Source organism: Lactuca serriola, chromosome 5 (genome assembly GCF_051521515.1).
Source record: "Lactuca serriola cultivar US96UC23 chromosome 5, Lser_US96UC23_V15, whole genome shotgun sequence".
NCBI classification, from domain to species: Eukaryota; Viridiplantae; Streptophyta; class Magnoliopsida; order Asterales; family Asteraceae; genus Lactuca; species Lactuca serriola.
In genome coordinates this window covers 75,473,985-75,546,073 of record NC_136412.1, presented here as the reverse complement: position 1 = coordinate 75,546,073, position 72,089 = coordinate 75,473,985, and the positions used below count along the sequence as shown (strand labels likewise).

Below are 72,089 nucleotides of genomic sequence, written 5' to 3'. Positions count from 1 at the left end.
GTGGGGGGGGTGGGAGGATCGGCTATGTTGGTCGAAGGATTATTATTATGTTTGGTTTTATGATTTCAGAAGAATAACTCTTGGGGATTTGAGGTTCGGGTATGCGAAACTTTGTTTTAGGATTTGGTCAGGACGAAGGTGCAGAGGAAGTTATCATCAGATGTAGATATTCGGGAATACAATATTCGTCTTCACGATAAGAATGTTGAATAAGGAAGCTTGTTGTAGACAGTGGTTCCTTTCAAAATGTCGCTGGATAGATCAAGATGGCGTTTGGGGCACACAAACTGAGTATCAAGTGTTGTAGGATTGTTCAACTTGTTATATAGATTTTTATACCTATTCTAGGATGTAGTGCAGTATTGATCGGTAAATCATCTTTAGAGTTTGGTGTGTGAGTCTCTCAGAGTTTTGTGAAAGTAGTGTGTTAGGTTATTAGATTAGTTGTCAATGCATTCTCGATCGTTGGTTGTTTCTTTCATCATCGATAGTTGAGGTTCTTCGGATGTTTCGAGCGGTATCCGTGGAAATCCAATGGATGAGTCAACATATCGTTAAATTCTATACGTTGTATATTTTAGCTTCTGGGTGGGTATCCTCAATGGTTGGTTATGGAATTATTGTTCATATCGGGCTCGAGTTTGGCAGTTGTCCTTGGTTTTGAGAGTTCGAATATCACAGCGATGTGGTTTAGTTTATCACGTGTAACTTTAGGTCTATGTAGGATTCAATTTTGGTAGGTCATGTCGGCAGGGTTGGTATTTGGATTGATCTGACCAGGGTTTTAGTAGCACTTCTGGATAACTTTGAAAGTTTTATCGAACTAGTTACGTATTGGTGTAATTTGTTCGGTTTTAGTCAAAGGGTAAGATCTTGTTTCAGCCACTAGGAGGATGCTTCGGTTAACGATTGAGGTTCACTATCTGGTACTTCACACTTTAGGTAAGGTTGTGAGAAAAAAATGTAGCAGATCTATGGTTGGTTATGGGTTCCCCTGAGGGTGGGAATGGTGATAAGTTCATCAAATATTGTTATGAAGGGTGTATTTAGACTGAATAATTTAGCAAGAGAACACTTGATACAAATTTATTGGTATGGTTCTTCTTTGGTTCATAACCTTTGAATTCGAACAATAGTACAACCGCCTATCTCATTCTACGGGGGTGTGCGACCATGTATTCGTCTGATTTTGTGTTGGTAGCAGCCTGTACTATGGAAGGAATTATGCGTTATAGGAAAGAAGCTTGTGTCGTGTTTGGATAGTATTGAGAGGATGTTGATTGGGTCCCTGCAAGTCAATGGGTTGATGGTTAAGTACCTTTAGGTCCCTATTTCTGTTGGTCGTGAGTCTTCAGGCCGGTGATGGAATGAAGGCAAGATCGACGTAGTACCGTGATCTTATTGTTCTAGTGGTTAGAGGGTGTCATGATGTATTGAGAACCAGTAATTGTATGATTCACATGGGTAGGACCCGGTACTCATTTTATTGAGACTCTTAGGTCTCAGATTGTTAGTCTATTTGATATGCTTTTCATGTTTGGGTGTTAGTGCAATGGTGGTGGTCGGGAGACTCAATGACTAGCAAGTTTGGATCATGTGGGCAGTAAAAGTTTGTTGGGAGTATTAATTGTGCATCAGAAGTCTCTCGTTGAATGTTTGCATTATAAACCCCTATTGCTGGCATATTGTTTATTTGGAGTTTGGTTTTTTGGTATTAGTTTTGAAATCTTAAGTCATGAAGTTTTCCGTAAATGTATCGAGTGTTTTGTTAGGTGGAGGTACACCTAAGATGATAATGGACTTGGAAGAAGCGTGAGATTCTTGGATTGATCGTCATTATACTTGTGGGAGCCTTACGTTGGTGATGACTTATTAGGAAGTCAAGTGTGTATTTAAGGTTTTTGGGCACATTTTACAGATTAAGGATTGGGTGAAATTCTTGATCAGGATGTTTTAAGTATTCTTTTTGCATGGTTGGGTAATGTTCCTAGTCAGGGAACTAGGGGTAGGTATTGCGATTGGATGACTATCAACCCTAGATATGATCTCTGAAGTTTAGACTGATGGGTTCCCGATTTCGGAAGAGTATATTGAAGCAGTGGTTGCGGTTGTAGCTTCGAGGTGGATTTTGAGGACGAAATCTGATTTAAGTGGGGAAGAGTTGTAACGCTCTGTTTGCTATCTAGCTATTTTGAAATAGGTTTATTAATATTTCAAATAATGATTTCATTCAAGGAAACTTTTATGGTGAAATAAGTGGAATTAATGAGTAAAAGACATTTTTATAATCGAAAAGAGATTAATTAGATTAACTAAATTGAGATTTACTAAATCCGTTGAAGAAGTCCACAAGCAAGATTTGAAGCAGCATTAAAGTTGCAAAAGCAATGTAATACAAATCAAATCTATTTGACCTTTCTTTTCCTTTTCTTTTTGGAGCATACCTAAAGAGTAAAGCCATGCATTTGTGTGATGCTTGAATGCAAAGATAATGAAAGAAAACATGTAGCTTTACTTAGATATAAAGTTTTATTCTTCAAATTTTTAATGATATTTTTATAATATCACGTATTTTATCTAAAATTTTGCTAACAAGAACATAATATACATGTTGTAAAGCGTGTTAGTAACATGGTCTAATTGTTATAATGGAATATTGAATCAATGGGTTAAGAATGGAGGGTCATATCTCAAGATCTTCAACTAGAAACTTGATTAAAATGGAGGGTCTTTGATACAAGTTCAAGTCGTTATTGAAAGAATTACTCACTAAAGGGGGATCGTATATGGGTTAAATTCTCAAGCCTCATTGGAGAAAATCATACAGTTCTTTTTCTGCCCACCAGGTGTTCGATAAAATGTCTAAAGGTCTTTTTTCAAGTGTTGCAGTCATATTAGGACCCAAAAAGATGTAGAAGCTCTTCTAGGGTGGTTTTTCATTGTGCACTCCAACCTTTTGTTGGAGTGTCACTCTTTTCTTTGGATTTTGGCTTCTCTTTCCGAGCCTCCCTTGAGGCTTTAGTAAGATTTGTTTATGTGTTTATGGCGTCTTCTCTTTCATATGCGAGCGGAACTTGGCTGTGTCCTTTTTGGGGGTTTCATTGTTGCACCAACGGTGAAGTGGGTGGTAAGGGGGTATCTCGTATGATTTCTCATATCAAGAGTTTGCACCTTTCTACGGATGAGCGTAAAGCTATGTTGCGAGATGCTATTTATTTAGACCTTGGATTGTTTATGTCATTGGTAGCAACATTGAAGGAGTTTGGTCAATGAATATGTGGGGATTGTATGAGTTTCCATGCCCTAAGCCGCTCATGTCGGCACTCAGTTGGTCTTGTTAAATTTAATGGTGATGTTGATGACATGAGCGAACTTATTTTTGGTATTCAAAAGCTGCCACCCAATGAACCGGATGCCAACCTCAATGAGGGGTTGGTTTTGGATGCTCAACTCCTTGATCTTGTGTTTAAGCTACCTATCACCACTGTCAAAAGCATCCATCATAACTGTCGTATGGCTTTCTCTCAGGCTTTGAAAGCAGCCCTTTCCAAGGTTGCTTCTCATCCCGGGTCCATTGAAGCGTGGGTTACATTGTTAATTCTTCCTAGGTGTACTCTTCAGGTGTTCAGGCCCAAGAATAGACAAGATAGTAGGTTTGGAAATAGGAAGTCCTTGCAACATTGTAACATCTTAAGCGCATTAGATACTTGGGGTATAGAAGATGGTATAGCCAAGCTTGTTAAAAACTTTTTTGACAATGCAAGGATGGAGCAACAAGGCAAAAAAGAAGAGTACATTCAGGAGGATAGAGCACGGGGTCAGGCCAACGTCATACAATGTCTCCGTAAGGTTGTTGATGGGTATTTCATAGCAGCAGTGAAAGTATTATGTTCCTCGGGGGTTGCTCCTTACGGGGATGCTACCACCAAGGCATTGGAAGATAAGCATCCACACAAGCCACCACCATCCATGCCGAGTACCATATGTTCAGTACCTCCCCTTGTGGCTGATATTGACAATATCCTTGGGGGAATTAAATCATTCCCTAAAGGAACCTCGTATGGGAGAGAAGGGTTGAGAGCTCATCACATTTTAGATGCTCTTTGTGGAGAAGTTTTAGCAATTTCCAAAGACCTCCTATGTGTTATCACATGTGTAATTACATTATGGATAAGGCGAGATGCCCTTCGAGTTTGGTGGAATTTGTTGCCTCTACTCCTCTTACCCTACTTCTAAAACCTGACAAGGGAATATGACCTATTGTAGTAGGAACTATATGGAGATGTTTGGTTTCCAAGTTGGCTATGAAAGGTGTTGGTAAATAAATGGCCAGGTATCTCAATGATTTTCAGTTCGGAGTTGGGGTGTCGAGTGGCGCTGAAGTCGTATTACATAGCGCCAACAGGGTGTTGAGTGAACGCCACAATGACGGGTCTCTATCTATGCTTACTGTGGACTTGTCTAATTCCTTTAACCTTGTTGACAGATCTGCATTACTTCATGAGGTCAGATTGAGGTGCCCTTCTATATCCTTGTGGGTAGAATTCCTATATGGTCAAACAACAAGATTATATCTAGGGGACGCACATATTTGGTCTTCTACTGGAGTTCAACAAGGAGACCCCTTGGGACCACTTCTCTTTGCCCTTGTGTTGCACCCGCTCTTGCATAATATTAGAGACAATTGCAAGCTTCTTCTCCATGCATGGTACCTGGATGATGGCACACTTATTGGAGATTCTGAGGAGGTGGCCAAAGCCTTAGACATCATTAAGGCTATTGTCCCACAATTAGGCCTCCAATTGAATATCAAGAAGTCCGAGCTCTTTTGGCCCTCGTGTGATGGTAGGAAGCTACATGAGGGGCTATTCCCGGTTGGCATCAGGAGGCCGCCATTGGGGTTGAAACTTCTCAGGGGAGCTGTTAGCAGAGATGCTAGTTTCATTAGCGACTTAGCCATAAAGAGAGCTGAAGGCATTGTGAATCTGATGCGTCTTGTTCCATAATTGTCTGACCCGTAGAGTGAGCTCCTTCTACTTCAGTCTTGTATGGGTATTGCTAAACTTTTCTTTGGGCTGAGGATGTGCCAACCCGTTCACATGGAGGAGGCGGAGTTGTTCTTCGATAATGGATTACATAGGGCGATTGAGGACATTGTGGTTTGTGGTGGCCACTTCTTTGGCGACTTACAGTGGCGACTTGCTTCCCTATCCATTCGGTTTGGTGGTTTGGGTTTATACTCGGCAGTAGGGCTACCTCATATGCTTTTTTTGCCTCAAGGGCCCAATCTTGGGTATTACAAGACCACATCTTACGGGATAGTGGCATTTATGGTATGGATTTTGTTTATGCTTGTGCCTTATATTCTCTTCCTAACAATCTTCTGGACATTGATCTTAGCAATTTTACTACTAAGGACACCGCCCTCAGCTAAATCCCTGAATACACTAGCGAGTGTCCTTTTTAGTAAAATTATCCAAGATGTGGAAATGAATTTCAATATGACGGCTCAGCAGAAAGTAGTTTTACAGTGTTTACATGCACCACATGCTCAAGATTTTCTTCTAGCTATCCCTATAGATGGGCTTTGCCAACATATGTCTTCGGTGGAGTATCGTACCATCCTCAAATATCGACTCATGATTCCAATATTCCCAGCCGATGGGATATGTCTGATGTGCCACAAGGCATGTTTGGACTCTTTCGACGAGCATGCAGTTCATTGCAGAAAACTCTCGGGGTTAAAATACAGACACGATATGGTTAGGGATGTTTTGGTCGACATATGTAAGTGTGTCAGGGTTTTCGCCAAGAAAGAGGCTCCTATGAATTTCCTAACTGGCCTGACAGAAGGAAGGTCAACCCTTAGACCGGATGACGTTTTGATTTTTGGATGGGTTGGAGGGAAACACGCATCTGTGGACCTTATAGGGGTATCCCCTCTCGAAAGTTTGAGGGCCGAGGGTTTCACGACAGGACAAATTGCATTAAAAGCTGCTACTTGCAAGGTCACCAAACATGAGAAACCGTTCATGGAAAATCAACACGCGTTCATACCATTTGCATTTGATACGTTTGGTTTCCTTGCACCGGATGCGGTGGAGCTTCTTAGTTGACTACAACGGATCATTCATAGCCATGTTATATCCCCTAGATCTATGGATGTAGTCTTCAAAAGAATTGGTTTTACCATACAAAAGGGCTTAGCGGCGCAACTTGTTGCCTGTTTGCCTTCTCATTCATTGTATGATGATAACTAAAACTGTTAAAAAGGGTTTAGCACTGATATAAGGAATGAAATTTGAACTCTCAAAAAAAAAAACTGATTACGCGCATTATTAAGGTTAATAAATAATAATAATAATAATTAGATTATATATGTCCAGGGGTTAGATTGTAATTCCTAGAAGTTGTTTATCAAAGAAACCTCAGATCAGGGTTTAACGCGACATTAGACCAAACCTTGGGGACCATTTCTGACAGTTTTTGAAAATTGTTTGTCTCTTTCTTCTGATTCGATCTCAGCAATGCAAGAGGTGGAACATGTTGCTCCCTTCTTATGGTGAAGCCAAAGCTCGAAATCTGAATATCCTTTTGATTATAACCATGATTGTAATCATCTCAGTCGTCTTTAAATCAATCACATCCCTCATTGAGTTTGAATCTGAGAGAAAAGAAAGGGAGTATCAAAAGGTTTATAGGATCGATAAGAATCCAGGTTATATCTTCATATGAACCTGGTGTGTGAATGCATGAGTGTGGATGAGTGAAGAATAGAGCTAAAGATCGCGTGAAGGACAAAGATGAGATGCAGTAAAATGTTTTTGATGTCGGGGATTGATGTCAACGGCGACGCTGCCACTGGAAGGGAGCAGCTTCAGAGAAAAACAAAAAAAAAAGAACAACGAAGTTGATTCTTGAGCGTCACATGTCTCTTTCAACCACTAGTGTTGATCAATGCTAGACCCTGAAGGAACTGTTGCTTACGGTATTGAGACCTTGGCATAAATGGAAGGTGCCACTAGAGGAGGTCGATGTCGGCAGAGAAGACCATGTCGTAGAAGAAGAAGGTGACGCTGCCCACCAGGTATGGGATGGAGAAACAAACGTGCATAGCTGGAGTGTAAGTGAGGTACTCCTCCTTAACCTAATTGGATTTTTAGTTATTTTTTTAGAACGACGGATATATCATAAAAGCTAGCAAAGGAGCTAGAAAAGAAAGCCATTACATCAAAGTTGTAGCAGAAGTAGGGTTGTGAAGTCAAGAGCTCCAACATAACTTAGCTTTACAACACCTAATAGAAATACATAAAAAAATCCCTATAAACAAAATCATCAAAAAGAAACAATTTTTTAGGTGTGGTCGTTCCAAAAATAGTCGAATTCCTGAAATTCCAAATGCACCAAAAGCAAGTTATAACCACTGCGTCGAAAGTCTTTCGTTCGCCACTTCTCATAGAAACGGAGTCTGAGCACATAATAAGAGAATGAACTGAGATGTGATCCAGAATCTGTATCCCCCACCAAATAGCAATACGTTTCCAAATGTCACACAACTCAGAGCACCCAGAAAAAAAATGCTCAATAGTCTCCACCCTACACGAACATATAGGACAAAGAATCGAATCTAACAGAATTCCACTATAAGAAAGTATCTCTCTAGTAGGAATACTGAGTAAATGAATCCTCCGCAAAAGAACATTAAGCTTGATAGGAACCCAGTTGTTCCACCGAGTCTCACCACCTCCTGCGTACAGTAAGCTACCATCAATGAACCATCAAGCATACGCAACCGAGAAGTTATCAGAAACATCAATAGTCCAACCCAACCTATCAGGAATCGACTGCAGCTGTAAATCTCGAATGAGAGAAAGAACTCCATCCCATTGTTCCTGCTCAACCCCTCCTCTAGGACTACGTCTAAGAGTATCAGTCTCCCAACCCACGTCCATTCGATTTTTTACAGTAGCATTTCTAAAAGTGTCTAAGGAAACATTCTTTGAAAAGTAGTTACAAGACACGCCTCTCCCATCCAAACATCATGCCAAAAAGAAGTATAACTCCCATCACCAACCCTGATAGGACACAAGGAACGAATATCAAGACCTCTGTTCCGTAACTTAATGAAAATATGCATAACTCCAATCCAAGGACCTGTGCCGACTATCCTAGAGGGTAAAGACCTACAACCGCCATCAGGACTATATAAAGATCTGACCAATCGAGCCCACAACAGATTAGGAGAATGATAAAATCTCCACCACCAATGAAACATCATGGCCCTATTAAAGGAGAATAAACTACCTACACCCAATCCACCCTCTTCTCTACTAGCTAGAACTTTGTCATATCTGACCAAGTGCATTAGTCTCTCATCCACATCCGCACCCCAAAACAATTTAGCCCTCATGCCCTCTAAGGGAGGTAAAAACCGACATAGGAACAAGAGAAATCGACATCAAATACCTCCTTAAAGAACCCAAAATAGACTTCACTAATGTAAGGCGACCGCCAAAAGAGAGGGTTTGGCTTTCCAACCCGCCAATCTAGTCTGAAATCGATGAAAAACATAAGACCAAGTAGAAACACGAGTCATAGTGTGACCAAACGGGACACCAATATGGATAAAAGGGAGATCAGCAGCAGCAAAACCAATATTATCCACCACAATAAAAACCAGGTTGTAAGAGATTCCAACACCAATCAATTTGCTTTTCTGCAAATTGATTTTAAGACCCGAAGCCATATAAAAACACTGAAGAATGCGAATAAGACGATTCACATTTTTAGGATCCCACTCTGAAATAAGCATGAAATCATCTGCATACATAAGATATGAGATCTCAATCCCTGAAATAGGAACACCTCTAAAAAAATTGGCCATCCGAGCTCGCATCAAATCTATGTGAAGACCCTCAATTGCCAAAATGAAAAGAAAAGGTGATAAGGGGTCTCCTTGTCTGAGACCACAATGAATTTGAAATTCATTAGTAGGCAATCCATTAACCAAGACAGAATCCCTAGCAGACTTCAATAACTCCCTAATCCAACCACACCACTTAGAGCCAAACCCCATGATTTGCATTATCTCTAACAAATAATCCCACGAGAGAGAATCATAAGCGTTTCAAAGTCTACTTTGAAAAGCAAGATAGGATTCCAAGACCCCTTGCTCCAAGCAACCACCTTGTTACGAATAAAAGGACCGTCCATGATTTGTCTACCTTTGACAAAGGTAGATTGCTCTAAGCTAACCACGCTATCAATAACCTCCACTAATCTATTAGCTAAAAGTTTACCAATATTTTTATATTGGCGACCAATAAGACTAATAGGTCTATAATCTTTGCTGCACTTCAGAGCTCTAATCTTCGGGATAAGACTATAGAAAGAAGCATTACACCCCTTTGGAATAGAAGAATGATGAAAAAAGTGCATGACAAAAGCCTCAACATCATCTGCCAAAATATCCCAATATCTTTTGATAAAGCCAAAAGTAAAACCATCCGGGCCTAGAGCTTTATTTGAACCACAATCCCAAACCACTTTTTTAATCTCCTCTCGGGTGAAAGGAGACTACAATAATTGAGTTTGAGAAGAGGATAAAGTCCTAAAGTGCATGGCATCTGTAGATGGACGCTTTCCCATATGCTGTGAAAAAAGAGGCTGGTAGTAAGCATGAAACTCCTCCTTCACCCGAATATGGTTATCAATCCAAGCTCCATCAATCAAGATACCACGAATAGCAACTTGGCGCCTTCTGTGGTTAATAACTCCATGAAAGTAACCTAAGTTCTCATCATCCTCTATACTCCACTGAATCGTAGCCTTTTGGGCGAGCTCCAGCTGTGTGAAATGATCAAGATCTGAAATATCCTTTAATAAAGAAACCCTTTGCTCTCTCAAATCAAGCGAACCATCATCTAGCATTAAGCGCTTATCAATACACTCTAGCATCTCTTAAACATTTTTCTTCTTATTAGAAAGTTGATCCCGGTTAGTAGAATACTAGACCTTTCCATTTTTTTTAAGAAGCTATTATATCTTCTTAAAAAAATCCAAGGGTTATTCGAACACGTCCCCAGCTCGGGGTACAACCAAGACTCCCGCACAACCTCATCAAATCCATCCAACAGAAACCAAGAGTGAAACAACCGAAACGGGGTAGGACCATAATCCACACGATGCTTCAACAAAAGAATAGGATGATGATCAGGAATTTTTTTTCTAACACAAGACCCATAAGATGAGGAAAACAACCCATAATACCCTCCGTGACCAAGAATCTATCTAGTTTACTAAATTTCGAACCCCATTTGTCACTCTAAGTAAAGCGAGGACCACCTGGTATTGTATTGGACTCTTATTAGTGTGGGCTTCTATTTCCAAATGGGCCATTATCGGGCTTTGAGATGGGTTTTAAAATAAATTGGGTTCATCAATTCAGACCAATTGATTAGGTTATTAAACTTGAACTTATATATATATATATATATATATATATATATATATATATATATATATATATATATATATATATATTAGTTGATTAAATGAATGAGAATGGGGCAAATTTCATGGGCTAATAATTAATGATTAAAACTAGTTCCCCAATTTCAAATGTTGGGTCAAAGGAGAAACCTAGCTAAGCCTTATTAAAAATAATTAATGTGTGTTTTAAGCTATATTCCGAGTATCTAAAATGATAATTTTATGTGGTTAAAATAAATTAGGAAAATAGATATATTATTTTGGCAAGGTGGTTGCCTATGAATAATTAAATTATCTAAGGCCTATCATATACTTAATGGTGGAGGGTGATATAGGTATAACAAAAGCAATCAAGACACTTATGGCGTTTATAGTAGTCGCATATGCTTATTGGCAAGTGATTACAACTTTAGGAGTCAATTATTAATTACACGATAACAATGAAGATATATTATGGACTGTTCAACCGACTTTGAGGTAGATCTGGATGTTACTATGTTATGGTCCGCACCTTATAGAGATTTAAATGCGCTTATAGTCAGGTGAGTCTCCCTTCGTAGGATTTGTGGGTCGAAGGCACCAAGGCCGATACACTCGTTATGTTATAGTGTGATGATTGTCTATGTGACAATTGTCAGTTATGCCTGTATTGCTTGATGATTCTGTGATCTATGTGTAATAATATGTGGTAGTGGTAAGGGTGAAATAGACCCGATATCCGGTTGAAATAGACCGGTAAGGGTGAAATAGACCCGATATCCGGTTGAAATAGACCGATGTGGAAGGTCGAGCACCCAGATATGCTCGACATTATCTAATTGAAATAGACTGAAGGGGCAGGTCGAGCACCCAAATATGCTCGGCATTATCCGATTGAAATAGACTGAAGCGGCAAGTCGAACACCCATATATGCTCCACAATATCTGATTGACTTAGAACGAAGGGGTAGGTCATGGACCCAGATATGTGTGGCAATATGTTGTTTTGTATGTGGTATGTTGGGGGAAACTCACTAAGCTTTGTGCTTATGGTTTTCAGTTTGTGTTTCAAGTACTACAATATTCATATGAGGGAGCTCATGATGATTTTAGAGCACACACTACATGTTTCCGCATTTTATAATTTACTCTAATTTGAGATGATGCCGATACACTTATTTTATTAGAATTGTACGGATGATGTTTTTGAAACACTGATTTTCTTTAAATGAAATTTGATGGTCTTATTTTTGGGAGGTTACAATAACATTGAGGAGTTAATTAAGACTCACAAACAAATAATCCCAAAAGAAGGAAGAATACAAAGAATACATGGCTAAAGTTCCTTATGCATATGTAGTTGGTAGTCTAATGTATGCAATGGTGTACACCAGACTAGACATTGCTCATGTAGTGGGAGTTGGGAGCAGGTTCATGTCAAATTCAGGAAGACAACATTGCGAAGGTGCTAAATGGTTGCTACGAAAATTAAAAGGAATAGGTGAGTGTTCCTTATGTTTCAAAAGGAAAGGAGTAGTCTTAGTCTCTTAGAAGGGTTCGTTGATGTAGACTTAGATTGTATACAATCAGTTGTGTTCATGATTTCAGGTACAACAATCAGTTGGACGTCAAGGTTACAAAAGAGTATTGCTCTTTCAACTATAAAAGTAGAATACATGATACTTGCAGAAGTTGCCAAAGAGCTCATATGGTTAAAGAGTTTCTTGTCAAAACTTGGAATGAAATGGGAGGATTGTATACTGCACTATGATAGCCAAATTGAAGTTCACCTAGCAAATAATCTAGTGTTTCACAATAGAATGAAACACTTTCAAATGAGGTACAATTTCATTCGAGAGTTAACAAATGAAGGAACTATAAACTTGAAGTAAATCCTTGGAACAAAGAATCCATTTGATATGTTCACCAAGGTGGTTACCACTGAGAAGCTGAAGCTTTGCATGGCTTCAACTAGCCTTCCAGAAGTTTGAAGGAAGGGCTTGGCATACAAAAGAAAGAGAGAGGGGGGGAGGGAGTACTTTGAGGAAACGTAAAATTTGAATGGCGGATGAAGTTGTTCAAGCCTTCAAGTGGGAGATTATTGGGATATGAAGTCTTGTCCAAAATGAAGCACTTAGAATCTAGTGGAGCACATGGAGGAACATGGAGCACCTAGAGTTGCAATGGAACACTTGAAGGTGGAATGACGCATCATGGATTAACAAGAAGCACCTAGAGTTGAAGTGGAGAATCAGGAAGTACAATAGAGCATCCGTGACTCACTATGCATCATGATGCTCCATTGTGAAGATGATGCGGCACCTTATACATAAGGTGCGCCATCTATGCACAAGGTGCTCCACCTATGATCAAGGTGCGCGCCGTTGGTGCTTGATGCACCACTATTATATGCCTTGTTGCGTTTCAGGAGTGTTGAAGTGTTGCTGATGAACAAAGAAGCGAGGATACGCCACTAAAGATGTAGATGCACCATTCTCGAACGTGATGTACCACCAAGGTACATGGTGCGCCATCATGCCTACTTGGTGCACCATTTAGGTGTAAGGGTCACTAGGATGATCATGATTTTTCATTGTCTCTTAGAAGGTTGAAGATGCTTAATGTGGATACTTTAGATTATTTATGTCCTATCATGGTGGCAGGTTCCATCATGATGCGCCATGGTAGCACATAATGAGCCATCATTGTTCTTAATGCTCCATTATGTGTATGGTTGATGCTCATGAGGATGAAGGTTCCAGAAGAATCTGCATGGCACTCCGTTATTGGTTGGAAATTAAAGCATCCCATTAATGGGCTAATTATGGAAGGGCCTGGCCCATCATAATTAGGGTTTCTCATGCTTACCTATAAATATTCTCATATCCCCATCATTGCAAAAAATGCTAGATTTTTGTGAGACCTCAAAGTGAGATACAATTTTGAGTGCTTATAATAGTTTCAGAAATTTAATAAATCTCTCTCTCTCTCTCTCTCTCTCTCTCTCTCTCTTGTTTGCCCATGGACGTAGGTCACCTTGACCGAACCATGTTAAATATTGTGTTCTTATTTCATTTACGTTTTTCATAAGTTTTATTTCTGTGAGTTTCATCGAAGCTTGTTTGAATTGATTAACTTGTTTTGTTGTAACCCAACATTGTTCTCACCATTGTACTGTATATATGGATGATATACAACTCATAGGAAATGTTGCATTAACTTTGTGAAGTTTAAAAGCTTGGCTTGAGAACATGTTTCGCTGTGAAACACTTGAGAGAAGCAGCATACACACTGAATGTTAAAATCTATAGAGATAAATCTAAGTAATTCATTGGATTCAGCCAGAGTATGTGTAGTCTTGAAGAAATTCAAGATTTTGAACACAAAGAAAAAGAGTTGGTGCCTATAAAACATGGTATGACATTGAGCAATGCTCAGTTTCTTACTTTTATTGATGAGCTAAAGAAAATGAGTTAAGTGTGTTATTCTTATGTTGTGGGATCCATCATATAGTCGTGACATGTACTAGGTATGATATCTCGTATGCCTTGAGAATGACGAGTCTATATTTTGTATTACGTTCCATTAGGCAAAGGTTTAGATGCCAACATTCTAGCATCATCAATATTGTAACATCTTGTTTTGAATTGTTCCATTTTTAGGATGGAGATCAAGGACCAAGTATTATCAGGCTTCGGATCCTCGAGGAATTGGGTTTTGGACCCAGTTTGAGTTGGTTAATGTATTTTAGTTGCTCAGGTATTCAGTTTGAGTTTTTGGGTCAAAGGTGTATTTCGGTAAATTGTCAGATCGGGCCTTTATGGAAAGGAGATTTTAGTGTGGGATATCTAATATTGGTGAGTATTAATTGATAATAGTGTTGAGCGTCTTGATACCTTTCTATGGATATATGAATGGTCGAAATCGAGGTTATATTGAGTGATTTATAGCCTTCGAAAGAATTAAGGTTTTAGGGGAAATCCTAGTACGCGGGGCGTGCCAAGGTGGTATGCAGGGCGTACCGAGGAAAAGGAGTTACGCGAGGCGTAGCATGGAGGAACGCAGGGAATAGAGGGTTGCATGGTTGTGGATGGTTTGTGAGTACGTCGGGCATACTAAGGGGTACGCGGGGCGTACTCCCTTTAGAGTACAACCCTAATTTCATGTCTTGTACCCTATTTAAACAATCTTATGTCATTGGAACCTAACCCTAATTAGCCTCCATAGCCTTTTTTTCGTCTTAAAACCCTAGTTTTGCAAGGAAGTGTGAGATTTGAGCTTAAAAGTGTGTTTGGTGGTCTTTCTAAATGATGTTCAAGAAGGAGAGGTGGTTTTCAAGTTTGAAGCATGGAAGGAGCTTTTGGATCCTGCATCTAGAGCCTTTTAGAGAACTTTTGAAGGTAAAAATCTTGCATCTTGCCTATCCTCCTTGCCAATTGAGTTAGGGTTTTCTAGAGTCCATTTGTGAGTCCATAAATCATCTCTTGTGAGTTTGGGCAACTCCAGAGGTTAGGAAGGCTAGATCTGGGACTCTTGGACTTGTTTATTGTATAAAAATGCAATCTTGATGCCTTTTATGGTTTCATGCATGAGTTAAGACCTTTGGAAAGGTCTTAATGAGGAAGAATGCGTTGTTGGGACTTTTCACAGCATGTAAAGGCACAAAGTTGGCAACTTTACGCCTTAGAATCATTTAATCGACCAAGATCTGGAATTTAAGTGTTGAGTCTGCATGCATTAAGCACTTAATGGATTTTGTTCATGGGAAGTTTTTACACTAGGCGTACTATGTAGTACGTTGCGTGTACAACCTTTTGCCCACTATGCTAAGCATAAAGAAGAAGTACGCTGGGCGTACGCTCTCAGGAAGACTTGGGCCTTAATGGACTTCAAACCTTTGGGCCCTAATGGTTTTGGGCCTGGACTTGCTGGTGTTTGGACCTGAAAGTATCATTGGACCAATGTTGATATGGTTAGGCTTATTGGGCCTTGTGGCGCAATATAGAAATGGACTTCACATTTATGGGCCTCGAGTTGGGCCATTTCTTAGGCTAAGTTGTTGTGGACCTTCATGGGCCAATTGGAAACAGGTTTATGGATTAAGGATATTATTGGGGCTTTAAGATAAGGCCCATTAGAAAGGTTTTGGCCCAATTTGGAAAATTGGGCCATATATGGGTTTTGATGATTATGGGTTAATAGGACATCGGAATGCCCAGTGTTTGGACTAGAAATAATGGTTGGGCCTTAAGGCAAGACCATGTAGAAGTTTGGGCCCAATTTGGAAAAATTGGGCCATTGGTTGATTAAGTGGCCTTTGGGCCTTTCAAATTATAATTTGGGCCATAGTTTTGGACAACGCTAGGTTAGGAGTAAAATGGACTTTTTACCCCGGGTAAGAAGTTATAGTTATGGATTAGTACCCAATTGTTAATCAGGTATTGTTTTATTATTGATAGTTCGGGGAGCTGCCAGTCATCAGCTAAGGGTGCTTCGGTATGATTCATCAGTGTGAGGTGAGTCTTCTCACTATATCCATGGGCTGAAGACACCAATGTCGGCCCATTATGTGTTACATTGTATGCTAGTTGTTTTTGTGATATGTGGTATGCTAGTTGTGTCTGTGACACTTGCATGGAAGACCCCGGGGGAGCCCGTGACATTTGGATGTCAGATCATGTGGGGGAGCCCATGACCTTCCAGGTAAAGACTATGGGGGAGCCCGTGTCATATCAGATAAAGACCATGGGGAGCCCATAGCAACTATATGTATGTAGTATGAGAATTTGTGGTTATATGTTGTGTGATATTTTGGGGAACTCACTAAGCTTTGTGCTTACGGTTTTTAGTTTATGTTTCAAGTACTCTGGTTTTTAGTTGGAAGGGCTCAGGATGATTGCAGATCACACACCGCATGTTTCCGTTTTCTGTGAAATACTCTGATTTGTCAATGGTATGTTAAAAATTAAATTACCTTGGTTTTTATGTGAAGGACTTGTTCTAACGATTTATTAATCTCAAAATAATTTTTTTTTATGTCTTGATTTTTGGGGCGTTACAAAGATGCTCCTTCACATACTGATGTTGTTAAATGTGGATGCAAATTTTTGATCATGGAATATTAAGACCTAAAATTTGCTTTAAATCTCCCATATCTTTGAGTTAAATTGTTGGAAAACAAACATGTGTATTTATACCTTTGAAATATTGACAAATAATTCACATATACATGTAGCAACTTGTTAGTTGTCAATATGACATTTGCGTCTCTCCTTTTGGGACAAAGATGATTGCTTAAACTTGGTAAAAAAAGATGTCGAATTTTGTATATTTTGTGTTCTAATACTTAGTTAACAATTCCCTTATCCTTATTTTTTAATACATCTAGCCTTCTATTTATCTATAAATAATTTTTACACATTTACGTCTTTCATATGTACCTTCCATTCATTAATATTTTATTGTCTTTTACCATATTATATAAGACTCGAAAATCAAATATAGATGAATGCAAGTACAATGCTATATACATCCTCTTTCTTTTTCATCACATTTAAATTTTTAGAAAATAATATGCTTTAAGGCACAAATAGATGAAATATGTATTGTATACTAGATATGGTAGTTTTTTGAACTAAAATGCCTCTCCACCAAGCATAAAGCATGGGACGGATTTTACTCGGGTTGGTCGAAAAAAAAAAGCATTGGTATAGCCTTGTTTAGAGGTGCACATTTCAAACTGATTTTCTTTAACCGAAAAAAAAATAATAAAATAAAATAATAAAAAAATAAAAAAATCGAACAGCTGGTTAGGAATAGGTTTTAATAAAAAACCGAAACCGTAACCGAACTCAATCGGTTTTTTAACCAAAAAACTGATTTCTACAACTCAATTTCACTTCAAAAAAACCAGAAATATCAAACTTATTATAACTGGAATCGATTTTGAGAAACCAATTAAAAACCGGATCAAGATACCGCAATCGGTTAAACCGATAAATCTGCACCTCCAGCCTAGTTGAGGTATGGACACACACCTCTGTAAAATTAGTCTGTTTGAAGCCGATATGCCTAATCTGTTAGAATTGTTGCACTCTACTTGGGACTATCGTGGGAGGAGATGGGCTCCTCATTAGTGGGCTTACAGGTTGCCAATCCAAAAGTCAGTATTCAAAGAGCCCAAAACTCGTGGAGGAATACGACAGATTGTATCACTGGAGGCCGATGATGAAGTCAAGAGATATTGGTAGGGCCGGAGTGCCAGACTGCCAGAGGGGGAGCATCTGCCGCAGAGGCACCGCCGAGAGGATTTACCGGAATGTGAATTCAGGGAATCGATACAATCATGAAAAAGCTCGTCTGAGTAAAAAAAATCATGATCTGAATTGATGTTTCAGACTCCAAAGCGATTTAATTTTCCGATTCCGCCGAAAATTGAAATTTTCTTTTGCTCTCGTTTGATACGAACCTCAAATCTTAGCCCCATCAAGCTCTATATTAATCACGGGTCGATAAAAATTTAATCCTGAAGAGAGTGCAGATACGACCAAAAGAAAGATTAGGGTCATCAGAATCTATAGAGTAAAAAGAATGAGAACTTTACCAAATTGCCCAACAATTATGGGAAAAAAATTATGGAAGACAAGGCATGGGAAGCCAGATACATTATAAATGAAATCTCTTTTCCATGGGAATAATCAACAGAACCGCTTGGAGCAAACTTCTTTCTTCACAGTCAAAATCTTTTGCACCATTTTCATTACCAAATTCCAAGAGTACATATAGGTTGAAGTCAGGCCCTGCTTGAAACAAAAACAGAGCCTGCTTAACTCTAACAACAAGAAGTAAGAACAGGGAAACAGAGAACAACAAGAACAATCGAGGGGTATTTTCGTCCAATTTTGTGCTGGGATTTTTATTGAACTCACAAAAACTCACGTTCCTACTTATACTTGAAGGAAACAAAACAAACTAACTAGACGGGTTTATCTCTAAAATGCAGGAAGAAAGATAATGACCAAAAATTCAAAAAGTAAACTAGATAAATTCTTCTAAACTTCTGGATTATTTCAACAATTTCCTCCCTAATCCAGAAGTGGTAACTTGCTTCACTCCTAGCAAGTCTCTCATCTCTTCAAACGTGGTTCTTGTCATCGACTTGGTGAGAATATCTGCCGGTTGCTTATTCGTGCTCATATGTTTACTCCTCCCATGAAATACGAGGTTCTTTGCCAGGGCAAGAGCGGATTTATTGTCGAGATACAGTACCGGTGGTTTGATGTTGCAATTAGTTATCTCGCTAAGTAGCCTTGTTATTCAAATTCCTTGACAGGTTGTTGTGGTAGCTGCCATGAACACAACTTCACAGGTCAAAAGAGCAACACATCGCTGCTTCTGTGATGCCCAGGTGACTAAGTTTTCATTTAGATAGAATACCATTCCACCCATGCTTCTTCTATCATTTACATTTCTCGCATAGTCACGATATGTATAACCTGTAAAAATGTCTTCACCACTACCTCTTGCATAAACCAGGCGATAATCCACAGTCCTTTTCACATATCTTAAGATATGTTTCACAACCTTCAAGTGTTGAACTGTAGGTCTCTCCATGAACCTGCTTACCAACCCAACAGCATAGGAGATGTCAGGTCGGGTATGGGTTAAATACCTCAGTGCACCAACTACACTCCTATATTCAGTAGCATCTACCTGACTTCCATCCTCATCCCTGGTTAGTTCTAGCTTGGGCTCCATGGGGTGCTTACATACATTGCAATCTATCATTCCGGTTTTCTTAAGTATTGTCTTAGCATAGGCTTCTTGTTTCAATGAGATTCCACCTTCCTACTGATGTACTTTAATGCCAAGATAATACAACAACTTTCCCAGATCACTCATCTCGAATTCCTTATTCATCTGATTCTTAAACTTCTTTATCTCTGTATCATAATTTCCTATGACAATAAGATCATCAACATACACGCCTACATTCAAAAGTTTCCCATCTTTATTCCTTGTGTAAACAACATACTCTTGCATGCATCTTTTGAACCCAAGTTGTTTGAGACACTTATCCAATTTTGTATTCCAAGCTCCTAGAGCTTGGCAGAGCCCGTAAAGTTCTTTGGACAGTTTATATACCTTATTTGGCTGATCATGATTTACAAAGCCCTCCGGTTGGACCACATATACTTCTTGTTCCAATTCTCCATATAGAAATGCAGATTTAACATCTAGGTGGTGTACATTCCACCCATTTTTACCTAAAAGTCCAAGTAAAATACGTACCGTTTCAATTCGTGCCACTGGAGCATATACATTGTCAAAATCTACCCCTGCCTTTTGAACATAGCTTTTTGCCACCAACTATGCTTTGTGCTTTATCAGCTTTCCATTTGGGTCCTTCTTTACTTTATAGATCCACTTGAGTCCAATTGGTTTGCGCCCCGGTGGTAGGTCTACAAGTGACCATGTCCTGTTCTTTTCAATTGCATCGAGTTCACTCCTCAGTGCATTATTCCACTCCTTGTGTTTAGAAGCTAGAGTGTAAGTGGTTGGTTCTTCACTATCATTCAGGAATAATAGTTATTCACACTCTTCATACAGGTCTGTCAGAGTGCGAAATCTTTTAGGAGCTCCTCCACCTATGCAACTTGAGGTAGTGCTAGCGGATCCGATGAGCTCACCGGAGCTAGGGGTGTTGGAGTGGCAGGTTGTGGATTAGATGGTATAGGTGTTTCTGATGGAATGTCCTCTGTAGAGTTTTCATTTCCATGTACATACCTACTATCATAAAGTTCAGGCATGTAAAGTTCCGTTTCTACTTCATTTTCTTCATTCAGTGGCATAAAATCTTCAATTGTATAATTCATCCCTGGAGTAACTTTGAATTTTTCTGATTTACCCCATGACCACATTTTCTCTTCTTCAAAACGGACATCTCTACTCACCCGAGTGTCCCCCGTCTCTAGATCAAGCAATCTATAGGCTTTCGTCCCTGTTTTTGTTCCTAGGTGAACCATTGCCTTGCTCCGATTGTCAAGTTTCTGGAGATGACCATTAGTCACTCGCATGTGCGCCACACAACCAAACACCCTTAGATGCTTAATGTTAGGTTTTCTACTGGTCCACATCATCTGATAAGGAGTTGCCTCATCAAATGCCTTTGTCATCACCCTATTTAGAATATATATATATATATATATATATATATATATATATATATATATATATATATATATATATATATATATATATATATCCCATTATGTACTGCTTCACCCCATAGCGTTTCAGGTACTTGCGTGCTTTTAAGTGTCCCCACCACGATCTGTATGGAAAACTTCCAACTTTTCATTTGTTTTAGTTGCTACTAATGCTGTGAATTTCTTGAACGTCTCAAATGCTTGGTCTTTTGTCTATATCAGGTAGATCCACATAACTCTGTTGAAATCATCAACTAATAAAAAGAAATACATGTTCTAGGATGGCGTAGGTGGCGAAATTGGACCACAAAGATCCCCATGAACCAACTCTAGTCTTCTACCGACCCTGAAGTTAGTGTGTGAGGGGTAAGGTGTTCGAGTCTTTTTACCTACTAAACAACCTTCACACAAACCTGTAGGATTAGTTAATCTTGGCAGCCCTTGAACCATTTCTTTGTCCGACATGAGTTTGAGCGATGAAAAGCTCACATGTCCCATCCGGGCATGCCACAATTTAGAATGTTCGCTAATCTTCCCAAGTAAACATTTTGATCCGACATCTTCCAAAATAATTTTATACAAACGATTGGGTGATCTTTTTACCTTCATAAGGAGTCTCCCTTGTACATCATGTATCCACAGAAACGAGCCAAGCATCAGAATCCGGTCACCACCTTCAGCCAATTTTTCTAGGCTAATTATATTACTACATAAACTCGGGATGTAGTAAACCTCCTTCAGTACACGATATTCCCCATTCTTGCACTTGAACATAATCGAGCCTTTTCCTTTTATACGTACTTTTGAGCCATCACCAAATTTCACAAAGCCTTGAATGGATTGGTTTAGTTCACGAAACTTTTCCTTTTGACCCATCATATGGTTACTAGCACCATTATACAAGTACCAAATGTTTGTTTTACCGGGTTTATCTCCCTACTGATCTTAACTTTGGGTTCACTTTTTCTTCATTCAAGAAAACTTCGTGAACATCATAGACTTCTTTACAGGAAGTCAACAATAAGGCTGGTTCATCATCAAGAATTCCTTGGGTTAAATTTTCTTCTAGGATCCTTTCTCGTTGTGGATTCTTACAATCAGAGTCATACTGACCAAACCAAGGTCTTGACGATTGTAACACCTTACCTTACTTTTATCCCGGACACCAGATGACCCACGACCACCGTCACAATGCTAGGAGTTGCCTCCTCGACGACCTCCTCTGTGGTTATTAGAACTTCTTCCCCGTCCTCTTCCTCGACCTCGATTATTGTTTGAGTTGGACCGGTTAGAACATTTCGAAGATCGTGACTCATCTTCTCCTTGCTTCTTGGATTTTACCAGCCACTCTTGTTGAGTCAACAAGAGATTTTTCTCATCTATTTCACTATGGCCTTTAATTCCCTCTTCGTGAGCTTTTAATCTTCCAACTACCTCCTCCATTTTCATATGGTCAAGGTTTGCAAACTGCTCAATGGTTGATGCAAGTTGCAAGAATTTTGATGGTACTACCCGTAGTAGTTTCTTCACTACATACGCTTCCTCAATCTTGTCTCTTAAAGCTCGAATATTTCTTACAATATTGCTCACCTTTGCTGCAAATTCATTCATATTCTCCGACTCCTTCATATTCAAAACCTCGAACTCTGCTTTTAGGGTTTGTACCTTTGTCATCCTTACACGATCGGCACCCATGTACATGGTTTTGAGCGTTTCCCAAGCTTCATTTGTTGTCTGCTTCTCCCCCAAAGACAACAAAATATCTTTAGGAATGGCTTGGTAGTATTAGCAGAATATATCTCCATATATATATTTGCATTTATTGTATATATTGTAAATTGATAGTGATTAGTTGTTTCCTAGTATAGTGCTATGTAAATCCCTATAATCTCTCTTGTACCCTTTGTATATAAAGAGGACTCCTCTTATCAATAACAAGACAAATATTCATAGAATTACATGGTATCAGAGCAAAGTGCTCATCACCATTTTTCAAACCCTCTGCAAATAGCCACGACTGTATTGTCACTGCCCCTTACCTCCCTTCTTTCCTGAAAATCTCTAGCTTTCTCCACGGGAGACAAATCTGACCCTAACCCCACCAAATCCATTCATCCAGTTTACACAATCACAAACATTCAAAACAAAGTCAGAATTCTTGATGGGAAGAAGGTTACATACTCATCTTGGGTTAAGCTCTTCAAACTCCATGCTCGTGGATATAAGGTTCTCTCCCACATCGATGGAACCGCGCCCCCGGCCAAGACAAATCCAAACTATGAAACCTGGTCAGAAATTGATGCCATTGTTTAACAATGGATTTATGAGATGCTTTCCGATGATCTTCTTACCTGCATTCTTAAACCAAATTCGACTGATCGTGAGGCCTATACCAGAATTCAGAACATTTTTCTCAATAACAAAGGTTCTAAGGCTGCTGCTCTTGAACATGAATTCAACAACCTGACACTTCGAGCCATGCCTTCCCTCGAAGACTACTGTCAATGCCTTAAAGAACTCTCTGACCAACTCAACGATGTTGATTGTCCAGTGAATGACGTTTGACAAACGGGTTGTCCTTCAGCTTGTTCGAGGCCTTCCGACAGAATACGACCCGTTTGGTGCGTATATAAACCAAACATTACCCGCCTGGGACACAGCTTGCACTATGCTCCAGCTTAAACACCAACGTCAACACGCCCATGATTCCCTCTCTCCCGCTGAAGCCGCTGTTGTCGCCACCCATGAGACTCCAAATCCCGCTCCTAAGTTTCCAAATCGGCGTGACAATCCTACCCCCAATCGCCGACAATCTCAGTGGCGCTCTTCTACACGAGGACCTGGAACCCCTAACTTCAACAATCAACCTGCTCCACCTTCTAATAGACGTGGACCTCCTAATAATCCAACTCGATCTCCATGGCCCAATTCTCCAGCAATACCGTTTTGGGCCTCTGTTCCTTGGTGGACTTCACCACCTCCATGTCCTTACCCAGCTATGCCAGGATGGGTTTCACCTTGGCTAGCCCATATAATAGCCAACCCAATAACATGTCTAGCAACACTCAGCAAGCTAATATTATACAGCAGACCCATCTCTCCGATGTCAATCCCCTCGAACCAACAGAACTCAGCACAACTTTCAACGCCTTGACAATGGAGACTAACGACAATCAGTGGTACATGGATACAGGTGCCACCAGTTATCTCATGGCTGATGCAGGTAAAATCTCTACCCCTTCTGTGACATCTATTAAGTTTTTGTTCGTTGGAAATGGAAATCGGGTGCCAGTTTTAGGATCAGGTAATTCTACCTTACCCTACCCATCCAAACCTATCCATCTTAAAAACATACTTTACACACCTGACATTGTTAAAAACCTCATCTCTGTACAAAAGTTTACTCGTGATAATCTTGTATATGTTGAATTTGACCCTTATGGTTTATCTATGAAGTATTACAAGAGTGGGAAACTCCTGACGAGGCACAATAGCACTGGGGATCTTTATCCAATCAACGTTCCTTCTTTCACTCCAAGTTTATCTTTTTTTGTTTCCACTAATTCATCGTTTTGGCATAATAGATTCGGACATCTAGGTCATCATGTAATGGACTTTCTTAGTTCTAATAAACTTATCTCTTGCAAAAAAATTGATCATTCTTTTGTATGTTCTTCATGTTAACTCACCAAACACAAACGTCTCCCATTCATAGACTCTACATCTACCACTCTTACACCATTTGAACTTATCCATGCTGACTTATCGACCTCTCCCTTGCTAAGCAAAGGCGGTTACAAATACTATCTTCTCCTTACGATGACCACACCAACTATACATGGGTATTTCCCTTAAAATTTAAATCTGAAACTTACAACAATTTCAAACACTTCCACAAATTCATGCAAACTCAATTCCATCAAACCATCAAAACCTTTCAATGTGACAAAGGGGGAGAATTTGACAACCACCACTTCCATCAATTCGCCACAACCACCGGCCTACACATCCGCTTCTCTTGTCCACACACCTCCGAACAAATCGGAAAAGCCGAACGCATGATTCATCGCATTAACGAACTTGTGCTCCCTCTCCTCGCTCATTCTTCCCTCCTACCTACATTTTGGGTTGATGCACTCCATACAGCCGCTTACCTCCATTATATCTTACCCACCGAACTTCTTAACTTCCACACTCCAACTTCCGCACTCTACCTCAAACACCCTACGTATGACCACCTATGGGTCTTCGGGTGTGCATGCTACCCCATCCTTTCTGCCACTTGACCACACAAACTCTCCCACGATCTACCGCATGTGTCTTCCTAGGACACGCAGCCAATTACCATGGTTACCGATGCCTTGACTTATCCACTAGTAAAATCATCCTGTCTCGTCATGTCACGTTTGACGAAACAGCATTCCCTTATGTCACTATTACATCAAACCCACCACCAAATTACTCATTCTTAGACACCTACCCCTCACCCCTCTTATTTCAAAATCCTACATCCTCTTCTCCACCTCAAAATTCCCCCACATCCAAACCAACTCCCGAGACTCTGACATCCACTCCTCCCATCCGAAACACCCCCTTATATCCCACATCTCATATAAATCTATCCCCACCCTTACCAAATACTCCATCCCTCATCACATATTCCAGAAGATCAACACCTCACCAACCAAACCCCCCTTCCCACCACCCCACCCCATGAGCACTCGCTCCCGAGTAGGCATCACTAAACCAAAAACCCCATTTAATCTTCACACCACATCCAAAAATCCAAACATTTCACCTCTACCTAAATCCTATCAAATGGTCATTTTTTATCCTCACCGACACTCAGCTATTACCAATGAATACAAGGCCTTAATAGAAAATCACACATATGATCTAATGCCTCGCCCACACGATGCTCACCTTATACGATGTATGTAGTTGTTTCGGCACAAATTTCATGCCGACGGGACACTTGAAAGATACAAAGCACACTTAGTAATTAATGGTAAATGCTAACAAGTAGGCGTGGACTGGGATGAGACTTTTAGTCCAGTGGTTAAACCCAAAACGATACAGACCGTGCTTAGCCTTGATGTATCACGATCGTGGTCTATTCATCAGTTAGATGTAAAGAATGCCTTCTTACATAGGATTTAAATGAAACCGTATACATGTTGCAACCACCTGGGTTTGTCGATGCCAAAAACCCATCATGTGTATGCTGCCTTCGAAAATCTTTGTACGGCCTCAAACAAGCCCCTCAAGCGTGGTACCAACGGTTTGCAACCTTCATTCAAACATGCGGTTTTAAAAGCACCAACAGTGGCACTTCTCTTTTTGTCTACAAGCATGGAAACCAAATGGCATATCTTTTATTTTATGTCGATGACATCGTCTTGACTGCCTCAAGCATATCTCTTCTTCGGCACTTCATTGATGTATTATCTAAAGACTTTGCAATGACAGACCTTGGCAAACTTCACCACTTCCTAGGCATCTAAGTTCAACCTCAAAATAGTGGTATATTCCTGTATCAAGCTTAATACGTCAACGACATCCTAACCCATTCCAACATGCACAATTGCAAGCCAAGTGCAATCCCTGTCGACATAGGTTCCAAGCTTAGTGCCACCGTCGGACAACCAATATCCGACACCTCCCTCCACCGTAGCCTTGTTGGTGCTCTACAATACCCCACTATCACACAACCGGATATAGCCTATGCGGTACAACAAGTGTGCCTCTTCATGCATGATCCTCGTGAACCACACTTCAAATTTCTCAAGTGCATTCTCAGATATCTCAAAGGAACCACTAACCATGGCCTTCACATTACTCCCTCCAAGTCTACCAAACTAACTGCATATTCAGATGCCGATTGGGGGGTTGCCCTGACTCTTGACGATCTACTTCTGGATATTGTGTCTTCCTTGGAGACAACCTAGTCTCATGGTCCTCTAAAAGACAGCCCACAATCTCCCAGTCTAGCGCCAAGGCAAGCATACAAAGGGGTCGCAAACACCGCAGCTGAAACCGCATGGCTACGCAACCTACTTCTCGAACTACATCTTCCAGTGCGCCAAGCCACGATCATTTACTGTGACAACATCTCTGTTGTTTATCTCACACAACCCAGTCCAACACAAACGCACATAACGTGTTGAAATCGACATTCACTTTGTCCAAGAAAAAGTATGTTTGGGTTCTCTTCGCATGCTTCATGTTCCCGCAGATTACCAATATGCCGATATCTTCACAAAGGGATTACCACGTCAGCTATTCACCCACTTCCGTTCCGGTCTCTCCATCCGCCCAGCTACAGTTTCGACTGCGGGGGACTATTAGCAGAATATATCTCCATATATATTTGCATTTATTGTATATATAGTAAATTGATAGTGATTAGTTGTTTCCTAATATATCTCCTTATATATTTGCATTTATTGTATATATAGTAAATTGATAGTGATTAGTTGTTTCCTAGTATAGTGCTCTTGCAAAGAAGAAGTCCATTTCAATGGCAAAAGATGTTGCTCTGGATCCCTGTGAATACTGCCTATTTGGGAAACAACATAGAGTTTCCTTTAGCTCCACAAGAAAGAACTGCTCTGAGTTGCTGAGCCTTGTCCACTCCGACGTATATGGACCCATTGAAGTAGAATCTCTTGGTGGAAGCCGGTATTTTGTGACATTCATTGATGATGCATTACGAAAGGTATGGGCATACTGTTTGAGAACGAAGGACCAAGTATTGGACCGCTTCAAAGCTTTTCATGCAATGGTGGAAAGACAAACAGGCAAGAAGTTAAAATGTCTCCGATCAGATGATGGAGGCGAGTACTATTCCCGTGAGTTCTCTAAACACTACACGGAACATGGTATTGGATATGAAAAGACTGTTCCACGAACCCCACAACACAATGGTGTAGTAGAACGGATGAATCGCACTATTGTTGAGAAAGTTCGATGCATGCTCAAGATGACTAAACTCCCAAAGCCATTTTGGGGTGAAGCTGTATTGACAACTTGCTATCTAATAAATAGATCACCTTCCGTTCCACTGAATTTTGAAGTTCCTGAGAAGATATGGAAGGGTAAAGACATATCATATTCTCACTTGAGAGTATTTGGGTGCAAGGCGTTTGCACATGTATCAAGTGAATTACGAAAAAGTTGGACCTCAAATCCACTCCATGCATCTTTATTGGATATGGAGATGAAGAGTTTGGGTACAAACTATGGGACCCAGAACTAAAGAAGGTTATTCGAAGCAGAGATGTGGTTTTTTATGAAAACCGATATTACGATTTCAAGACATCGATTAACGAGCAACCAGGCTCCAGAGTTTTAGAAATTACATCTGAAAATATAGAAGACGTTTCCACTGAAGAAGTGGACGAAGAAGTCGATGATTCAAATCAAGAAGGTGTTGAGAAGGGGGAGCTTTCACCCCTGGATAATTCAGATCCACTGCCAGAAGTTGCAAATGAAGGAACTCAATTTCGACGACCCGAACGAGTCCGTGCTCCATCAAGAAGATATCCGACTTCAAACTACATCCTTCTTACTAGCGAGGGGGAGCCAGAGAGCTTTCAAGAAGCTCAATCTTATATTGATAAAGCAAATTGGCAGAAGGCCATGGAAGAAGAAACGAATTCTTTGCAGAAGAATCAAACATATGAGTTGGTGAAACTCCCTAAAGGAAAGAAAGCCTTTAAAAACAAGTGGGTTTTCAATTTGAAGAAAGACGACAAGGGAAATACTATGAAGTATAAGGCGAGACTCGTTGTCAAAGGTTTCCAACAAAAAGAAGGAATCGACTTTGATGAAATTTTTTTGCCGGTTGTGAAGATGATGTCTATTCGAGTTATACTCGGATTAGTTGCCAGTCTAGATCTTGAACTTGAGCAGATGGATGTGAAAACAGCCTTTCTCCATGGTGATCTGGATGAAGAAATATACATGGAGCAACCTGATGGCTTTAAAGTCCCAAAGAAAGAGCATCTCGTTTGTAACTTAAAGAAGAGCCTTTATGGTCTTAAGCAAGCCCCAAGGCAGTGGTACAAGAAGTTTGATTCATTTATGATGAATCATGAGTACAAGAGAACTGTTGCAGACCATTGTGTCTATCTGAAGAAGTTTCTAGATGGGAAATTTGTCATCCTTTTGCTCTATGTGGATGATATGTTGATAGTGGGCCAAGATGTAACAATGAACAACAACTTGAAGAAGGATTTGTCTAATTTCTTTGATATGAAAGAGTTAGGCCAAGCACAACAGATATTGGGCATGAAAATTATCCGTGATAGAAAATCAAGAAAATTGTTCTTATCACAGGAAGAGTATGTTGAACGTGTGATCAAAAGGTTCAACATGGAAAATGCCAAGCCCGTTGGTACGCCCTTGGCTAACCACTTCAAGTTGAGTAAGAAAAATTGTCCATCTTCTGAGAAAGAAAAAGAAGAGATGAAGGCAGTCCCCTATTCCTCAGCCGTAGGAAGTCTTATGTATGAAATGGTGTGTACAAGACCAGATATTGCTCATGTTGTCGGTACTGTGAGTAGATATCTAGCTAATCCGGGGAAACAACATTGGGAAGCAGTCAAATGGATACTTCGATACCTGAAGGGTAGTTTGAAACTATGCTTATGCTACAGGGGAGCAAAGCCAATCGTGGAAGGTTATACAGATGCCGATATGGCAGGAGATCTTGATAGTAGGAAATCTACATCAAGTTACATTTTTACTTTGGCAGGAGGAGCTATCTCGTGGCAATCCAAGCTACAGAAGTGTGTCACACCTTCAACAACAGAAGCCGAGTATATTTCTGCCGTTGAAGCTGGGAAGGAGCTTATATGGATGAAACGGTTTCTTCAAGAATTAGGCTTTCCACAAGAAGAGTACATCATTCATTGCGATAGTCAGAGTGCTATGGACCTAAGTAAGAACTCGATGTACCATTCCCGCACAAAACATATTGATATAAGTTATCATTGGCTTAGAGAAGCAATTGAGGGACGAGAATTAAAGTTGTTAAAGATCAACACCAACAACAATCCTGCAGATGACAAAGGTGGTGACACAAGAGAAACACAGACTATGTGTTGACCTAGTTGGGATGAGGATTGTTGGACGGAGACTGGAGGGGGAGATTTGTTGTGTTCCAGCCTCCAAAGCTACAGTAGCCATCGTTGTTGATAAAATGAAACCTACGAGACAAGTTTTTCTTCCCACCCTATGATGAACACAATTAATGAAGGCAACTACAATGGTGGCTGCCAAGACTATAAATAGAGGCTTTATTCTTCAGTTGTATGCATCCTAAACACAAAGAAACAGATAGTATAACACTTAGAGTGAGAGTGTTAGTGAGAGGGTTGGTTTTTTGTAATAGTTGAGTGTGAGAGTTGCTCTTCCTATTGTAATTCTATTTTAGTGTTTAATAGAAGAGTTTTCCAACCCCAATAATATCTTCTATTGAGTCATAAGTTAATATAAAAGTACAAAACAACAACAGTTACTATACACTTAGAAGAACATGTATAAATGTTACGTAATATACACTTATACTATAGGACGGAAGTCCATCCCATATACAATAAGACCAGACATATTTCCTTCGAAACATGTCAATTTTAAGTCCACGGGAACATACTCATCATTATGCTTGTTATCAACGTTAGTTTCCCACACTATAACCTCCATCCATCCATCTTCTCTCTGTTCTGGAATCCATTTGATTTTGTCTAAATTCACTGTGCTTGGGTGCCTGAAAGAAATGATTTTGGTTCTTTGCTTTCTATTGGGTACTAAATCACAAGCTTTCACTGGGCACTGGAGCCCACGACATCTTTTTGAAAGTTTGAACACAAGGAAACAAGCGTAGGCGGTATCTGATGAGAGCATTTTGGTCTCAATGTCACATTTGATACGAAAATCCTGGTGAGATAGAATCTCAACAACCTCTTCAAATCTGCACGTACATTAATTAAGTTTTATAAATATCAGTGATTCCATGAAATCTGCTAAAGTAAACCTGAGATGAAAGGTGTAATAAAGTAAACCTGGATTCAGTTGGAGGATTGCATAACTTTATATTTGAAGAGTTGTATATAATTGCTTTTGCAGGTAGCATATGACATCTCTTCCCATCGACTTCACTTAGGGAGAATAACTGATCATCACAGAGTTACAAGTTTATCATTATGATACCAAAAGCATATGTAATTAATTTCTCAAGTTTTGTTTTATGAAAAAGAAAAAGATCATACCTTTTCACCATTGTCAATTAGAATTCCTTTGAAAATAAGTAAGCAAAGCTCTACACTAGAGGCATTTTGGACATTGTTTCCAGACCTTTGAATGATTTCTTTATTATCGGCTATCATTTGTTCTGCTGAGTCCATCTGTAACTTTGTTTTCAAGACTCCTCCCATGTTTGTTCCATCCTTCAATTTTTTATTTTTTTCTAAGTCCACCTATAGACAATTGCATGACCACATTATGACATTTTCGTACAAATTTTCCAAAATTAAATACAAAAAAGAAGAGAGGTGCACTAACTATTCGACTTACACTTGGAATGGCCTTAAACTCTATGCCTTCAATAAAGATGCCCCATGTGCCACAATAATACTTAGAAAAGTTTTTTAGTAGAACTTCAAAATTAGTACTTCCATGATCACTAAAAAATTGAAACAATTCAACTCTCAACCACTGGCTTCCACCTTCTTTCCACTCTGCAAAATATGCATTTAAGGTTTCACCCTCCTTCTTATATTTAAGGTTCACATATATCGGCCTGCTAGAGACCTTTCTTCGATCACAAAACTTGAACACTAGGTAAGCTCCATACATTGTCTCTGGAGTTAAGAACTCAACATTTATCTGAACTCCAATATTAAGATTTGAGATGTCCAAGATCTTTGCGACCTTTGGAAATCTGCACAAACATACTACAATTCAGAAAGTCGTATGATATCCAACATATTGATAGATTGTAAAAAGGAGCAAGTGTTTGTATTTTCTCGTAATTTCATGTTACACTATGATTCTAATAAAAATATGTTTCTATAGGTTTCATATGTGACTTACAAATTGGTCAAAACGTCTAAATAAATTCAAAAGATCTTTAGTGAATAAGGGTAATTTTGTCTTTTTCAAGTGTTTGTTTCTATTTGACTGCAGCTTAGGCTATGTTTGGCGTACTAGCTGAAAAGCTAACTGTTAGCTGATAGCTGAAAAACTAGTTGTTAAATAAAAAGCTAGCTGACAGCTGAAAACCTAGTTGATAAAAAAAATAATGTTTGGTAAAACTAGCTTAAATATATAAAATTACATAAAAGGACATGTGAGAGTATGTGTTTCTATAATTAATTAAAGGGTGTATTTGGAAATTTTTAAAAAAGCTTCTAAAAAGCTAGTCTAAGTAGCTTTTCAAAAAGCTAGCTTATAAGCTATTTTTTGGCTTACTAAACACAACATAAAAAAGTTCGAAAAATAAGCTAACTTATCAGCTAGTTGTGGCGCGCCAAACACAGCCTTAATAATGTGTATAAGGTTAGTTAGTGAGAGTTTTTTTTATTTTGCCATTTGCGTTGTTTTCCTCTTTTCATCGTTCCCCCGCAAGTAAAATGATAAGCCAGTTTTGGTTCTTCAATTTCCTATTGCTTTTCTAATGATTCCTTTCACAAACACATATACACATCATTATAGCACAATAATTTCGATTTCTAAATCTCAAAATCCCACCAAATTATGTGTCCATAAGATGAGAAAAACCACAAAACAAGCCCCCATATTTTGAAATTTGTTGTTAAATTCCATTGGCGCAAGTCAAAAATATGAATTCTACTATGCTAAGCTACTTTCTCAATATTTACTTCAACATAGATTCGACAAAATTACGGAAATTTCTATCACTTCATTAGGTGTTTAGATACCAAGCCCAACATGATTTCTACCATATATATATATATATATATATATATATATATATATATATATATATATATATATATATATATATATATATATATATATATATATATCTTAGTATAGTCATTTATAAAAATTGAGGTTGCTTCTCTAGAAGCAAGCTCACTCACTCTACCTAGATTTTAACCTCTTGGATTTGATACAAGTTCCACTTCATAAAAAAAGTAGACATATTGCATTCTAGACTTTACTCCAAACTGAATAATTTTAAGTTAATGACCTGTATAACTTGACTTAAAAAGTTAATAGAACGTAATGGTAATTACATAAACTAGAGAGAACCTTGATTGTTGAATGGATCTCCACTTCAGGGAAGAAACATCTTTGTATGAAAAACTTTTGGCCGGTATCATTTCATTTCTTGATCCATCCATGCTTATTGAAAACCACTGTTACCATAAAAGGTGAGAAAAAATTGAAAAATGAGTTAGAGAGCATTAATTATATTGTTAAAAGGCATAATATATAAAACCAAGCAACAGAAGATGTTGAAAGGATGACAAGATAGTGAGAATGATGTGTTATTTAATTAAATGGCTACTTTCTGTCTTGCTATATATATATATATATATATATATATATATATATATATATATATATATATATATATATATATATATCATCTTCATGGCATGCTTAGTTTGTTTCTTGAATAATATTGATGTCTACTCTGATTATTTATCAATGGTGTTGCTTGTTTCAAGTTATGTTGAGATGTAAATGATTCCTAGGCACAAGATTTTGATTATAATAGTATTGTACCATCTTCTTTTTCTTGCAGATATGTATTTGTCAATATATATATATATATATATATATATATATATATATATATATATATATATATATTAATATATTAGATATATATATATATATATATATATATATATATATATTATGTTTTTATTGTAAATATCTTTTATTATTTTGATGTATACGTGTTTCCATAGTTATAGACCTGATTGTATTGTATATATCCCCTATGGGCAAATCAATGGAGGAACAGGGTTTCCTACTTTCATGGTACCAGAGCGCAGTCGCCCTCTACCCTTGGAAACACATTGCCGCTGCCTGTTCACAAGCCGCCTTTGCCACCTTTCCTTCAGGCTCTTGATATCGATGGGTGATGCTTCTAAATCACAGCCGTTAGCGGCTACTCTCCACCCCGTCTATTCTGTAACTAATATCCAACATAAAGTCATGATATTGGATGGATCAAAGGTTTCTTATGCTACATGGGTGAAGCTCTTTCGCCTCAATGCTACTGGGTACAAGGTACTCAAACACATTGATGGAACACCTTCACCAGCTCCCACCGACCCGAGTCACACATCATGGAAGGAGATTGATGCAATCGTTTTACAGTGGATCTATGCTACACTGTCAGACGAATTGCTTGTACGGGTGCTAGAGACTGAATCTACTGCATACCAGGCCTGGAATAGAGTGAAGAACATCTTCCACAACAACAAGGGATCCAGGGCTGCTGCACTTGAACAAGAGTTTGTCAATCTCACGCTCCACTCCATGCCCTCCCTTGAGGCCTATTGCCAACGATTGACGGAGATTGCTGACAAACTCACCGACATAGATAACCCGGTTACCGAGACCCGATTGGTTCTTCAACTTGTTCGTGGTCTTCCCCCTGAATTTGATGTCACAGCCTCTCAAATCAATCATGAATTGCCTTCATGGGAAGATGCCTGTGATATGTTAGACCATGAACAACGACGCCAATTGGCCCGTGACTCTGCTCATATCCCAACACCTGTCATCGCAGCCGTCTCGCGGGATCAACCGACACCTGCTCCTGCCCCTGCTCGTCGTGACTCAGCTCCTCGCAACAACCAGCGCCGCCCCTCTGGCCGCCGCAATCAGCCACCATCAAACCAATTTGGCTCAAGACCTTCAGGTCCTAGGTCTGTTGCTCCTTATGCAGTATCGCCACCACCTTGGGCAGCCCAGTACTCCCAACAGTGGGCCCCATGGTGGGCAGCTCCACCACCTTGCCCATATCCTACTCAATCGGGCTGGACTCAACCTCCTTGGACCATGCCACACTATCAGAATCGTGGACCTACTCCACCACCTCCGCAGCCCGCAAATGCTCCACAAGTTAATCTCACTGACCTTAACCCCTTGGATGTTAATGACCTAGGTCAAGCTTTCGGGTCTTTGAATGTTCAACCAGAAACTGATAATTAGTGGATTATGGATTCGGGAGCAACAAACCACATGACATCTAATGCAAGTATGGTTACTATTCCTTCCTCTGTTACATCTACTAAGCCTATATATGTTGGTAATGGTCAGTCGCTGCCAATCCAAGGATCTGGCAATACCTCCCTACCATCATCTTCCAAACCATTGCATCTCAAAAACGTGTTGTTTTCTCCTCAAATTATCAAAAACCTTATTTCTGTTAGACAATTTACCACTGATAATTGGGTTTCTTGTGACTTTGATCCTTTTGGCTTCTCTGTGAAGGACTACCAGACTAGGAAGATCCTCAGCAAACATGATAGCACAAGCCATCTCTATCCGTTCACCTACACTTACACTGCTTCCGCCTTTGTTGCTGATAACAACTTGCCATGGCATGCTCGTTTAGGACACCCGGGACATCATGTTATGGATTATCTTCGTGTTTTTAATTTTATTCCATGTAATAAGACTTACAGTTCTACTCTTTGCCAATCTTGTCAACTTTCTAAGCATAAACGTTTACCTTTTCATGAATCACAATATATCACCTACTTACCTTTTGATATTATACATTGTGATCTATGGACCTCCCCCTTGTTAAGCCATGCTGGTTACAAATACTATATGGTACTCATTGATGATAAAACTCAATATACATGGGTTTTTCCCTTAAAATACAAGTCCGAAACATTCACTAAATTTGCCGAATTTCATAAATATATTCAGACACAATTTCATACCAATATTAAATCATGCCAATGTGATTTGGGCGGAGAGTTTGATAATACACAGTTTAAGACCTTTTCTAATAGACATGGTCTTCAGTTTCGGTTTTCCTGCCCACAAACCTCGCAACAGAATGGCAAAGCGGAACGCATGATTCGTCGCCTTAATGAAATAATGCTTTGCCTTCTTACTCATGCTTCGATACCTCCATCTTATTGGGTCGAAAGTCTTTTCACAGCCACCTACTTACATAACATTCTCCCTACCAAAACCTTACAAAACCACACACCTATCTCCACTCTCTACCTTCGACACCCTGATTATGAACACTTAAGGGTCTTCGGGTGTGCATGTTATCCTAACCAAACAGCTACCAGACCACATAAGCTAGCCCTTAGATCTACACCATGTGTGTTTTTAGGTTACCCAACCAACTTTCGCGGATACAGGTGCCTTGACCTCACTTCCGGAAAGGTCATTTTCTCACGCCATGTCACTTTTGATGAATCTATTTTCCCTTTTGCAACTACACAAGTTGCCAAAGACTACACTTTCCTTGACACCGAACCCTCTCCTTTCTTCTTTCCAATCACCATACCGACCCATCTACCTCCCACTGTTCCAACTCAGTCCCCACCTTCATCCCCTCAACCCTCTCCTACATCCCCCACTTCTCCAGCGACAGACACCCAACACAGTCCCCCAACTCCTCCTGCCACCACTAGCCAACCATCTCTCCCACCTCTAAAATTCACCTATCATCGACAACCTAGAACTGGTGCCACCCCTATTCCACCCGTCAACAGTCACCCTATGACCACCCGTCTCAGGGATGGTACGTCCAAACCCAAACAACCCTTAAACCTTCTTACTCACAACACCCAGTCCATTTCTCCGTTACCTAAGACATACAGTGCCGCACTCAATGATCCAAATTGGCGCAATGCCATGACCGACGAATATACGGCTTTATTAGATAATAACATGTGGGAATTGGTACCTAGACCTGCTAATACTAATGTCATAAATTGTATCTGGTTGTTTCGTCATAAATTTCATGCTAATGGTACTTTATAGAGATATAAGGCCCGTTTAGTCGTAAATGGAAGATCACAACAGGTTGGTATTGATTGCGATGAAACTTTTAGTCCAGTAGTGAAACCTACTACCATCCGGACTGTTTTGAGCCTGGTTGTTTCAAGATCTTGGCCAATCCATCAATTGGATGTCAAGAATGCTTTTCTGCATGGAGATTTAAACGAGACGGTATATATGTCCCAACCTCCAGGTTATGTTGATAAAAATAATCCATCATATGTGTGCAGGTTACGGAAATCTCTATATGGCCTCAAACAGCCCCCAGGGCATGGTACCAAAAGTTCGCTAATTACATAACTAGTTGTGGTTTTCAAAGCACTAAAAGTGATCCTTCACTGTTTGTCTACAACCATGGATCCGACATGGCTTACCTTCTCCTATATGTGGACGACATTATCTTAACTGCTTCTAATACCCAACTCCTTCAACAGTTCAATTCACTTTTATCTAAGGAGTTTGCTATGACTGATCTTGGAACGTTACATCAATTTTTGGGTATTACGGTACATCATACGCCACATGGTTTATTTCTCTCTCAAGAATCTTATGTTGCTGACATCTTATCGCGTGCAAACATGTTCGATTGTAAACCAAGTGGCACTCCATGTGACACGGATTCCAAGCTCAGTGCTACTGCTGGTGACTTACTTACAGACGGTACTCTCTACCGCAGTCTTGCTGGTGCTTTACAGTACCTCACCTTCACACGTCCAGATATTACTTATGCCGTCCAACAGGTATGCCTTTTCATGCATGCTCCCCGCGAACCACATCTTGCATACCTCAAACGGATTTTGAGATATTTGAAAGGTACTATTTCTCATGGTCTCCCAATAACTCGCTCCAAATCTACCAACCTAGTTGCTTACTCTGATGCTGATTGGGGGGGGTTGTCCAGACTCTAGACGATCCACATCAGGATACTGTGTCTTTATGGGAGATAATCTAGTCTCTTGGTCTTCAAAAAGACAAAACACAGTTTCTCGCTCTAGTGCCGAAGCTGAATACTGAGGCGTTGCAAACACTACTGCAGAGACATCATGGCTTCGGAATCTCTTGACAAAACTATTTGTATTTACTCGGGAAGCCACAATCATATTTTGCGACAATGTTTTTGCCGTTTATCTTACAGGGAATCCCGTGCAACATCAACGAACCAAACATGTGGAAATCGACATACACTTCGTCCGAGATAAAATGCGCATCGGCTCCATTCAAGTTCTTCATATTCCTGCTGACTATCAATATGCGGACATTTTTACCAAAGGTCTACCTAAGCCTCTATTTCAAAAGTTCAAGTCCAGTCTTCGGATTGCTACCATTGGTCAGGCTGCGGGGGTGTATTAGTCAATATATATATATATATATATATATATATATATATATATATATATATATATATATATATTGATATATTAGATATATATTATGTTTTTTTTGTAAATATCTTTTATTATTTTGATGTATACGTGTTTCCATAGTTATAGACCTGATTGTATTGTATATATCCCCTATGGGCAAATCAATGGAGGAACAGGGTTTCCTACTTTCAATATGCTATGGTACTAAAGAGATATTTCAAGGAAAAACAAACACGTGATTGGTGACTATAGATGTATGTTTTCAATGCAGAAAAGATATATAAATGGTTAAAGAGATCGAGTCACCACTTTTTCGTTGTTAAGGAGGATTCCTGAAGAAAAGAGGGAATGGAGATCCTTCTTCGAGATTGTGGAGGGCACCGGATATTTTGACATTTGGATTATTTTCTTATAATCCGTTGGCAGATGTTGCTCCCATTCCCACTCATCCTGTGTATGTGTGAAAGAAGAAAACGTTATAACTGCATGCAAAGCAGCTTGCTGAATCTTGCTATTAAAAGAGCGCTCATTAGTTTGTCTACTCGTTAAGTGAACTTACTTGGCAATTGAAGGCTTTTTCAAGTTCCTCTACAACTTTAGCCATTGTTGGGCGATCCTCGTGCTCTTTCATCAAGCATTGATAGGCAACGGTTGAAAATATCACCAAGGATTGTGGTTCAATTTGTTGTTTTATAGCATGAAAGATAATATCTTGTATTTTTTGGGTTTTGAAGCTTTTTGCTGCCAACTGTGCAAGAAAGACATCACGCTCTTCTTCAACTGTCGGTCTTGCACTTTTCAGTTGAGCCTCAACATTTGGGACTTCACGAAGCTGCTGTTTCTGATCAATTTCGATCCTTTCAACTGCTGATCTCCCAGATAAGATCTCAAATAGAACAACCCCAAAAGAATACACATCTGATTTTTGTGTTATGGAGCCTGTGGTCATATAGAAGGGATCAAGATAGCCTAAAGTGCCTGCACCTTTGAATATGATGAAATCAGAAATAGCAGCTTTCCAGTCGTCCCTAAGTAGAATGCTACTGCTTTTCATGTCACCATGACTCAATTGTTGATCGATTTCAGTATGACTATGAATGTAAGCTAACCCATGTGCAGCATCAACACATATCTTGAGCCGTTGTTTCCATGTTAGACTACTGTTGGTCAGATGTTGTTTTACACTTCCTTTAACCATGTTCTCAAAAACAACAATCCTCTCACCTTTTTCTTCACAAAATCCTATAACAGGAACAACATTCTCATGGCTATAACTATGAAGGTGTGCAATCTCCTTACAAAATTCTTCTCCATATGAATCCACCGAACGATGGAGCCGCTTTATAGTAACCGTATTATGTCTGCTCAAGTGAGAAAGTGCCCCAGAGTACACCTCGCCCAATGGTCCTTGCTCTTTTATGTCATGGAAATTGTTTGTAGCAGATATAACATCATCGAGTGTCGTTCTAAGGGATTCCACCCCCTTCACCTACATAATATGTGCAGAGATAAGTGCAAGCATTGTAATATTATATATTCATTATTGTTTCCAGTTTAAGAGTCTTTGGTGTTGCTTATTTGAAGTGCGTATTAACTCATTGCGGTTTGACACTGGTAATGAGCTATTTTACATTTTGATAGAATAATAGTAAAAACTAAAAACACTTATTTACTTAAATATTTGATAATTTACTTTCTCCTCACTTATTGAATTAAATAAAGCGTTTTTGATAAGTTACTTTTTCATTACACGTATAAACAGAATTTGTCAAACACTAAAAATTAACTTATCAGCTTATTACGTTTTGGTACCAGATTAGCCGATCAAAATAGTTTTTTTAGAACTCCATTCTGACACCAGATAAACTAATAAACACTTTAAAGAAAAATAAGTTGTTTCAAATAAGGAAACCCATAAATTTATCCTCACATCCCATAAATATATTATATGGATATAGATATGGATTTTACGTCTAAGGTACGAGTTTCCTTCTTAATGTCGGCTAAATGCAAGAAATAGCAACGTACTTTCGTTTATTTGTGTATTATAGCATCCTACTTTCATATCATTCTATTAGTTATTATTTTTCAACTTTTTTTTTAAGTTTCAAGGCCCTTTGAAAAATTTACTAAATTATACGCCTTGTACTTTCAAATTTTTTTCTTGTTAGCACATAAAGCCTTGAAAAATCTGCCCTATTATAGTGTGCATTGAGATGACATTGTGATAAAGTACAATGCTACAATTAAAATAAATAAATAAATAAATAAATAAAACTTAATTACTTACATGGGACTTGAATGCTCTCTCAAGTTCTTTCACAACGTCATCCATTGTGGGACGTTCCTCTCGTTTCTTGTTGCAGCATTTATATGCAATTTCTGCAAATATCATTAGGGAAGCTGGGCAGGTTTCATCATCCAGAACTGGAGAGCCGGCTTTCTCAAATTCTTTCTTGAACTTTAAATCGATAATCTCGTTCACTTTTTTCTGCTGGAAGCAGCGTTTAGCCATATGAGGTAGAAATTCTGGTTTATCTTTGGACAATTGGAAATGCGCCAGTCTTCCACTCAGTGCTTCCAACAAAACCACTCCAAATGAATAAACATCAGACTCCTTTGTCAGCTTACCTGTCTTGGCATACTGTGGATCAATATATGCGAGTGTGCCAACAGCTTGAGTCATAAGAAATGTGGCTTGCAGATTTGCGGGGCCAATTCTTGACAAACCAAAGTCACTAATCATGCCTATGTAGTTTCGGCCTAACAAAATGTTGGAGCTCTTTATATCTCGATGTATTATCCTATGATGTTCTCCAACACCGTTATGGAGAAAGTCGAGCCCATACGCAGCATCAAGGCAAATCTGAAGACGTGTTGCCCATGTATGACAATTCATGATATCATTCTTTTCAATATGACTATCGAAGCTTCCATTTGAGGCATACTCATACACAAGAATACGCTCATGATCTTCATCACAAAATCCAACAAGTGTGACAAGGTTTTTGTGTGTAAAGTAAGGAAGAACAGAGATTTCTTGCAAGAATTCCCCGGTTCCTTGCCCATAATTCCTATCTAACCGCTTAATAGCAACAATGCTTTGTGTTCTTTGGTAGCTTGAGAGTTCCACCGTAGAAACTGTCCTATATCCGCCCTCTTTAACATATTTTCTAAAATCGAAGTGGAAGAGTTTTGCTTTGTAAACTTTCCCAAATCCACCAATTCCGATTTTATAATCGTCGTGAAAATTATGAGTTGCTGTCTTTATATCTTCGAATGGGATTTTCATATGATCCATCTTTTTCACCTGCACCATTGAGTGTCATTGTAGTGGAAAATAAAAGTTAAATTGCCCCGTTTTTATAATATTATTACACACCTGAGAATCACATATAACTCAAAGATCTTTTTTATCATTTCAGAAAACTCAAAAGATCCATAGAACCTAGCTAGTTGTCTCCCTAATTTTGCTTTATCTTAAATTTCCTCATGCCTTATGTTGTTTTACTTCAATTCCTATGATCAGAAATATACTAATAGTTATAAATGCATGCACAATCTATTTGATGTACTCATACTATTGCTTGGAATCCACATTTTCCATCTCCAACCATATTTTCTATGTGTAACGTATGATAGAAATTCATTTGGAATTTTATTTGAAAGTGGATATGAATTTTGCATTGTTTGTTCTTGGTTGAAGTATAAGTTATGCATCGATTCATCTTGGTTTTAATAGGAGCCATGAGTCGCTTTTTTCCTTGTTAAAAATGACTTGCACATTCAAGGTTTCTACAATAAATACTTGGTGTGTCTCGTTGATTCTTAGTTTAAATCAAACAAATTAGACCCCATATAATATGATGTATACATAGAAAAACTATGTCTATGAGGATCTTGAGTGGTACTCTTGAAATGCGCAACCGAAGGTTTATTTGGAAAGTTTTGTGCTCAATAATAGACATCCACGTGCATTTTTTATTTTGAAAAATATAGACAAAAAGAATTAACAAAAATAAACTTAATTAAAATGAACATCCATAGATTTTGATTTGATTTGTTATTATTTTATTATATAAAATAAAAGAAAAAAATCATATCATTTATAAAATTAGAAAATTAATAAAAATAAACTGATTAGAATTTCTAATAAGGGGATGTTTGAGAAATTATGATTCTAAATGCAACTTTGTACTTTGTATTAGAGTATTGTATATTATATTATGACATTATAATTTGTAAGAGAATATATTATTTTCTAAAATAAGGCCATTGTACAAAAGGGATAAATGAAATAATTTGCAGTAGATTATGACTCAAACGTAGTGTGTTAGATTGTTGACAAAGAAATTGTCGGAGAGGTTCAATCCAACCACAAAGTGGTGACAAGCTTTTAGTGGCTGTGCAACGACAAAAATTATCGGAGAGGTTCAATCCAACCCGAATAGTGATGGTAAAAATTATCACTATATTGTCCACAATTTTGTCGTAAACAATATTTTGCTAAGATTATAAGTAATTAGTAATGTTTAATTCGTCGTTAAATATCTCACTAAAATTCAAGAAGTATGTAGCTAATTTTCCGCAATAAAAACTAAGCTTGTTTTGCTGCTAGTGATTTCCGCTAGGGTATGATTGTTGTTGATGCTGATTTTCTATTAGTGATGTGCTTTTGTGTGTGTTACATCTAATTAATTTAAAGAAAAAGGGTAAACCATACCCTTGAAACCTCACAACACACCTACCCTAAAGTTATCATGTTAGATGAAGATTGTTAAACGACAAAGTTCAAGGAATTATGGTTGGTTTTCGACCCTGCACCTCACTTTTAGAATTCCGCTTATAGTATTTTTGAAGGAAAAAAGAAAACGAGTTATTATAATTATTTTTAAATTTTGAATTTCATTACCTTAAAGTCCTCTTCACCTTCTCGTTTGTCTTTCAAATTATCTGCAACCTAATATTCATAAAAAGAAAGTTAGCATATATATAATTTTTTGAAATTCACAAAGTTCAAGGAATAATGGTTGGTTTAAAAAATGTGCATATATGCACAAACTCAAATGTGCATGATTTTTCAACCCTTGTTTTAGAGCTTATCTTATATCGAAAAAAATAACTAAAAATATGTAAGTTCATCATTTATTAACCTCTTTCCATATTGATATTCGAAGAAAAAAAATTACATAAAATGTGCACCATTTTCACATATACACAAATGAAAATATGCATATATGCACATTTGCATATGTGCACATGAATGTATAGATAAAAAAAAACATCTTAATAAGTTAAGACGCTGCAATAGAATCTGATTTGTTGAAAAACACAATTCAATACAAACATTTTTTTACTGATGTGCATATATTTCTATTTGGTTAGGGTGTTAAATTAATTAAAATAATCACCGTCACAACGAAAAGCTTTGGTATGCATATATGCACATCTGCATATTTGCAAATTAATGTAAAAATGAAAAACATCTTAATAAGTTAAGACGTTGCTATAGAAGCTGATTTGTTAAAAAAAAATCAAAATAAACGTTTTTCTACTAATGTGCATATATTTCCTTTTGGTAAGGGTGTTAAAATAATTAAAATAAACACCTTCACAACAAAAAGCTTTGCTCTCTCCTAAAACAAAAACTATAATATATTTATATGTATATTTTTAGCGAAAAATGAGCATTGTAAGATGTATTTGCAAACTTGTGGAGAAACATATAATAAACTTATTAAGAAGTTATCTTAAATATTTATTTAAAAGAAAACTTTATAACCTACTTCAATAGTTTTATTAAACACCAAATGACATCAAATAATAAACTACTTATGCATGCTCAAAACAATTTAAGTGTTTAGTTGTACTTTCTCTTTTCTTCACATTCTTAAGTTCGAAGATTTTGAGTAGTTTGTTAAGGTTTACATGGTAATTCAAAACTTTACACTGTTTGGATTGTGTGACTGCCCCCAAAAAATTAAATATAAATAATAAATTTAATTTGTTGCCGCAAGTATAAGAGTTGATATACTATGTAGGTAGTAACTAAATTTACAACTCCCCATTATAAAATATTCCATGTGATCATTTATGTGTGCATATAGATGTTTAAATGAAGTATTGATGAAACAATGATCGAAAATATTAATTAATGTATATAGTAACTTACTTTTTGATGTGCTAACGCCTCCTCAAATTTTTGTTGAAGTTCCAAAACTTCCTCAAGCTTTTCGACAACCACAATGATCGATGGGCGTTCCTTGTAGTTACTTTTCAGGCATTGATATGCAATATTACAAAACAAATCCAAGGAATCTGCACTCGTTTGTTTTATTAGAAATGGATCTATGATTTCGGTAAGTTTTCCATTTTGATAATAGCGGTGTACCATTGGACCAAGAGGCAGTTTCCCCTCTTCATTTGCCAGTCTTCCACAAAGAATTTCCATTAATACTATTCCAAAAGAGTATATGTCAGACTCTTTTGTTAGAAGACCACTTTCCATGTACATAGGATCCACATAGCCCACTGTACCAATGGGATTATTAGTAAGGAAAGTATATTGCATGTTTTGCGGACCAATTTTGGATAAACCAAAATCAGCTATCTTTGCATGCCAATTTTCGTCTAAAAGAATATTTGCACTCTTCAAGTCACGATGAAGGATTCTCTGTTGGGTTCCTGTAGGATTATGAAGATAACTTAAGCCACGAGCTGCACCAAGGCAAATTTGGAGGCGCTTCAACCATGTGAGGTTAGCACTACTCAGATATTTGTCAAGGCCTCCGTGTGTTGCAAACTCGTAGACAAGGATCATCTCTTTCCCCTCGTCACAAAAGCCAACAAAGTTTATGATATTTTCATGTCTATATAAAGAAAGAAGGATAATCTCTTTCCAGAATTCTGATGATCCTTGGCCAAATGCTCTATCAAGCCGCTTGAATGCGACCATGATAGAGCCTCCTGGCCGGATGAGCACTCCTTTGTAGACCTCTCCAAACCCACCACGACCAATTATATATTCACCAGCGAAGTTGTTTGTTGCTTGTCTTATCTCTTCCAGTGGAATTCTAAAGTGAGCATACTCTTCCAGTAACGACATGATTTGTTTGTTTCTGAGAAAAGTTTTGAAGAAAAATTATTATAAAAACTGCAAAGGCACAAGGATCATGAGGTTCATTGATGATATATAAAGCCAAATTTTCGTCAGGGGTAGCACAAAAAAAATTCCCCAATAAAATATTAAGAGTAATACCAAATTAACCACAAAAAAACAACTTAACACAGAAAGTCAGGGAACGGAAGATTTATCCGAACTTTTTAAAAGATTTTCCTCATTTGTCTTCCTTTTATTTCCCCAAGTGTGGCCATAAACCTTATGTCACATAATATATGATGCTTCACAACCTACATCTTCAAAAGACTAGTATGGCATAAAATAACCCCTTCCCATATCCTATAATTTTCAAACATAATTAGGAGACTAGGACACTATAGCTAGCTTCGTAACACACTGAATATCTTTGTTGTGGTTTTCCCCTATGATCTTAATGACAGAGTTCAAGACATCAATATTTTAATGGGATTGGAACTTCAGATACCACAAACCCCAAGCCTTCAACTCATTGCAATCCGATTGGTACTTTGGAAACCCAAAATTCAGAATGGTCAAACACTTGAGTGATTATTAGGCATAACTAAATCAAAATGAAATTAAAGGGTTTATAATGAAGGGTTGCAGGTTTATAGCAAAAACCAGCAGAAATCATGAAGATGAAAATCAAAATCATGAACCAAAATCGATTTCTTTCCCAAAAATTATATATCAAAATCATTAACAGCTAGAATATATTCAAAACAAAGAACCAGCAAATTGGGAAGGTTATACAACAAGCACCTGGAAAAACTAAACAATATTAGGCCAATTAAGTCAAATCGGTAACCTAAGTAGCTAACAAACTAACAAACTATGACATTGGACATAGAGATCAGCCAAAAAAAAGTTCCCAAAACCATTGACCATGGCATATTGTTTTTGATTTTATAGTGGTAGAAATCAAAATTTTCTAATCCCATTACTAACAAATATAGCATTAAAATAAGTTTTTTTTTAAACGGGGTGAGGCAGATTATCTATCAATGGGTTATTCAAATCCCAATTTATCAAACATACATTACAGTTGGTAGGTCAACATGCTAAACTTGAAATTGAAATCAAAATTTAGGATTGCAGTTCATCAATTGAGATGCTAATCCCATAACTCAAATTACATGAACCACAACACGAGCCAAGAAGAACATGGTTGGAAATTTAGATATTTAAAATTGCAGGTAAAGAGATGCTGACCTTGCGATTTCGTTTTTTGATGAGTACTAGGAAATCGAATGGAAATTAGTACCAGGAAAGCGAATAAAGCCTATTGCTTTATAAAAGAACGATTTACTGCTTATTTGCAAACATATTTTGTTGTAATTTCGATGTTGTATGATGTCCTGCTATTTGGATGAAATCGATACTGTCCACTGGTTCATATAATGAAGATTACGCTACCAAACGCCCCATAGGATCGATTTTGTGAAGACGATGAGGATGACCAAATTGAATTCCTTCCCAGTCCCTTCGTCTACAATTCTACAACCAGTGAAGCAAGAAAGACGAAGCAATAATGGCCTCGAAACCTGAAGTACATATTTTACCAACCAAAGATAAATATAATATAATTTATCTAAAGACGCAATCTAACGGCAGCGTAATTGCCCACAAAAGTCAACTTCTTTGAATACAAAGGCACAGTCATCAAGGAAATGTTTTGTAAGAAATATCAAATAAGAAGGAAATGTTTTGTAAGAACGTAACAAGTTTTTTTCCTACATATTTTTTCGCAAACAAATAAAATGAATCAGTAGATGATTCATTTGTAAGATGATTCATAAGAAAAAATTCTCAAAAAAACATCTCGATGATTCATTTTTAAATGAATTAAGAAAAAATTCACTTTTATGACAATTTTAATGAATAACAACACAATCATTATATAAATGAATCATCGAGATGTTTTTTTGAGAATTTTTTTTTTGTGAATCATCTTACAAATGAATCATCTAGTGATTCATTTATTTTGTTCGTCAAAAAAATATGTAGAAAAAAAACTTCTTACCTTCCTACCAAAAAAAATTTCTTACCGGATCTATATCATATATATATATATATATATATATATATATATATATATATATATATATATATATATATATATATATATATATTCATTTGAGAACCTAAGGTTTTTCGAAAACTAAAAATGAAACGTAAGATAAAAACTTCTAATAGCCTAAATCAAACATGGCATATTTGTAATTATTAACAATTTCAATGGTACATTGACTTTTTACAATAAATTATAAGGGTAGTTAAGGGATAAAAATTAACATACATAATAATTAATCAAAATTAATTTTGAAAATACAACTCTTTCTCACTATCTTTCTCTCTCCCTCATGTTCATCTTCATCCCAGATTTTGAAATGAAATTGTCGAATCTCACCTCTTCATCCCAGATTTTGAGATTAAATCGTCGAATCTTGTCGCATTCTTATTGTCGTCTTCATTCGCCAGAGCGTATTACCTCCACCTTTGCTCATCCACACTCCTGTGAATCACCAATTGTCTCATTGCCGTTGACTTTAAAACACTTGTTATATCTCCGATTGCTTATCTATTGTATATCTGGAATATAAGTGGTTGTCTTCAATCGCCACGCCATTCTCACCATCGTTTTCAATCGTCGGAGTCTACCGGTATCGCATCTGCTCCTCCACAATCCTAAATTGTTCATTTGACCTAAAACATAATCGACGTCTCTCATTCCTTACCAATTTCAGTAGATTTGGAATAGAGGTGGCAAAATTATCTAATCAAAGTTGCTTCGTCGATTCACTCAACTTCGATCACCATGTATCATTAATACTTACCTACTTGTATTATTTAATTTTTAATTAGGTATGAAATCAATTCATCTGTAGAATTATCTCTCTTCTTTCATCTAAACTGATACTCTTCAGATTTGGTTGATTTAACTAAGGTTTCTGTAACAATGTGCGAATTTAACTAGGTTTTTTTGTAACAACGTGTGGCTTGAATTCTTTGAATTCTGGAACGCAGTTTATGATGAATATAAAAATAAAATATAGCACTTTCCTTTGATAAACCAAATCTGAAGAGTATGGGGAAGTGGTAAATATTATGAATACTTTTTTTCTATATACATACATACATACAAATACTCTTATGAATGATTGAAGGGGCAAAAGGTTACTTTACATTTAACTGGTGCCAAGTCATAGAATTGAATTATAAATGTTTACCTATCATAGAATTGAGATGTTGTTCCAAGAGAAGACATTCAAATGGAGTCCCAGGAAGCCATAAAGTTATGCATTTAGCAGCTTGAGCTATACTATTGAATTCCCATCGTCTCATGTATTTAGCATCTAAAGCAAGACATGTATCAGTCTGCTCATATTGCATAAACACACTTAAAAAATCTCCCTCCATAAAAAAAATATAGAAATAGGTAAAGAAGATACCCGCAATTCATTCAAATAATTGACACCACGAACATCTTTCTACACCACTTAAAAAACAATAAATCCATAAAGGGTTCTATGAAATTTGTTGTTTTCAACTAAGGATCTCCTGAGTTTCTTTACAGGTAGCAATACCCTCTTTTTTGAAGGATCTCCTGGGTTCTATGAAATTATGCAACTTTCTCTTTGATTTCATTATGGATTTTGGGGAGTTTTGAAGTACTAATTACATGCATGTTTATCAACTTTCAGGAAAACAAATTCAATCGAATATTACCATGTCCGTAATATAGACTATGATATCAAGAACAAACATATGCTTGTAAGTTCTTTGAGTCAAGTTCATCATACATAACTAATGCTTGTGCATTAGCTTAAAAAATATTATATTATGGTAATTAAATATTGTAACATAAAATACAGGTAACAGTTGTAGATGAATCTGGTATTCATATATATGAGATCTTAGAATGTCGAAGGCTCCTATTGCAAAGCTCCCTAGAAATTCACACCAGTAATGTAATATAATATTTCTTAATTATTGATATATAAAGATAAATAGATTATCACTTTCTGGGTAATCTGATTACCAACTTTTTCATTTGAATCTTACATTTTCATTTATTTTCATTCATTTTATGCAGGACATGTAAATGAAAAATGAATCACATGAGTTACATTTGATTCATATGTAATTTACATATGAATCATATGTAATTCACAAGTAAATAATAAGTGATTCACATGTAATTCACATGTAAATCACAAGTAAATCACAAGTAAATCACAAGTGATTCACATATGAATTACATGTGATTCACATGTAATTCACATGTAAATCACAAGTAAATAATGTGATTCACATGTAATTTACATATGAATCTGTAACAACCCAAATTTTACAAAGAAAATTTTCATTTTTAATTAATCAAACACATTTTCATAACCATGAAATTCCAACACAATTGTTTTCAAATCCACATTCGTTACAATTTAATTTTTAAAACATCAGAGTGTCCCCAAACCATATCAGTGAAAGAGAGATAAAGTGCACGCCGCGCCATTACGTCGCGCCCTTGCCCTTGGGCTTAGATGTACCTGAAACAAATCAACAACCTGTAAGTGAAATTCTTAGTGAGTTCCCTAGAGCATACCACACACAATCCAGATATACATATCCTATTAGCTATTAAAGCTACACACATATCACATAAGCCATGCATACATAAAACCTGTAAGAATGCCATGGGCTACCCCACATGGTCTTTACCTAGGAATGTCATGGGCTACCCCACATGGTCTTAAATCCAATGTCATAGGTACCCCACATGGTCTACACCTAGGAATGCCATGGGCTACCCCACATGGTCTTACATCCAATGTCATGGGCTACCCCATATGGTCTTTACCTAGGAATGCTATGGGCTACCCCACATAGTCTTATATCCAATGCCATGGGCTCCGCCCGAGGTCTTCCATGCAAAAGCATACAATCACATAGCATATCAAATCACATAATGACTAACACATATATCATAATCACATAATGGGTCGGCCTTGGTGCCTTAGACCCATGGGTATGGTGAGAAGACTCACATTTGTGTACTGAATACAAAAGCCGCTCTTCTAGCAGTCCGTAAGCTCCCGTGCTGAATAGTAATATTAATCAATGTTAGGACCTTACTTAATCAAAAGAAACCCAAACTCCAAACCCCTCTATGAGGCCCAACTATCTTTCCCTTGTTAATGGGCCCAAAGTCCATGTCCAAAATTATTAATGGGCCTCTTGGCCTAATAATGCCCAATCAATATGTCCATGGTCCATAACATATGAAATGACTCATAATTCCCAGAATACAACCATTCCCGATAACCAAATGTGGCCCAACAGCTCAAAGGCCCAAACCAGATTCGGGCCCAACTGTGAAGCATACGCTTGGCGTACCATCCTGGTATGCGTATCATACTGGGGTCTTAGTATTACGCGTAACGTACATTGGGTTACGCCCATCGTACTACCAGATTAAGCACTTTCTCCATTAAGTACTTAATACTCGGTTCCTTTACGTCCAAAAGGCAGATCTAAGTTTGTTAAGACGTCCTAAGGCATAAAGTTGGCAACTTTATGCCTTTGCATGCCTTATATACACCCAACACCTCCATTAAGACTTTTCCAAGGTCTTTAACCCATGCATGAGGCCAAAACTCACATCAAGACTCTATTTTTATGATACTAAAGGACCAATGGACCTCAGATCTTTCATTCCCACCTTCTGGAGTTGCTTAACTCACAAATGGAGGTCCAAAATCAACCAAAGGGACAAAACTAGAAAACCCTAGCTAGATCTAGAGATTTAAGTGGAAAGGTGCAAGCTTTCTACCTCTAGAAGCTTTGCAAGATGACTAAGATGCAGATTCTTGAAGCACCAACTCGTCCCAAGCTTGCTTGACCACTTCTTCTTCTCGGGATGAACACTAAAAAGGACCACAATGCACTCTTAAGGCTCAAAAAGAACTCACAAAGGTTATTAGGGCTTCCAGGAACGTTTGAAGGTGAAGAGAGCTGATGAGGATGAGGCTCAAGTGGGTTAAGGACATTTAAATAGGTCACAAGTCTGAAATTTAGGGTTTGCACCCGTGACACGTACGCCCGGCATATGTCCAGCTCCTCCGCATCCAACCATATAGAGTACGCTAAGTGTACACATAAGTACGCCCAGCGTACTCAAGGGGCTATATATATAGAAATGTAACTTCTTTGAGGGTTTCAAGTCAAACCTTGTTTAGGGTGTTACAACTCTCCCCTACTTGGACTAGACTTCGTCCTTGAAGACCGTAGCTGTGGACTAGACTTTCATTGCACCTTTACCAATTTCACCTCCTTGTTCTGAAGACCCTTTGTCTTCCTCTCTAAGATGGCGACCGACCTCTCGACATAATTCAGACCCCCATCCACCTGAATGTCATCCATGGAAATAACCGTGGACTCATCAACAACACACTTCCGAAGCTGAGACACATACAAGGTGTTGTGAATCTGACTAAGCTCATCTGGCAGCTCTAAGCGGTATGCCACCTTGCCCACTCGGGTCAAGATCCTGAACGGGCCTATAAACTGAGGCCCCAACTTGCTCCTCTTCCGAAACCTGATAATCCCTTTCCAGGGCGACACATTCAGCAATACAAAATCCCCCACCTGAAACTTGATATCTGATCGCCGTCAGTCAACATAACTTTTCTTGCGGCTTTGCGTGACTCGCAACCGGTTGCACACCTACTGAATCAGTCTGGTAGTCTTGAGCACTAATTTAGTGCTCCCAATGACCCGATGCCCGACCTCGTCCCAACACACCGCAGTTCTGCATCTCCGCCCATATAACATCTCAAATGGAGCTCGGTCAATACTGGCATGATAACTATTATTGTGCGAGAACTCTGCCAGTGGGAGGTATGTATCCTAACTCCCTCCAAAATCCAGCGCACATGCACGAAGCATGTCTGTGACAACCTGATATTTTTCTCAAGTCAATGTAACATTCAAAAAGTCGAAAATAACGAACAATTTGGAACCAACGGAATTAGCTTCAAAAATGAAATGTTATAAAATCTTAATTCGGATGCATAAAGTGTTAGATGTTGTACCAAGGTTTCCAAAAATATATAGAACACTCAAATCCGAGTTATAACGAAGAAGTTATGACCAATCGAAAATCCACAACACACCCGGCAAAACAATGCTAGACGTAAAAAGTGAAATTTCAATAACGTGCATTTTAGCCTTAGGTATCTAAACAAAAGTCGTAGATAACGTTAAGCCATGAACATGCATAAAAAGAACGCCCAAAACGGACTTCGTATGAAGAAGTTACGAATTTTCTAAATTTCGTAATAGCGGTAGACAACTAAAAACTCGAAATAAAGATCGAGCGATTTTTAGCCTATACAACCTAAACGAGAGTTGAAGGTCTCTACAATAGTAGTTCAATGGTAAAAAGACAAATGAAAACGGACGTCGGATAAAGAAGTTAGGGATTTTTAACGAAATTATCGTGTCCCGTCCTATTAATTAAAATATAATTAAAAATAAAGTCAAAATTAGCCGATGGAGTCTAAATAAAAGTTGTATAGTATTTTCTCACCTTCGCGTGGATATAAAGAACGTCGAAAACGGAGCTCGTATGCGAAAGTTACGCATTTTAGAAGTTCTTGGCACGCATTTCAAAGCCTTATCCGAAGGAGTACGCCCAGCGTACTGAATGGAGGGCCTCGGATCGACCACGTCACTCTGATGCTTCGTCTGAGGATGCAGTCATGCATGACGCATGTGTACGCCCAACGTGCTTCGGAGTACGCCCAGTGTACGAGGTACGCCCCGGGTACTTCGGTGTACGCCCATCGTACGAGGGCTGTAGTCCTCACCTATAAATAGGATGCGAGACTTCCGACTTTCTTTCCCCATTTCTCTCTTCTCTCTCACTTTTACTTCCCGTTTAGCGTCCCGAGACAACCCCGACACCCCGGTTTCATACCCCAGCCCCGACTAAGGTCCGAAGCCCCGAGATTCCCGAGAATCTCGCCATTTTCCGGTCGGAGCGCCGCCCGAGAAAAAGCTCGTTTTCTTCGAGTCGTCACACTTTCCAAGTGAGTTTATACCCCTACATTTTCACGTATTTTTCATGTTTTAGGGGGGGGGGGGGGGAATACAAGTGAAACACGAGATAAACTCATACTTAAAATACACGTCGTTAGAAATGTTTTTAAAATACTTTATCTAGATTTATGTTATGGATGATAAACAACATTTATACTAATGTTACACTTCACATGCAAAGTTGATATTATACAAATTTTATGTTATCAAATGGAACACGCTTATAATAAACTATAATGGGTATAGTTTACGAGTTATTCAATACATCTTTATGTAAACATTGTGAAAAATGAAATATTTTCATCTACATGAAATATAGACTCTTCTTTTCGTAAATCTATGAATACTAAGTGTAGTGAGACATTCAACTTCAACGTACTCATAAGTACGCATTTCAAGTCCTGTATTATCAACCATAATCTCTTGGAGGGAGAGCGTGATACTTGTGTATAGATCTATACGGGATTGACAATCCCGCACCTAAACTGTTAGCTACAGTTAGACCGGCAGGTCTGGGGTGACAAACATCATAACACTACAACGCCTAAAGAACTTTGCTACAGGCAGTCTGGGTCAATATCATGGTTATAAAACTCACACGGAAGTATAAAATAAGTTTGATTTACGAGGCTCATGAATGCATTCAGTTTTTACATTATTTTGAGCAGAAATTTACCTTCATCATTTGCGCACAAAAGATACTAACGCTTTCAAACTTTTGGGACTTTTTCAAACTATATGTAGAAAATATGGGATTTTCTGGAAACCACATTCACCTATTTTCTTCTAAAAGACATACATTTTTCATTACAAAAACACTTATGAACTCACCAACTTTGTTGTTGACACTTTTTCGAAACTACTTGTATTTCTCAGGGAATCAGTAATACAGGTAACCATCAGCTTTTGGAGAAGGAACGCTAAGGCGTCTATAATTAAAACATTTTGAATCATCATATTTGTAATTTTCTTTTGAAACATGTAATACATGCAACAATGTAAGTTTTTATTATATTTATGATGGTTGTGTTACTTTCTTTACAATATTCAACTGTTATGGTACTGCGTGAAGTCACTCACCCCCGAATGTTTCCGCCATTCTGGTTTGGGGGTGTGACAGATTGGTATCAGAGCATTGTTTATAGTGAACTAAGTATATCAAACCATTTAAGATATACAAACTATAAATGCAAAGGGACCAAAAACCCTCTGAAAAAACGTTTTCATAAACGATACTTTTAATAAATTAAAGTGATATATCATTTTTACTTTTCTTTTTATTTAACAGTATAAGTACATGCATGCATCGGTCTCGTATCATAGCAAAATTTTAAAAAAAGGTATTAAGGCAAGTTGCGACACTATGACTAAGCCTCAGGATATGTAATCAAATCGAGAATAAATATAGCCTGATCAACTATATTTATCCTGGACTTGACCAACGTATGTCGAGGAATGGTTGTAGTAAGTAACAAGTCAAAAACTTACCAAAGAAATTACTAGAATCAAATTTTCAAGTTTGTAATACTATAGGAGTATTTTATAGAACCATAAGAACTTCAAACATTGTGCAAACCTCAATACTTAGTTAAAATGTAGAAATCGTCAAATAAATATTTTCTTATCAAAAATTACTTTCTCCCAAGTTTTCTTACCTCTACTTCTCGACCAGACAAAATGGAAGGATTTCACATTCCCGGGGACCTTTACTATCCCTACCAAGGAAATGGAGGCTGGATCGAGGACGACCCAGAAGAAGATCCTGAAGAGGAATTTCCCGAGGAAGAACCAGAAGAGGAATCCGAAGAGGATCCCGAGGAGGACCCAGGCGAAGGATCAGAATAAGAAGGAGATGGTGGGAGCATAGACTCAGAGCCTGAGGTCTACAACCCTCCCCGAGGAGCCGCTATTCCCCGACCAGACTTTCAGGGCCCGACGCCCCGCTGGGCTATGGATCTGAAGCAATGGAGCAGGGAATAGGGGCAACGCCCACCCTACGGCATGGCACAAAGCTTTTATGACCTCCGCAACGGGGGTTCGGCTGACAGAGCACTCCCTGTCATGGTTCGTCACATTACCAACCAAGGCGATCAAGCAAGAGCAAATGCCAACCAACTCTTGGACATTGGGGCCACCACTGCTGTCACTGTGGTACGTCTTCTTTGTCTGGACGAAGAACACGATCGAACCATAGAGCACACATTTTACCTTCAGAAAGACATCACTGCTACTAGAGCCGAAGTAAGGGAGTTCTGTGAGCAACAAGCCGCAATGGAAAGGTGTATCATCGAGGCTGAACGTAAAATAGCCCAAGCTAAGACTTTCACAACTACCTACCATGGTCCGCAACGTCCTACACGCTCGAAATAGAACGTGTACTTCTGACGCTATATTTATAACTATCGGCTAAATGTTGGTGTTACCTTTTCTTGTATAAATGTAAACCTGACGGATTGTGGGTACACAATTCGGAGGCCGGAATGCTGTCAAAATTTCCCATTTTCATTGATGTAACCTAGACCTATTAAAGGTCAAATTTTCCTGATCGCTGTATCATATACTAATATCAATGAAATTGACGCACATTTATTACTTCCTTGAGTGTACGATTATTCATACGCTTGTTTTCTTTTGAAAAATTTTCGTTAACATACAAAAACCAGAAATGTTCAGAACTAAAATGTATGAACCTCCCTTAACCATTTCAACTGACTTATCAAGCATTCGTCTCTTAAACTTGTGGCAGAATCATGCCACCAAGAAGGAATCCCTGACGTTTCAATACAAACGAAGCGCCAGCACCACCTCCACCACCCCCTCCAACTATGGATGCTGCTACCTTTCAGGTTGTTGTAATAGCCGCCGTAACCGCAACAATGGCACAATTGAGTAACAACGGATAAGGAGGAGGGATAAACAGCTTTACAAATGGCCAAACCCAAGGTCGTACCGGAGAATCTACTTACAAAGATTTCTCCAACAGCAAACCCATCCCCTTTAATGGGACTGGGGGAGTGATGGCTCTATCCCAATGGATAGAGAAAACAGAAGCGGTGTTCGAGATATGCTCATGCCCCGAATAAAGCAAAGTAAAATTTGTCACCTGTACTTTCTCCGAACGAGCCCTAACATGGTGGAATGGCCATGTCAAGTCACTAACTCTAGTGGTGGCAAACTCCATGGGTTGGGAGAACCTGAAACGAATGCTACTACGAGAATACTGCCCAAGGGGCGAGATTCAAAAGCTCGAACAGGAGCTCTGAGGCCTTACGATGGTAGGCTCGAACATCACAAGCTATACAAATAGATTCAGTGACTTGACAATACTTTGTCCAGGAATGATGATTTTGGAAAGCCAGTAGGTGGAATGGTACATCTGGGGGCTGTCACCCCAGCTACGAGGAAGTGTACTAGGTTCCAAACCCACAACGTTCGATAGCGCCAAGGAATTGGCGCAATCTCTCGTTGATCATGGGGTCTGCCAAGGTGTCACAACCGTCGTCCCAGAACCAACCAAAAGAAGCAACAACAATGACAACAATGCCAACAACAACAATAACAAGAAGTTTTGGAACAAGAGAAAGGGTGAATCTTTGCAAGAACCTTCAAAGAAACAAATAGTGGTGGTCCATGCCGCTAATGCCCCCACTGCTATTCCCGCTATCCCCGCGCCAACGAAGCAATATGCTAGGAACTTGCCAAAGTGCAACAAATGCAATTACCATCACCACGGTAATTGCCGGGAGATGCACTGTAAAAAGTATGACAGGAAAGGACACACTGCCCGTTTCTGTAAGGTATCAGCACGACCAATCACCCAAGTTCCTGGTACTGGAGTAAGCCAGGCATGTTATGGGTGTGGGGAAACTGGGCACTTCAAGAGGGATTTTCCTAAGGCAAAGAATACTGGCGGTATAGGAAGAGTTTTGGCAATAGGGCAGAACGAAGCAATAGCTGATCCCACAGTGGTTACGGGTATGTTTCTCATCAACGACATTTATGCATGCATACTCTTTGACTGCGGTGCGGAGAGGAGTTTCGTGAGTCATAAATTCAAACACTTAATTAATCAAAAACCCCAAGCACTCAATAATATATTCACAGTAGAAATGGCAAATGGTAAAACGGAAAGCACAAACGATATGTACATAGGTTGTACATTAAATTTAAATGAGCACTTGTTTCCAATCAATCTTATGCCAATTAATATAAGAAGTTTTGATGTCATCATCGTATGGACTGGTTAAGCCTTCACCATGCCGATATACTTTGTCACGAAAGGGCCGTTCGCCTCAATCTGCCAAGCGGCAAAACTCTTGTCATTTATGGTGACAAACCCAGTACAAATTTACAAATCATCTCCTGCGTTAAAGCCCAAAAATATCTTCGCAAGGAATATCATGCCTTTCTAGCCCACGTGGTAGACAAGAAACGAGAGTCGAAAGACATTAAAGACATCCCGGAAGTCTACAATTTCCCAGACGCCTTCCCAGAAGATCTTCCAGGAGTCCCACCGGAACGCCAAATCGAGTTCAGGATCGACTTGATTCCCGGAGCTACCCCAGTAGAGAAATCGCCATACCGTCTAGCCCCAGCCGAGATGCAGGAACTTTCCAGTCAACTAAACAAACTGTTGAGCAAAGGCTTCATCAAACCGAGCTTCTCACCATGGGGAGCACCGGTCCTATTCGTAAAGAAGAAGGACGGATCTTTTTGCATGTGCATCGATTACCGGGAGCTGAACAAACTCACGATCAAGAACCGATATCCCTTACCACGCATAGAAGATCTATGCAACCAAATACAAGGAGCGAGCTACTTCTCAAAGATCGATCTAAGATCTGGTTATCACCAGCTGCGAGTCCTGGAAGGAGACATCCCCAAAACGGCATTCCAAACTCGTTATGGTCACTACGAGTTTGTAGTAATGCCCTTTGGATTGATAAATGCACCAGCGGTGTTCATGGACTTGATGAACTGAGTATGTCGTCCCTTTCTAGATAAATTTGTGATCGTATTCATAGATGATATACTCATCTATTTAAGAAGCAAGGAGGAACATAGCCAACACCTCCGCCAAGTTTTGGAAACATTAAGAGCAGAGAAATTATACGCAAAATTATTAAAGTGCGAATTTTGGATTCAGGAAGTAAATTTCCTAGGTCACGTAGTCAGCTAGGAGGGGATACACGTGGACCCATCCAAAATCAAGGCAATTGAGAACTGGACAGCTCCAAGGACTCCAACGGAAATCCGGCAATTCTTGGTTCTCACGGGTATTATCGAAGGTTAATACAAAACTTCTCAAAGATTGCTAAGCTGCTTACCACCCGGACTCAGAAGAGTGTAACCTTTGACTGGGGAGAAAAACAAGACATCGCGTTCCAAACACTAAAGCGAGCCCTATGCACTGCGCCTATTTTAACCTTACCAGAAGGAACATAAGACTTTGTGGTCTACTGTGATGCATCAAACCATGGACTTGGATGTGTTCTAATGCAGCGAGGGAAGGTCATCGCCTATGCCTCAAGACAACTGAAGACGCATGAAGTAAACTACACGACGCATGACCTCGAACTAGGAGCAGTCATTTTCGCTCTAAAGATTTGGAGACACTATCTCTACGGCACAAAATGTACAATCTTCACCGATCACAAAAGCCTCCAGCATATCCTCAACCAAAGAGAACTCAACATGCAACAAAGACAGTGGGTAGAACTACTAAACGACTACGAATGCAAAATTCGTTATCATCACAAAAAAGCTAATGTGGTAGCTAATGCACTCAGCCGGAAGGAATACTCGGGCTGCCGAGTAAGATCCTTAACCATGACTATCCATTCACACCTGTCCACACAAATCAAGGAAGCTCAAATAGAAGCCTTGAATTCCAAGAATGTGGCAGGGGAAGCCTTAAGGGGAATGGATAAGAATCTTGAAGTCAAGGATGACGGAGTTCGTTACTTCATGAATCGGATCTGGACGCCGAAGTTTGGCGGATTCAAAGAAAGTCGTCATGGACGAAGCCCATAAGACACGATACTCCATACATCCCGGTTCAGATAAGATTTATTTGGACCTCAAGAAATTGTACTAGTGGCCTAACATGAAAGCTGAAATTGCTACCTACGTAGGCAAATGTCTGACTTGCGCCAAGGTCAAGGTGGAATACCAAAAGCCTTCGGGACTGTTGCAACAACCTGAAATACTTGAATGGAAGTCGGATCGAATTAGCATGGACTTCATAGCCAAGTTGCCCAAGACGGCAAGTGGACTCGACACCATCTGGGTGATCGTCGACAGGTTAACTAAATCCGTGCACTTCCTGCAAATCAAAGAAACGGATAAACTGGAGAAGCTAACTAGAACATACATTAGGGAGATTGTACAACTACATGGTGTGCCAATATCCATTATCTCGGACTGAGATAGTAGATTCACCTCGAGGTTCTGGCAGTCGCTACAAAGATCTCTAGGAACGAGGTTGGACATGAGTATCGCTTATCACCCGCAGACCGACGGCCAGAGTGAGAGAACCATACAAACCTTAGAAGATATGCTAAGAGCTTGCGTAATCGATTTTGGCAAAGCATGGGACACCCATATACCATTGGTCGAGTTTTTGTACAACAATAGCTACCACACTAGCATCAAGGTTTCCCCATTCGAAGCCCTCTACGGCCGTAAGTACAGATCACCTCTGTGCTGGGCTAAAGTGGGTGACACACAGCTAGCAAAAGGACAAGCAATGGACAACACTCTCACTGGGCCAGAAATCATAAGAGAAACTACGGAAAAGAGTGTTCAGATCCGGGAGCGACTAAAGGCTTCAAGAGACAGACAAAAGAGTTATGCGGATAAAAGACAGAAACTTTTGGAATTCCAGGTTGGAGACAGTGTCCTACTAAAAGTCTCGCCCTAGAAGGGTCTAATACGTTTCGGAAAGCGTGGGAAGCTGAACCCAAGGTACATCGGACCATTCGAGATCCTTGCCAGGATCGGTCCGGTGGCTTACAAACTTCGATTACCACAGGAACTCAACAACGTACACCCTACCTTACACGTATCAAACCTAAAGAAGTGCTTGTCCGATGAGACCCTCGTCATCCCTCTGGACGAAATTGCAATCAACGAGAATCTCCAATTCATAGAAGAACCAGTAGAGATCATGGATCGGGAAATTAAAAGAACTAAACAAAGCCGCATACCCATTGTGAAGGTTCGCTGGAACGCCAAGCGAGGACCTGAATACACCTGGGAACACGAGGATCAGATGAAACAAAAGTACGCGCATCTTTTTCCTAGTCCATAAACTCTGTCTTAGACTAAATTTCGGGACAAAATTCCCTCTAACGGGGGATGATGTGACAACCCGATATTTTTCTCAAGTCAATGTAACATTCAAAAAGTCGAAAATAACGAACTATTTGGAATCAACGAAATTAGCTTCAAAAATGAAATGTTCTAAAATCTTAATTGGGATGCATAAAGTGTTAGATGTTGTGCCAAGGTTTCCAAAAATATAAAGAACACTCAAATCCGAGTTATAACGAAGAAGTTATGACCAATCGAAAATCCACGACACACCCGGTAGAACACTATTAAACGTAAAAAGTGAAATTTCAATAAAGTGAATTTTAGCCTTAGGCATCTAAACGAAAGTCGTAGATAACGTTAAACCGTGAACATGCATCAAAAGAACGCCCAAAACGGACTTTGTATGAAGAAGTTACGAATTTTCTAAGTTTCGTAACAGCGGTAGACAGCTAAAAACTCAAAATAAAGATCGAGCGATTTTTAGCCGACACAACCTAAACGAGAGTTGAAGGTCTCTACAATAGTAGTTCAATGGTAAAAAGACAAACAAAAACGGACATCGGATAAAGAAGTTAGGGATTTTTAACGAAATTATCGTTTACCGGCCTACTAATTAATATATAATTAAAAATAAAATCAAAATTAGCCAACGGAGTCTAAATGAAAGTTGTAAAGTATCTTCTCAACTTCGTGTGGATATAAAGAATGTCGAAAAAGGAGCTCGTATGTGAAAGTTACGCATTTTAGAAGTTCTTGGCACGCATTTCAAAGCCTTATCCGAAGGAGTACACCTAGCGTACTTCGGAGTATGCCCAGCTTACTGAATGGAGGGCCTCAGATCAACCACGTCACTCTGATGCTTCATCCGAGGATGCGGTCACGCATGACACACGTGTACGCTCATGGTACTTCGGAGTACGCCCAGCGTACGAGGTACGCCCTACGTACTTCGGTGTACGCCCAGTGTACGAGGGCTGTGGTCCTCACCTATAAATAGGATGCGAGACTTCCGACTTTCTTTGCCCATTTCTCTCTTCTCTCTCACTTTTACTTCCCTTTTAGCATCCCGAGACGACCCCGACACCCCGGTTTCATACCCCAGCCCCGACGAAGGTCCGAAGCCCCGAGATTCTCGAGAATCTCGCCACTTTCCGGTCGGAGCGCCGCTCGAGAAAAAGCTCGTTTTCTTCGAGTCTTCACACTTTCCAAGTGAGTTTATACCCCTACATTTTCACGTATTTTTCATGTTTTAAGGGGGGGGGGGGGAAATACAAGTGAAACACGAGATAAACTCATACTTAAAATACACGTCGTTAGAAATGTTTTTAAAATACTTTATCTAGATTTCTGTTCTGGATGATAAACAACATTTATACTAATGTTACACTTCACATGCAAAGTTGATATTATACAAATTTTATGTTATCAAATGGAACACGCTTATAATAAACTATAATGGGTATAGTTTACGAGTTATTCAATACATCTTTACGTAAACATTGTGAAAAATGAAATATTTTCATCTACATGAAATATAGACTCTTCTTTTCGTAAATCTATGAATACTAAGTGTAGTGAGACATTCAACTTCAACTTACTCATAAGTACGCATTTCAAGTCCTGTATTATCAACCATAATCTCTTGGAGGGAGAGCGTGATACTTGTGTATAGATCTATACGGGATTGACAATCCCGCACCTAAACTGTTAGCTACAGTTAGACCGGCAGGTCTGGGGTGACAAACGTCATAACACTACAACGCCTGAAGAACGTTGGTACAGACAGTCTGGGTCAATAGCATGGTTATAAAAATCACACAGAAGTATAAAATAAGTTTGATTTACGAGGCTCATGAATGCATTCAGTATTTACATTATTTTGAGCATAAATTTACCTTCATCATTTGAGCACAAAAGATACTAACGCTTTCCAACTTTTGGGACTTTTTCAAACTATATGTAGAAAATATGGGATTTTCTGGAAACCACATTCACCTATTTTCTTCTAAAAGACATACATTTTTCAGTACAAAAACACTTATGAACGCACCAACTTTATTGTTGACACTTTTTCGAAACTACTTGTATTTCTCAGGGAATCAGTAATACAGGTAACCATCAGCTTTTGGAGAAGGAACGCTAAGGCGTCTATTATTAAAACATTTTGAATCATCATATTTGTAATATTCTTTTGAAACATGTAATACACGCAACAATGTAAGTTTTTATTATATTTATGATGGTTGTGTTACTTTCTTTACAATAGTCAACTGGTAGGTACTACGTGAAGTCACCCACCCCCGAATGTTTCTGCCATTCTGGTTTGGGGGTGTAACGATGTCCTCTAGTGTTTGGATCTTCCTCTCACTTTGACCGTCATTCTGAGGGTGGTACGCTGTGTTGAAATATAGTTGAGTGCCTAGTTCCTCGTGGAACTTCTTCCAAAACATGGAAGTAAACCAGACATCCCTGTCGGAGACTACAAACATGGGAACCCCGTGTCTATCCACCACCTCCTGAACGTACGTGTCTGCCAACTTCCCCGCGGATATACTTTCGGAAATCGGAATAAAGTGGACACTCTTCGTCAATATGTTTACGATCACCCATATAGCGTCCACACCCATCGTTATCCTAGGCAACTTCATGATGAAGTCCATAGAGATCTCTTCCCACTTCCACATGGGGATGGGGAGTGGATCTACCTTGCCATGAGGCCGCTAATGCTCGACCTTGACCTTCCTGCAGGTCAGGCACTGTTCCACGAACCAAGCGATCTACCGCTTCATGTAAGTCCAACAATAACTCAGCCTCAAGTCCCTGTACATTTTCGTAGCCCCTGGGTGTATAGAAAACTTGGTCTTGTGCACCTCCTCTAATAGCCTCTGCCTCACTCCCCTTGTCAATGGTACCCATACTCGGCCACATTGCATCAAAAGGCCGCGACTATCCTTAACAAACAAAGGATATTGTCCCTGTATTTTCTCTATCTTCTAATTCTCTTTCTTCGCCCCCTCGACTTGGGCCTCCCTGATCATATCTTACAGAGACAAAATCACAATCATCCTCATACAAATGTCCCTAATTGGGGACCCCGCCGTCTTGCGGCTCAATGCATCGGCCACCACGTTGGCCTTCCCCAGGTGGTAAAGGATTTCACAATCATAATCCTTCAGCACATCCAACCACCTCCTTTGTCGCATGTTGAGGTTCTACTGATCCATCAAATACATTAAAATATTGTGATCGGTATAAATGGTGAACCGCAATCCTTATAAATAGTGCCTCCAAATCTTGAGGGTGAACACCACTGCCCCCAGCTTTAGGTCATGTGTGGGGTAATTCGCCTCGTGAGGCTTCAACATCCTCGAGGTGTAAGCAATCACATGTCCCCTCTGCATCAATACCATACCTAAACCTGAACTCGATGTGTCCCAGTACACCACTAAATCATCCAACCCCCCAGGTAGTACTAGAATCGGAGCCTCGCATAACCTCCGTCTTAGGGTCTCAAAAGCCATCTGTTGATCCGCACCCCACCGAAAAGTCACATTCTTCTTGGTCAAGCGGGTTAATAGCACAACAATCTTGGATAAATATTGAATAAACCTCTATTAATATCCTGCTAAACCCAAGAAGCTATGAATCTCGGATGCATTCCTCGGTACTTCCCACCGCATCACAGCCTCAACCTTGGCTGGATCAACCGAGATACCCTCCTGATTGGTGACATGCCCCAAAAATTGTACTTCCCGCAGCAAGAAATCACATTTGGAAAACTTTGCATAATGTTTCACCGCCCTCAGGGTCTCTAGTACCTCCCTCAAATGTTGCTCATGCTGCTCCCTGATCTTGGAATAGACCAGAATATCATCGATAAAAAGAATCACCGACCGATCCGACATCGGTCTACACACTCTGTTCATGAGATCCATGAATGTTGTTGGGGAATTGGTGAGCCCAAACGGCATCACCACAAACTCATAGTGCCCATACCGAGTCCTGAAAGCCGTCTTCAGTATATCCTTATCCTGAATCCTCATTTGATGATACCTAGACCAAAGTTCAATCTTGGAAAACCATGACGCACCATGCAATTGGTCAAACAAATCATCGATCCTCGGTAACAGATAACAGTTATTCACCATTAGTTTGTTCAGTTCGCTATAATCGATGCACATCCTATGGGACCCATCCTTCTTTTTCACGAAAAGGATCGATTCTCCCTACGAGGAACTACTCAGAAGAATAAACCCTCGATCTAGCATCTCTTAAAGTTGCGTAGATAACTCCTGCATCTCCAGTGGTGATAACCGATATGGTGCCTTTGCTATCAGAGCGGCACCCGACACCAAGTCAACATGAAACTCCACCTGTCTCTTCGGAGGCACCCCTGATAACTCTTCGGGGAAAATATCCCAAAAATCCTGCACCACTCGCACACTGCCCACATCCATCATGGTCTTTACTCTCATATCCGAGACATAAGCCAGAAATCCCGTGCAACCCTGCTGTAAAAACCTCCTAGCCCTCGCAGCCGAACAGAGGGTCGGTCCCTATGAGGTCCTCTCACCGTGAATAACCAGCTCTCCCCCACTTAGGGTTCGAACCCTGACCAACTGGTGCTTGCAATCAATCATGACCCCATTGGCCCCCAACTTGTCCATCCCGACAATTACTTTCAACCCTCACAACGTTATTGGAACCAGATCAACGTGGAACCTCTCACCCAACATATTCAAGACACATTCCTAATATACCCTCGCAGCACTAGTAGTGCGGTCGTCTACAACCTCTACCTTAAGTGACAGAAACGATCAGGTGGCACCTGAATCAAACAAGACATGAGCAGACATACCATTGACCAAAAAGGTCCCTATATAAGCATAAATATACATAATTCATACAAAATAATAAGAGTAGAGGATAATAGACACGTACCAGCCACAACATCTGGCGCGGCCCGAGCCACCTCGGTAGTCAGCTAAAACGCACGGCTCCTCACCGTCGGGGCATCTGCCTTAGCAGGGCGGACATCAGTGATCCTTAGTGTGGTGGGTGCGGGTACCACCACTGCTCCTCCCCTTCCCTACAACCTCGGATAGTCCACCTTTTTATGGCCAGTCTGGTTGTAGTGGAAACATATCAAGCCCTTCTTGGGGCAATCCCTGCTCACGTGGCCCTGCTGACCACAAGAGTAACATCCCGATATCCCAGCTGTCCGACATGCCCCACTATGAAACCTCCCATACTTGGCACATCGGCCCTGACCCTGCTGGCCCATACCCGAAGAATCAGAGGTCTTAGGCTTCTTAGCCTGACCTCGACTGCCTGCACCTGCTCAAGCTTCCACTTCATGCGAAGGTCCAACTCCATCTCCCGCTCACGTGCCTTCTCCACCATCTCATCCAGGGTTTTGCACCCCGTAAAGATCACAAAGTACCGAATATCATCGCTCAGCATGGAATGATATCTGGTCCGCATCATCTCCTTATCAGTAGCATACTGCGGGATCAACAAAGCTCGTTCCCGAAACTTGGCGGTGATCTCTGCCACAGTCTCGGTCGTCTGCTGCAAGTCATGAGACTCCCTCACTAGTCGTTGCACCTCAATAGGTGGTGCAAACTCTGAATCAAATCACCGAACATACTCGGCCCAAGTCATCTCAGCCACCCCAGTTGGTCCCACCTGACTAGTAACCTTGCCCCACCAATCCCGAGCCCTATCTGTCAGCATACAAGAAGCAAACCCAACTTTCGCCGCATCCGGGCAAGAACTCGTATGATGGGCATTCTCACTATCCGTCACCCAACGTCGGCTGTCAATGGGGTCCCTGACCCTGAAAAACTCTGCCGCCCCACACGCCTTGAACTCCGGAAACGAGGGAGTTCGGGCCCCAACCTGGCCCGCAACAATCTCAGCCGTGATGATCTGAGTCTCTCCTCCATGATCTCCATAATGCCCTCCTTGACCGTCCCGAAAATGATTGGGGTCACGTCAAGGATGCCCTTGGTAACCTTGGCTGCAATGAGCACGTACAACCTCTCATCAATGATATCAGTAGTGTCTCCTGATCCTGCCCTGGATCCTGATCCTCCTGCTCCAAATTGTGTCATCACCATGCTGAACTGAAATATCATAAATCACAATAATCAGGATTTCCATATAAGGGATCTTCCTACACTGGTCCTCCTTGAAGTCGTCAGATCCAACAGTGGTTCTGGTACATGTCTTGTGCCTCCCGTAGTACGGGCCCAATACTACCTTCCACGCCTACTTGTACCTTTCCCCACTGCTCTACCTGATAACTCCAATTCGTCCCACAACCAAACCATATCCCACAACTGCCGTATACATCAATCTCAGGTTGTCCTAAGATTTACTCTAATCATATCGATCAAACCAATCATAACAAGTTGCCTTTATGCATGCAAATTGTACACAGAAAAGGATCAAAGACTTTTGAATAAAAAATTCTACCCTAGGATCACAACCAAACAAGGAACAAGAAATAAGGCCAAATCAATCATTATGGGGCTATAAGCTCCTAACCGTATACAATTTTAAAAGCATACACATAGCAAGTTTCATATAATAAACAAGGCGCAAATATCAATTTTACATGGCTAACATATTAGGAAACTACTTACTTGGCTCGGCTGATCCCACGCGTTGCACTCTCATCGTTTCATTTCCTTTTGAAAACCCCCTTTTTTATGTTACTTTTGAAAACAATTTTACCATTTCCTTAGTTTGAGTCCCAACACACTCGAGAGTGTGCCCGAATCCCTCAAACCAAGGCTCTGATACCAACTTGTAACGACCTAAATTTTATAAAGAATTTTTTCATTTTTAATTAATCAAACACATTTGCATAATCATGAAATCCCAACACAACTGTTTTCAAATCCACATTCATTATAATTTTATTTTTAAAACATCAGTGTCCCCAAACCATATAAGTGAAAGGGAGATAGAGTGCACGCCGCACCATCATGCCTTGCCCTTGCCCTTGGGCTCAGATGTACCTGAAACAAATCAACAACCTGTAAGCAAAATGCTTAGTGAGTTGCCCAGAGCATATCACACACAATCCACATACACATATCTTGTTAGCTATTAAAGCTAGACACATATCACATAACCCATGCATACATAAAACCTGAAGAATGCCATGGGCTACCCCACATGGTCTTTACCTATGAATGCCATGGGCTACCCCACATGGTCTTACATCTAATGTCATGGGCTAACCTACACGGTCTTCACCTAGGAATGCCATGGGCTACCCCACATGATCTTACATACAATGCCATGTGCTACCCCACATGGTCTTTACCTAAGAATGCCATGGGCTACCCCACATGGTCTTATATCCAATGCCACGAACTCCCCCGAGGTCTTCCATGCAAAAACATACAATAACATAGCATATCAAATCATATAATGACTAACACATATATCATAATCACATAATGGGCCGGCCTTGGTGTCTTAGATTCATGGGTATGGTGAGAAGACTCACATCTGTCTGCTGAATACAAAAGCCGCTCTCCTAGCAGTCCGTAACATCCCGTGCTAAATAGTAATATTAATCAATGTTAGGACCTTACTTAATTAAAAAAAACCCAAAATGCAAACCCTTCCATGAGGCCCAACTATCCTTCCCTTGTTAATGGGCATAAAAAATCCATGTCCAAAATTATTAATGGGCCTCTTGGCCTAATCAATATGTCCATGGCCCATAACAGATGAAATGAATCATAATTCCCAGAATACAACCATGCCCAATAACCAAATGAGGCCTAACAGCTTAAAGGCCTAAAATAGATTTGGGCCTCACTGTGAAGCGTACACTTGGTGTACCATCCTGGTACGCGCATCGTACTGGGGTCTTAGGACTACGCGCAACGTACACTGGGTTACGGCCAACGTACTACCAGATGAAGCACTTTCTCCATTAAGTGCTTAATACTTGGTTCCTTTACGTCTAAAATCCAGATCTATGTTTGTTAAGACGTCCTAAGGCATAAAGTTGGCAACTTTATGCCTTTGCATGCCTCATATATACCCAACACCTCCATTAAGACCTTTCCAAGGTCGTTAACCCATGCATGAGGCCAAAACTCCCATCAAGACTCTATGTGTATGATACTAAAGGACCAATGGACCTCAGATCTGTCATTCCCATCTTCTGGAGTTGCTTAACTCACAAATAGAGGTCCAAAATCAACCAAAGGGACAAAAGTAGAAAACACTAGCTAGATCTAGAGATTTAAGTGGAAAGGTGCAAGCTTTTTACCTCTAGAAGCTTTGCAAGATGACCAAGATGTAGATTCTTGAAGCACCAACTCGTCCCAATGTAAAGTCCAAATAAAGGATCTTACCAGAGATCAATAGCGAACACAAAACACACAAGGAAATAATAGAAACGAAAAAGAATAAACCGAGCTTGCACACGTTTTATATCAATAAACGTCTGGTACAACTCGATGGAGAACCATGAACACTAAAGGCATCAACAAACACAACGTCTGACTAACCCTCTCTCTCTCTCTCTCTCTATATATATATATATATATATATATATATATATATATATATATATATAGGGATCACGACCGAGAAGAGTTTACGACCGTAAGGTGTTTATGGCTGTAAACTCATTACAACCGTAAACTAACCACAAAACACACTACTAACATACTCCCTACTATTACATTGTAAAGCCTAGACCAAACCACTAACTTGGGCCTTTCAATCTCCCCCTTGTTTTGGACTAGCTCAAGATTAACCTTTAGTGACTACCATGACGTCCGCTTGACCCATTGCTCCATTCCACATCCGCTTGTTAAGAATATCAGCAACCATAGTTGTATACACCTTCGAAACATCTTCAAAAACATCCTCTGCAATCAAAATCTGAAAGTTGCTTAGGTGATGAATATCCCATTGTCGAAATTGTAACAAATCTCTTTGGTCGTAGAGTCGAATGCACCCATTATTGAGTTTGATAACCGTAGCGGAAGTTACTTCATCAAAGACCCAACACTCCATAGAACTTAGAGATCCATCTTGATAATGTTGAAGAATAGGGAACTGTTTGACCTGCTTGGTTGCGGGCCACATCACGACTTGCAAAGGCTTATCAGTTTCATAATCAAGGACATTAGGATGCTCTTCTATGATAGACTCAGCAGTTTTCACGGCTGGAAACCCTTTCTTGACTTGTTCAGCAAGGAAGTGCTTAAACTGAGTCGCCTGAGGATTGTTTGTTAAATTGGAGAAAGGAGCTCGAGATAATTTAGTCAAATCGACTCTAGTCCATGAACTGAAGTCATGACTGTCCCTATAAAGTTCATAATTGCCACTTTTCCTTAACACAATCCACATGTTGAGAGGAGCATGAAATCCCCATGAAGAAATCCCTGACCTATCACCGAAAGTGTCTCTGAATCGAACAACTTCAAGATCTGTCATTGTAATCGCAGGTTCATCCCAAGAAGCATTCTGATTAGAATTTCTTTTGAACAACAGTTGCCCTTTCTTAGCTGCTTCTTCTTGTGATTCACGAATGGTTGCTAAAACATGGGGAGCTTGAGGAGGCTCATCATCAACACGATCATCAGCTCTTGACGTTTGACCAGTTGGAAAAGAGACTAGAAAAGCTTGAACATGAAGATTAATCTTATATTCATCAGCTGACGTCTGGTATTTATCACCAAGGTCTTCCTCAATTTTTCTTTTCAGCTCAAAATAGCTTGAAGTCAATAGATTGAAGTGATCTTGGAGATCGGAAATCTGATTTGACTTTATCTCTTTATCCTTAGTAAGATCAGCTACTTGCACACCAAGGTTTGACTTATCAGACTGAAGCTCAGACACTTGAACACTAAGCTTTGAATTTTCAGGTCAAAGTTCTGACACTTGAATATCAAGCTCAATGTTTTTCTGACTAAGCATTGATATCTCCTTCTGTAGCCCTGAGACAATTAAGTTGTCTCCTCCATAACCACCATCCCCTATAGCAATACCTTTACCTCGAGGAGATGACATTAGGAGTTGCTCCTCAGCCATATGCATAGCCAATCTCACAGAATCTTCATCACGATCAGATCGAGGAGGAGTAAACCCTGGTGGAATAGAGGAACCACCAACCTCAAAGGTAATGTCTGGACCCATAGAAAACAGTTTGGTTGTGGTGAGACTGGTAGAAGAAGTAGTAGTAGGTGGTACTGGGAGGCTGCTAACGAGTCTTGCAATTACTTTACCCTGCCTCGGATCCCTTCTTTGTCTTTTCAATGGGTTGATCAAATTGTGTCATTACAAAATCACTCACAAATGGCTCTGAGGTAGGAGGAACAGAAACAGGAGGAGAACATCCCATAATTGTCTCCATTGGAATGGAAACACTTGCCATTTGACCTGACGTAGGGGTTGCAGTTTCAAAAACTTCATTCGACTCCCTTGTCTTAGTAGTTGGAAGAACAACATCATCAACATTGTTAAAGATAGTGTCGAGATTCTCATTTGACACCAAGTTAGCACTGCTAGCTAGAGAAGTTGTAATGTCATCATGATCAAAACCAGAGAGATCAAGATCATCAAAGGAATCATTGTTGTAGCCAACAACATTTTTTGCAAACTCCGTGTGCATTCCTGAATCATCGCCTTGAGCAGGATTAAACATTTCGCCATGTTCCTCAGCCACATGTGCGTCAGGGGTAGGAGTATCTTCCTTCTCAGTACTTTCATCCTCAGATACATCAATAACAATGTTGTTTGGAGTGGACTTCTTAGAAGATGCTGGCTCAGAGGAGGTTTGTTCAGATGAACCATAATATACTGTAGGCTCATCTATCTCAGTGAACTTTCCAAACTTTTCGAGCGGATATTTTCCTTGAAAGATAAACTTTCCTTTTCGATTCTGTTTGATGAGTCCTACAGTGTGTGGACCCAATGATTTCATATCCAAAACATCACCTTCCTTTCGCACATCCAAAAATTGAGTCTCGATGAATAGCTGAATGAACCTAGGATACAACAAGAAGGTATCCCGAGTTGAGGCTCGAATGTTGACGACGAACTCATCCAAAATGAATCTCAAGAAATTGAACTTTATTCTTGAGGCGAGAGAGACAATAGCACCGGTATTCCTTTGAGAAATCTCATCTACTCCCGATCTCCTCCCAGAAATGCAGCTAACAAATAAGTGTGCTAACAATCTCCAATACGGATGCAAAAGTTTCTTTAATGTTGGAGGTGAAGTACCTTCATAACTCATTCTCCTCAGAATTTTTTTGAGCGTCTTCAATTCCAATCTCCGTGGGGTAATTAGGTTGATCATCAATCAGCAGCGTCTCTCTGATAAAGCTTTCCTTAATCACAATTTCACGACCTTGAACTATAGCTTTAACAGTGAAGTGACCAACATCACTCATATCCATGCTTGCAGTCGCCCAA

General features: G+C 39.4%; 4 protein-coding genes across 5 annotated transcripts; all 4 read right to left on the bottom strand.

The window, feature by feature from the left end:
* Positions 1 to 18,786: 18,786 nt before the first annotated feature.
* LOC145049610 (secreted RxLR effector protein 161-like) lies at positions 18,787 to 19,227 on the bottom strand. Its single transcript, XM_078997994.1, has one exon. The coding sequence runs from the start codon at positions 19,225 to 19,227 to the stop codon at positions 18,787 to 18,789; it is 441 nt and encodes a 146-aa protein (XP_078854120.1).
* Positions 19,228 to 20,117: 890 nt separating this feature from the next.
* LOC145049609 (uncharacterized) lies at positions 20,118 to 20,645 on the bottom strand. Its single transcript, XM_078997993.1, has one exon. The coding sequence runs from the start codon at positions 20,643 to 20,645 to the stop codon at positions 20,118 to 20,120; it is 528 nt and encodes a 175-aa protein (XP_078854119.1).
* Positions 20,646 to 20,783: 138 nt separating this feature from the next.
* LOC145049608 (uncharacterized) lies at positions 20,784 to 22,379 on the bottom strand. Its single transcript, XM_078997992.1, has 2 exons — positions 22,020 to 22,379; positions 20,784 to 20,891 (listed from the first exon to the last, which is right to left on the bottom strand). The coding sequence occupies exons 1-2, from the start codon at positions 22,377 to 22,379 to the stop codon at positions 20,784 to 20,786; spliced, it is 468 nt and encodes a 155-aa protein (XP_078854118.1).
* A 7,797-nt stretch (positions 22,380 to 30,176) lies between these two features.
* Positions 30,177 to 46,779, bottom strand: LOC145052636 (uncharacterized). 2 transcript variants are annotated; one of them, XM_079000486.1, is made up of 11 exons: positions 46,419 to 46,779; positions 44,241 to 45,186; positions 42,981 to 43,028; positions 40,359 to 41,378; positions 38,628 to 39,557; positions 38,375 to 38,518; positions 32,961 to 33,067; positions 31,257 to 31,623; positions 30,953 to 31,159; positions 30,746 to 30,855; positions 30,177 to 30,654 (listed from the first exon to the last, which is right to left on the bottom strand). In XM_079000486.1, exons 2-11 carry the CDS (start codon positions 45,171 to 45,173, stop codon positions 30,246 to 30,248), a joined length of 4,275 nt encoding a protein of 1,424 aa, XP_078856612.1. In that variant the 5' UTR covers positions 45,174 to 45,186; positions 46,419 to 46,779; the 3' UTR covers positions 30,177 to 30,245. The 2 variants fall into 2 exon arrangements, with proteins under 2 accessions (XP_078856612.1, XP_078856613.1); XM_079000487.1 differs by having other exon boundaries at positions 38,378 to 38,518; positions 46,419 to 46,778.
* Between the last annotated feature and the right edge of the window lie 25,310 nt (positions 46,780 to 72,089).

What these genes read in the sequence shown, in the direction of transcription:
- LOC145049610 (XM_078997994.1), bottom strand. Translation starts at nt 19,227, where the DNA reads ATGGAGCCCAAGCTAGAACTAACCAGGGATGAGGATGGAAGTCAGGTA.
- LOC145049608 (XM_078997992.1), bottom strand. Translation starts at nt 22,379, where the DNA reads ATGTACATGGGTGCCGATCGTGTAAGGATGACAAAGGTACAAACCCTA. An exon ending in TGACTCAACAAGAGTGGCTG is followed by an intron (nt 20,892 to 22,019) that starts GTAAAATCCAAG and finishes TACCTGATATAG; the next exon opens with ACAAAAGACCAAGCATTTGA.
- LOC145049609 (XM_078997993.1), bottom strand. Translation starts at nt 20,645, where the DNA reads ATGACAAAGGCATTTGATGAGGCAACTCCTTATCAGATGATGTGGACC.
- LOC145052636 (XM_079000486.1), bottom strand. Translation starts at nt 45,173, where the DNA reads ATGTCGTTACTGGAAGAGTATGCTCACTTTAGAATTCCACTGGAAGAG. An exon ending in AGGCGTTAGCACATCAAAAA is followed by an intron (nt 43,029 to 44,240) that starts GTAAGTTACTAT and finishes TATGAATATTAG; the next exon opens with GTTGCAGATAATTTGAAAGA. An exon ending in AGAGAGCATTCAAGTCCCAT is followed by an intron (nt 39,558 to 40,358) that starts GTAAGTAATTAA and finishes CATATTATGTAG; the next exon opens with GTGAAGGGGGTGGAATCCCT.